The sequence below is a fragment of the Macaca thibetana genome, chromosome 19 (assembly GCF_024542745.1).
Source record: "Macaca thibetana thibetana isolate TM-01 chromosome 19, ASM2454274v1, whole genome shotgun sequence".
Taxonomy (NCBI): domain Eukaryota; kingdom Metazoa; phylum Chordata; class Mammalia; order Primates; family Cercopithecidae; genus Macaca; species Macaca thibetana.
Window position 1 is genome coordinate 3,024,154 of NC_065596.1, and position 72,089 is coordinate 3,096,242.

At 41.8% G+C, this 72,089-nt stretch overlaps 1 protein-coding gene across 1 annotated transcript; it reads left to right on the forward strand.

The window, feature by feature from the left end:
- Positions 1-18,461: 18,461 nt before the first annotated feature.
- LOC126942256 (zinc finger protein 257-like) lies at positions 18,462-46,990 on the forward strand. Its single transcript, XM_050769629.1, has 4 exons — positions 18,462-18,619; positions 33,571-33,697; positions 34,221-34,316; positions 45,480-46,990. The coding sequence occupies exons 1-4, from the start codon at positions 18,617-18,619 to the stop codon at positions 46,790-46,792; spliced, it is 1,539 nt and encodes a 512-aa protein (XP_050625586.1). The 5' UTR covers positions 18,462-18,616; the 3' UTR covers positions 46,793-46,990.
- The last annotated feature ends 25,099 nt before the right edge of the window (positions 46,991-72,089 follow it).

A 72,089-nucleotide genomic window follows, 5' to 3' on the forward strand; every position in this document is an offset into this window, starting at 1 on the left:
GAACAGAGAGAGACTCCGTCTCAAAAAAAAAAAAAAAAAAAAAAAAAAAAAGAATGATGAAGGCAGTTTCTTTTACTGAAAATAAAATGACTAAAGAAAATGACACATAATCGTATAAAAAATATATATATATATTTTTGTGTGTGTGTGTGTGATGGAGTTTTACTCTTGTTGCCCAGGCTGGAGTGCAGTGAGTGTCCTGATCTCCGCTCACTGCAACCTTTGCCTTCCGGTTTCAAGTGATTCTCCTGCGTCAGCCTCCCAAGTAGCTGAGATTACAGGTGCCCGCTACCATGTCTGGCTAATTTTTTGTATTTTTAGTAGAGATGGCATTTCACCATTTGGGCAGGCTGGTCTCAAACTCCTAACCTCCTGATCTGCCCACCTCAGCCTCCGAAAGTGCTGGGATTACAGGCATGAGCCACTGCGTCCGGCCAAAAGAAAGAAAAAAAAGGATTACTTCTCTAATAAACTTGCTTTTATTTTATTGCATGGACTTACCCTGACTTCTTGGGGTTGGATCAAAAACCCCTTTTGTCAGGCCTCTGAGCCCAAGCCAAGACATCGCATCCCCTGTGACTTGCACGTATATGCCCAGCTGGCCTGAAGTAACTGAAGAATCACAAAAGAAAAGTGAAAATGCCCTGCCCCGCCTTAACTGATGGCATTCCACCACAAAAGAAGTGAAAATGGCCAGTACTTGACTTAAGTGATGACATTACCTTATGAAAGTCCTTTTCCTGGCTCATCCTGGTTCAAAAAGCTCCCCCACTGAGCACCTTGTGACCCCCGGACTCCTGCCCGCCAGAGAACAACCCCCCTTTGACTGTAATTTTCCTTTATCTACCCAAATCCTATAAAACGGCCCCACCCTTATCTCCCTTCGCTGACTCTGTTTTCAGACTCAGCCTGCCTACACCCAGGAGATTACAAAGCTTTATTGCTCACACAAAGCCTGTTTGGTGGTCTGTTCACAGGGACGCGCATGACACTTTTCAGTAACAGCTTTCTGGCAAACTATAAAATGACTATACTGAGGAGAAAACTGAACCAAAGGAAATAAACTGCAGCACCAATTAGCCAAATTTGGGTAACTAGTGGGGTACATTTTACCAGGGTAAAAAATAGGATTGGGTTGGAGGCCCAACATAGAAGAGTTAGAGTCTCTCCTAAGATATACTGGGTTAAAGACCTCTCTTAATAAAAAGCTTGAGACCCCTGTTAGGAAGGTTCGAGACCTTTCTAAGATTTAAGGGGTTGGCCAGGCATGGTGGCTCACATCTGTAATCCCAGCACTTTGGGAGGCCAAGGTAGGCAGATCACCTGAGGTCAGGAGTTTGAGACCAGCCTGACCAACATGGAGAAAACCCGTCTCTACTAAAAATACAAAAACTAGCTGGGCATGGTGACACATGCCTGTAGTCCTAGCTACTCGGGAAGCTGAGGTGGGAGAATCACTTGAAAGCGGGAGGTGGAGGTTGTGGTGAGCCAAGATCATGCCATTGCACTCCAGCCTGGACAACAGGAGGAAAACTCCGGCTAAAAAAAAAAAAAAAAACTTAGGGGGTTAGAGGCCCCCTCAGTAATATCACTCTTGGTTAAAAAGTAGACGAGGCAGGCCAGGCGCGGTGGCTCATGCCTGTAATCCCAGCTACTCAGGAGGCTGAGGCAGGAGAATATCTTGAACCCGGGAGGTAGAGGTTGCAGTGAGCCAAGATCATTCCACTGCACTCTGTAGATTAATTTTCCCTGTGTTCTTTGCTGACAGTTGTGTGTGACACGATTAGGCATATACAGGATCATGAGACATGGGGAGCTTCTATTGTCCTCAAAAGGGGAAACTTGAGAGCTAATGAAATAGCTGGAAAAGATCCCTTCATGACTGAATTTCTCGGTGTCGCTGCAATGGGTGGGTCTTTCACTGGCATCCCTGAGCTCCTCCCTTTCCCCAACCTGCCTCAAGCAATGCTTTTCTTTCCTTCTATCCTCTTTCTTTCTTATCTTTTCTGTTATTCAGGGCAACTGTCCTTTGTTTTTTTGTTTGTTTTGAGAGGGAGTTTCTCTGTTGTTGCCCAGGCTGGAGTGCAATGGGGCAATCTTGGCTCACCGCAACCTCCGCCTCCCAGGTTCAAGCGATTCTCCTGCCTTAGCCTCCCGAGTAGCTGGGATTATAGGAATTTGCCATCACACCCAGCTAATTTTTGTAGTTTTAGTAAAGACAGGGTTTCACCATGTTGACCAGGCTGGTCTCGAACTCCTGACCTCAAGTGATCTGCCTATCTCGGTCTCCCAAAGTGCTGGGATTACAGGCATGAGTCATTGCACCCGGCCATGTGTGATATTTATATATGAAAGAGTTCTGATTAATTGACTTAAAAATAATAAATGCTTAAGTCTAACTTTTTTTCAGAAAAGGAACAAACATAATGCCTTTTAGTTCATGTGACATAAGTAATCTTTGGGAAATAAAAGCAGTTTTACATGCAAGGTGTAAGAAAAGTAGAATGTGCTTTTTGTAAACGATTATAAGATAGCATAAAATGTTATTTTTTTTGGCCTAGTTTAGAGGGCTAAAGAGTTGTTTTAAGTTAGGACTGAGCTGAAGGTTTGAGCAAGTTGTGGAAGGTTTGTAAAAAATTAATCTTGTAAAAAAAATTCTGTGTGTGAACATATTGGCTAAAATTAAAGACATATTATTCAGGTTTTTTTGTTTTTTGTTTTTTTGAGACAGAATTTGGCTCTTGTTGCCCAGGCTGGAGTGCAGTGGCATGATCTCAGCTCATCGCAACCTCCGCCTCCTAGGTTCAAGTAATTCTCCTGCCTCAGCCACCCTAGTAGCTGAGTAGCTGGGATTACAGGCATGTGCCACCACGCCTGGCTAATTTTGTATTTTTAGTAGAGACGGGGTTTCTCCATGTTGGTAAGGCTGGTCTCGAACTCCCGACCTCAGGTGATGCGCCTCAGCCTCCCAAAGTGTTGGGATTACAGGTGTGAGCCACCATGCCAGGCCTGTATTCAGTTTTTGTTGTTGTTGTTGCTTTTAATAAATTAAACATTGGAATATAAGTACAACAGGTTTTTTGTTTGTTTTAGAGCACGGATCTGTTCCTTAACAAAAGTTGTACAGGGTTATTATATTAAAGGTTTATGAGAATCTTGCCTTATGGTCAAACTGATTAAGATTGGATAGATTTGTAAATAATATTTTATTAAAAATTTGTTTTGGCCAGGTGCAGTGGCTCACATCTGTAATCCCAGCACTTTGGGAGGCCAAGGAGGGAGGATCACTTGAGGTCAGGAGTTTGAGACCAGCCTGACTAACATGGTGAAACCCCATCTCTACTAGAAATACAAAAATTAGCCAGGTGTGGTGGTGCATGCCTGTAATACCAGCTACTTGGGAGGCTGAGGCAGGAGAATTGCTTGAGGCCAGAAGGTGGAGGTTTCAGTGAGCTGAGATCCCATGACTGCATTCTAGCCTGGGTGACAAGAGCGAAACTCCATCCCAAAAAGAAAAAAAAAAACTGAGTTTGACATCAATAGTACAGTAGTTCAAAGGTGAAATGTAGGCTTTCTCTTTTAAACAAGATCTTTATATCATGTTTTGAAAAATGAAAAATTTTTGTCTGCCTTTTGAATAAACTACAAGAAAAACAAGACAGGAGGCAAATAGTTTGGAAACCTAAGTCTTTCCTCTATCAAAAAGGAAAGGTTCTTGCCTTTTTAATAATCTTTAAGAAAGCAGGCCGGGCGCGGTGGCTCAAGCCTGTAATCCCAGCACTTTGGGAGGCCGAGAAGGGCGGATCACGAGGTCACAAGATCAAGACCATCCTAGCTAACATGGTGAAACCCCGTCTCTACTAAAAAAATACAAAAAACTAGCCGGGTGAGGTGGCGGGCGCCTGTAGTCCCAGCTACTCCGGAGGCTGAGGCAGGAGAATGGCGTGAACCCGGGAGGCGCAGCTTGCAGTGAGCTGAGATCCGGCCACTGCACTCCAGCCTGGGTGCCAGAGCGAGACTCCGTCTCAAAAAAAAAAAAAAGAAAGCAAGTAATTTTCATTATTATTTTTGAGATAAAGTCTCTGTCACCCAGGCTGTATTGCAGTGGCACGATTAGCTCACTCCAACCCCTGCCTCCCAGGTTCAGGTGATTCTCATGCCTCAGCCTCCTGAGTGCCTATGATTATAGGAATGCATTACCGTGCCCAGCTATTTTTTGTTTTTTTTTGTTTTTTGTCAGTTTGTTTGTTTGTTTTTGAAACAGTCTAGCTCCATCACCGAGGCTGAAGTTCAGTGGTCTGATCCCAGCTAACTGCAATTTCCGCCTCCTGGGTTAAAGCAATTCTCCTTTCTCAGCCTCCTGAGTAGCTGGGATTACAGGCATGTGCCACCACACACAGCTAAGTTTTCTATTTTTAGTAGAAACAGGGTTTCAGGCCAGGCGGGTGCCCCCTGTCTGTAATCCAAGCACTTTAGGAGGCCGAGGCGGGCAAATCACAAGGTCAGAGTTCGAGACCAGCCTGACCAACATGGAGAAACCCTGTTTCTACTAAAAATACAAAAATTAGCTGGGCGTGGTGGCATGCATCTGTAATCTCAGCTACTCAGGAGGCTGAGGCAGGAGGATCGCTTGAACCTGGGAGGCAGAGTTTCCAGTGAGCCAAGATCGAGCCACTCCACTCCAGCCTGGGTGACAAAGCAAGACTCCATCTCTTTTTTTTTTTTTTTTTTTTTTTTTTTTTGAGACTGAGTCTGGCTCTGTCGCCCAGGCTGGAGTGCGGTGGCCGGATCTCAGCTCACTGCAAGCTCCGCCTCCCGGGTTCACGCCATTCTCCTGCCTCAGCCTCCCGAGTAGCTGAGACCACAGGCGCCCGCCACTTCACCCGGCTAGTTTTTTGTATTTTTTAGTAGAGACAGAGTTTCACCGTGTTAGCCAGGATGGTCTCGATCTCCTGACCTCGTGATCCACCCGTCTCGGCCTCCCAAAGTGCTGGGATTACAGGCTTGAGCCACCGCGCCCGGCCAAGACTCCATCTCAAAAAAAGAAATAGAAAAAAAAAAAGAAGGAAGGAAGGAGGGAGGGAGGGAGGGAAGGCAGGAAGGCAGGAAGGCAGGAAGGCAGGAAGGCAGGAAGGCAGGAAGGCAGGAAGGAAGGAAGGAAGGAAGGAAGGAGGGAAGGAAAGAAACAAACAAACAGCGTTTCACCATGTTGGCAAGGCTGGTCTCGAGTGATCCATCTTTGTATTTCTAGTAGAGTGCTGAGATTACATGCATGAGCCACCACACCCAGCCTCATTTTGGCTAAATGAATGACATATGGTGACCTGGAATTTGATTTCATTATATCAAGTGTTTTAAACATTTGATATTTGACAAATTTTCAATATTAAATTACAAATTTTGTCTTTTTCTGACCTAGTTAATCTTTTAAATATTAGGTTACCTAAAGTCCCCAAATGACCTATTCAGCTTATTTGGTATTAAAATCATACAAGATGTATTGTCAAATATGAAATGGTGTTGACTTTCTTTAGGTTATATTTGTATAAATATGTTATTGGTGAGTGTCCCAAAATTATGGAAAACTGTAAATCTGATGTGATTTAGTGTATGTTATTAATACTTATAATTTTTATGTCAAATAGTTATATCCCACAGGAGTAAGCAAAATTTCTAGTCAATTGTGGCTTTAATAATGGCTCTCTAGCTGGCTGTGGTGGCTCATGCCTATAATCCCATCACTTTGGGAGGCCAAGGTGGGTGGGTCACCTGAGGTCAGGAGTTCAAGACCAGCCTGATCTACATGGTGCAACCCCATCTCTACTAAATATAAAAAAAAGAAAGTTAGCCTGGTATGGTAACAGACGCTTGTAATCCCAGCTACTCCCGAGGCTGAGGCAGGAGAATTGCTTGAACCCAGGAGATGGAGGTTGCAGTGAGCCAAGATTGTGCCATTGCACTCCAGTCTGGGTGACACAGCAAGATGAGGCTCCATCTAAAAAATAAATAAATAAATAAATAACAGCTGGCCTAGGACTTTTTGTCACCCACGGAAAATTGTTGTCTTGATTTGATTCTCTTCAAGAGGTGATTTATGGTCCAGAATGGAACTTTGCCAGGTGTTTTTAAATGCAGGTTTTTGATAACTTTGGAGACAGCAACATCAGAACAGAGGAAAAGCTTTCAGGACTGTCATGGAGAGCTGAAATGTTAATGAATATCAAGCAGAAAAGGAGTTTATGGCATAAACTGAACTAATAGAAGACAAAAGTAATATTTTTTGACTTTTTTCTTAAAATACTGCAAATTCTTTTTTTGTTTTTCAGAGTCAAAATATTTTTAGCTATTTACAGTTTTTAACAACTGAGGAATGTATACTTCTGTAAAAAAAAAATTTGGAGCATAATTTGTTTTTCTCTACCTGATTTCTCCAGAATGTAGAAACCTATTAGTATTTTTAATTTATGGAAATATAGTTATTTGCATACATGTCATAAGCATGTTTGTTTTGCAACAGGGCACAATTGGAGACACTGGTAATTTCACAAAGACTTTGACTGGAATGGGGTGATATCCTTGAAGAAATCATACTGAATTTGTAGAGTCAATACAAGTCTTTTGGGAAATCTGGCCTCCGAATTTGTTGGAGGTTTCCTGAGCCGTGGTAAGTAAGGAATGTCATTTCTTTCTTTCTTTCTTTTTTTTTTTTTTTTTTTTTTTTTTTTTTGAGACGGAGTCTCGCTCTGTCACCCAGGCTGGAGTGCTGTGGCCTGATCTCAGCTCACTGCAAGCTACGCCTCCCGGGTTTACGCCATTCTCCCGCCTCAGCCTCCCGAGTAGCTGGGACTACAGTCGCCCGGCACCTCGCCCGGCTAATTTTTTGTATTTTTTAGTAGAGACGGGGTTTCACCGTGTTAGCCAGGATGGTCTTGATCTCCTAACCTCGTGATCCGCCCGTCTCGGCCTCCCAAAGTGCTGGGATTACAGGCTTGAGCCACCGCGCCCGGCTCTTTCTTTCTTTTTCTTTTTTCTTTTTTTTTTGCACAGCATTTCCTTCTACCACCCAGGCTGGGGTACAATGGTGTGATTTCAACTCACTGCAATCTCTGCTTCCCAGGTTCAAGTGATCCTCCTGCCCCAGCTGCCTGAGTAACTGAGACTACAGGTGCATGCCACCACACCCAGCTAATATCAGTATTTCATGTTAAGATGGGTTTTCATTATGTTAACCAGGCTGATCTCAGGTGATCCACTCACCTTGGCCTCCAATAGTGCTGGGATTACAAGTGTGTGCCACCATGCCTGGCCAGGAATGTCTCTGTCTGACAGAAACAGGAGCCCAAAGTTATCTTGGGACCCCAAGAAGAGAGAAATTCACCCAACTCATAGGTATTTGATGGTACAAACCCATGGCTGGGCTTGGCTTTTAAAAAGTCTTTTCTGATATTCCTTTAATGGGACGTAGTTACATCAAAGCCAATTTTAAAAACCTATGTGAAAAATAATTATTTTTGCTGCACTTTATACAAATAATCAGGCCAAGTATAATACTAAAGGTTTTTATGCAAGTAAATCAGTTTTACTGTGATTTGTCTTTAGTAGAAATGGAAGACTGGAGAGAGAAAAAAATTGTTTCAAGAACTATGGTACACCTGTTATTAGACACTAGTCTCATTTGTTGTTTTTGAGTATTTTCCCTGCTATTTAGACTAATTCTGCTTATTCCTGTGAACACACCAGTGATCTCTGACTGCAGCTCGAAAGAAATAGGAAAGATAGGTAATATAAAAATCTGGATCAGAGCTGGGCACGGTGGCTCATGCCCGTAATCCCAGCACTTTGGTAGGCCCAGGCGGGTGGATCACAAGGTCAGGAGACCGAGACCAGCCTGACAAACATGGTGAAACCCTGTCTCTACTAAAAATACAAAAATTAGCTGGGCATGGTGGCACATGACTGTAATCCCAGCTACTCGGGAGGCTGAGGCAGGAGAATCACTTGAACCCGGGAGGCGGAGTTGCAGTGAGCCGAGATTGCACCACTGCACTCCAGTCTGGCTGACAAAGAGAGACTCCATCTCAAAAAAAAAAAAAAAAAAAAAAATTCCGGATCAGTATTCTAATTCTTTTTTTTTTTTTTTTTTTTTTTTTTGAGACGGAGTCTCGCTCTGTCACCCAGGCTGGAGTGCAATGGCCTGATCTCAGCTCACTGCAAGCTCCGCCTCCCGGGTTCACGCCATTCTCCTGCCTCAGCCTCCCGAGTAGCTGGGACTACAGGTGCCTGCCACCTCGCCCGGCTAAGTTTTTGTATTTTTAGTAGAGACGGGGTTTCACTGTGTTACCCAGGATGGTCTCGATCTCCTGACCTCGTGATCCGCCCGTCTCGGCCTCCCAAAGTGCTGGGATTACAGGCTTGAGCCGCCGCGCCCGGCCCCCAGTATTCTAATTCTGAACACATATTGGAATCAGGTAGCAAACCCATATCAGCTTCGTTTCAACATTTGCCCTTATTTAGTTTACGTGGGATAATTTTACTTACTTTGCTTTATTGTTGTGGATTATACTGTTGTTGTGTTCTTTGTGTAAAAATGCAGGATAAGCTTGCTCAATGTTTTCTTAAATAGAAACTTAATTTTGCAGATATCATCTTTTGTTAAGAACTCAAGAGTTATAAATGGCCCTTGTCATACTGATGCTTTCTTACCTGGCTGGTCATGGTGGCTCACACCTGTAATCCTAGCACTTTGGGAGGCCAAGACAGGTGGATCGCCTGAGGTCAGGAGTTCAAGACCAGCTTGGCCAACATGGTGAAATCAAGTCTCTACTAAAAATACAAAATTTAGCCAGGCATGGTGGTGGTTATCTGTAATCCCAGCTTCTCACATGGCTGAGGCAAGAGAATCGCTTGAACCCGGGAGGCAGAGGCTGCAGTGAGCCAAGATTGCACCACTGCATTCCAGCCCAGGCAACAGAGTGAGACTCTGTTTCAGAAGAAAAAAAAGAAGAGTCCAATCACCTAGGTGCTGGGCCCAGAGGTACTTCATAACCCCTCATTAGGCACAGCCAAAGCAGTAGAAAAATTTATATAACCTAGGTGCTGGGTACAGCAGTGTATCCCAATATCCCTTGAAAGAAGGGTGAGCCAGAGAGTAATATCACCCATGTGAGGGACCAAACGGTATGTTACAATGTCTTCTGTAGGCAGAGGACAGGGTGGAGGATTAATCACCCGTGTGCTGGACTCAGCAATATGTCACAATGGCCCATGTGGGTAAAACACAGGCAGGAGAGTCACATAACCTAAGTGCGAGGAGCCACAATATGTCAAAGTTGTCTCTATGGGCAGAACCAAGACATTGACTAAGTGCTGGGTGCAGCAAGATGTCACTGCCCAGTCTGTGGGTGGGGTGTGTGTGTGTGTATATATATATAAAAAATGTATATATATGTATAAAATATATATTATAGATTATATATTGTTTATATATACTAATTATATATATAATTATATATGGGTTTTCTTTATATATAAAAAGTCACATATATATGACTTTTTATATAAAAAATCATATATAAAAATATATGTATCTACATAAATATATATTATATATCATATATTATTTACAATCTATATTATAATATAAAATATATAATGTATATAATTATATTATATAATTATATATGTAATTAAATTATATTATATGTCATTAAATATATATTAAATATATATTATATATAAATCATATTACATATTATATAATATATTTTTTATATATATATTAAAGTTACAGTATGCTCTGAGACTTTTGTGCATCTACAGACTCATGATCCTACCTGTGGCCCCAAACCCAGGAATAAGAGTCAACATCTCAGGCCGGGCACGGTGGCTCACGCCTGTAATCCAAGCACTTTGGGAGGCCGAGATGGGCAGATCACGAGGTCAGGAGATCAAGACCATCCTGGCTAACACGGTGAAACCCCGTCTCTACTAAAAATACAAAAAAATCAGCCGGGCATGGTGGCGGGCGCCAGCTATTCAGGAGGCTGAGGCAGGAGAATGGCGTGAACCCGGGAGGCGGAGCTTGCAGTGAGCGGAGATTACACCACTGCACTCCAGCCTGGGCGACAGAGCGAGATGCCATCTCAAATAAAAACAAAAAAAAGAGTAAACATCTCTCCATTTAACATGTCCAGGTAGAAAGGATCTAACTTGCCAGAATTACAAATGAGTCACCATCCCAACTGTAGCTGGATGTTCAAATATGACAGTCACAATCCAAACTGTGGGCTGGTGACTTCTATGGAGAAAGCCTAGGCAAGAAAGAAGTGTCACATCAAATAGTTCATGGGCCCAGAGGTACATTGCAATGCCCCTTGTTAATGGGGTCCAGGCAGAACACACATCAATCTGCTGTTGGGATCAGCAATATGTCACAATGCTTTTTGAGGGCAGGACCAAGGCAAAAGAGGAACATCACCTTGGTGTTGGGCCCAACGATATGTCACAATGTTCCCCATGAGCAAAACCTAGAAAGAAGAGAAGAGTCACATCAGTTAGGTGCTGGAGCTAGCAATCTCCTTCAATACTACCTGTAAGCAGGAACCCAGGAGGAAAAGAGAGTCACATCACCTGTGTGATGAGCACAGAGATATGTCACAATACTTTCTGTAGGCAGGACCCAGGCAAGAGAGTTACATGACATGGGTTTTTTCCTGTTAGACCCAAAAATATGCCACAATGGCCCATGTGCGTAAGGGACAGGCAGGAGAGTCACACAACCTGGTTATGGTTCTCCTATGTTAGCTGTGGCAATATGTCACAGTGCTCCCTGTGGGGAGCGCCAAGGCAGGAGAATAAATTTACATCACCTAGATCCTGGGTTCAGCGATGTGTCACAATCCAATCTGTGGGCTGAGCCCAGGCAGGAGAGTCAAAAAACTCAGGTGCTGGACAGAGGCGAATGTCACAATCACAGCTGCAGGAAGGTCTATAAATGAGATTAACCATCCTACACATGTCGAGGTTCCAGGTATGAGAATTAACACCTCCTTTATGTTGCATCTATGTTCAGGAATCACAGTCTCAACTGTGAGCCCCGCACACATTTTTGTGAAATGTGTGAAATTGATCTGTGCATGAGACCTTCCGTCTATCCTCTAGACTGTGTCTCTTTAGTGACTCACAGTCTCTCAAGTCTCAGGCATGCTGAATCTTGGTCTGAGAGCCACCAGCTTATCTGTACACTGGATTCAAGGATGAAAGTCAATTTTTCAACTTTAGAAATTTTTATTGGTTCTGAGATTCAGAATCGCAACAGTGGGTTGTGTTCATGTGGAGGGATGACAATCATTACTGTCAGCTGGGTCTGCATGTAAGTGTCACAATCTCACCTGTGTGCTGAGACCTGTTAGGACATAATCTCTCCTACTTGAGGGCTTTATACTGCATGCATAAGAGTTGCTGGCCGGGCGTGGTGGCTCAAGCCTGTAATCCCAGCACTTTGGGAGGCTGAGGCAGGCGGATCACCTGAGTTTGTGAGTTCATAGACCAGCCTGACCAACATGGAGAAACCCCATCTTTACTAAAAATACAAAATTAGCCAGGTGTGGTGGCACATGCCTGTAATCCCAGCTACTCAGGAAGATGAGGCAGGAGAATGACTTGAACCCAAGATGCGGAGGTTGTGGTGATCTGAGATTGCACCATTGCACTCCAGCCTGGGCAACAAGAGCGAAACTCCATCTCAAAAAAAAAAAAAAAAAAAAAAAAAAAAGAGTTACAATCTGGTCTGAGAACTCTATGCTGGTATGGAACCATGATCGGGCCTGAGGCTCTAAGCTCAGGTACGAGAGTTAACATGTCTCCAGTTGGCTGAGCCTAGATAAGAGATTTCTTACCTGACTATGAGCTGCAGGAAGCTCATAGCCATTGAGCCATGTGTGAATGTCTAGTTATTTCAACTCTGGCTGGATATTAACATATGACAATCACAATTTCAACTGCAGACCATATCCACTTATGAGACTAAGAACCTCAGCAGTGAGCTCTGTGTATGTGTGTGTGTATGGGGGGGTTCCAATCCTAAGGGTTGCTGTGTTGTGCATATGAGAAACACAACCTCAAATGTGTGCCAGGCTCTCTAATGACACTCTCTGTAACATCCAAGAGCTTTACACAATACGCAAGTGAATGTCAATTCTGTATGGTCTTTATAAAAATAAGACCCAGAAACTTGTCTGTTAGCCAAAGCCTTGCAAAGAGACACAGAATCTCTGCTCTTGGTTGGTTAAATGTATTGCACCTGTGAGCTAAACCAAGGTAAATGTGACAATACCACCGGTGGATAGAGTCACATCACCTGTTTTATTGGGCCAGGGATGTGTCACAATCTTTCCTAAGGCCAGAGACCAGGCAGTGGAGTTGTACCACCTGGGTGCTGGACCCAGCAACATATCACAATGCTTTCTGTGGGTTGAGCCTCAGGCAGGAGAGACACATCACCTAGTTGCTAGGCCCAGTACTATGTCACAATCTTCTCTACGGGAAGGATGCAGGAAGGAGAACCACATAGTCCAGGTGATGGATGAAGAGATATTTCACAAGGACTCATGTAAGCAGGGCCCAGGCAGTACTCTCCCATTCCTTAACTGTTGAGCCCAGCAGTACCTCACAATATTCAAAATATGTGGGGCCCAGGTAAAAGGAAAATATGATATTACCTAGCTGTTGGCCCAGCAACACATCACAAATTTCTCCTTGGGCAGAACCTAAGCAGTAGAGGAGAGTCACATTGAAGGAGGCCAGCCCCTCCTCCACACCTGTGGGTGTTTCTCATCAGGTGGGACGAGAGACTGAGAAAAGAAATAAGACACAGAGACAAAGTATAGAAAAAGAACAGTGGGCCCAGGGGACCAGCGCTTAACATGCAGAGGACCTGGGCTGGCACTGGTCTCTGAGTCCCCTCAGTATTTATTGATCATTATCTCTACCATCTCAGTGAGGGGGATGTGGCAGGACTATAGGGTAATGGTGGGGAGAGGGTCAGCAGGAAAACGTGTGAACAAAGGTCTCTGTGTCATAAGTAAGTTTAAGGAAGAGTACTTTGCCTTGATGTACGCATAAGCCAGATTTATGTTTGACTTTACACAAACATCTCAGTGTAGTAAAGAGCAGTATTGCCGCCAGCATGTCTCACCTCCAGCCATAAGGCAGTTTTCTCCTATCTCAGTAAATAGCACATATGATCAGGTTTTACACCAAGACAGTCCATTCCCAGGGACGAGCAGGAGAGAGATGCCTTCTTCTTATCTCAACTGCAAAGAGGCCTTCCTCTTTGCTAATACTCCTCAACACAGACCCTGTATGGGTATCGGGCTAGGGGACGGTCAGGTCTTTCCCTTCCCACGAGGCGGTATCTGAGGCTGTCTCCCTGGGGAGAAACCTTGGACAATACCCAGGCTATCTTGGGCAGAGGTCCCTGTGACCTTCCGCAGTATATTGTGTCCCTGGGTACTTGAGACTGGAGAATGGCGATGACTTTTACCAAGTTTACTGCCTTCAAACACATTTTTAAAAAAGCACATCCTGCACACCCCTATATCCATTAAAACTTGAGTCAACACAGCACGTTTCTGCAAGCACAGGGTTGGGGCTAGGGTTACAAATTAACAGCAATTCAAGGCAGAAGAATTTATCTTAGTACAGAACAAAATGGAGCTTTTTATATCTTCTTCTTTCTACATAGACACAGTAACAGTCGGATCTCTCTTCTTTCCCCTACATCACATCCCCTAGTTTCTGGGTCCAGCAATATGTCACAGGGCATGGTCCAGGCAAAAAAGTAACATTACCTAGGTGAAGAGATGTCACAATGTCCTCTGTGGGTAGGGCTAAGAGAGAAGAAAAATGTCACGTAACCTAGGTGGTGGTGCCAGCAATATGTCACAATCATCCCGAAAGTTCTGGACCAAGCGATATGTCACAATATTCTCTGTGTACAGTTTACATGAAGATAGTCACATAATCTAGGTGATGGGCTTAGAAATATGTCAAAATGACCCCTGTAGGCAGGGACCACACAGAATAATCACCTCACCTGTGTGCTAGATATAACGATAAGGCATCTTGGTTCTGTGGGCTTGACCATGTGCTAAGAAGAGAGTCACATAACCTAGGTTTTGGTCCCAAAGATATGTCACAATTTTTTCTACAGTCAAAGCCCAGGTAAGAGAGGAGAGTCACATGAAATAGTTGATGAAGTCAGAAATATATACCAATGCCCTCTGAGAATAGGGTCCCGGCAGGAGACTCACATCACCTTGGTGCTGGCCCAGCAACATGTCACAATGTCTTCTGAAAGTAGGACAAAGCCAACAGGTTAGTGTCACCTCGGTGTTGGGCAAAGTAAAATGTCAACATCTCCCCTTCAGGCAGAACTTAGAAAGATGAGAAGGGTCACATCAGCTAGGTGCTGGACCCAGCAACAGGTAGCAATCTTCCCCTTTGAGCAGAGAGCACAAAGGAAAAGAGAGTCACATCACCTGGGTGATGGGTGCAGTGATACATCACTATGTTCCAAGTAGGCAGGGCTGAGGCTGAAGTGTTACATCACATGGGTGTTAAACTCAGCAGTATGTCACAGTGGCCCATGTGGGCAGAGAACAAACAGGAGAATGACATAAGCTAGGTTTGTGGCCCAGGAATATATCACAGTGTCCCCTGCGGGCAGTACCAGAAAAGGAGAGACTTACATCACTTGGATGCAAGGCCCAGTGATATGTCACAATGGCCCCTATAGGCAGCACCAAGGAAGGAGTATGGAGTCACATATCCTATGTGCTGGGTTCAGCAATATGTCATAATTGTAACTACAGACTGGGCCCAGGCAGGAGAGTCAAATTATTCATGTACTGAGCAGAGGCATATGTCACAATCACACCTGCAGAGTGGTTTACAAATTAGATTAACAATTTCACACATGTCCCAGTTCTAAATCTGAGAGTCAACACCTCCTGTATGTTGGGTCTAAGTACAAGAGTCACAATCTCAATGGTGCTACTTGATTTGTTTGTGAGAGCCTCAATTTCTCATGCAGACTGAATGCTTACTGGAGCCACAGACTCACATATGTGTTGAATAGAGGTCTGAGCGTCACCAACTCACCTTTGAACCAAATCCACACGAGTAAATTTTCCAACTTTTGACTGTTTTCATGAGGAAAACTTGGGACCTCAACAGTGGACTGTGTTCATATGGAAAGTTGACAATTTTTGCTGTTGGCTGGGTGTGCATGTGAGCCTCACAATCTTACCTTTTTGCTGGGCTCTGCTAAGACTCTCTCAGTACCAGTCAAGAGCTTTCTACACTATTAATGAGAGTTGCAAACTGCTCTGTGACCTTTATGATGGTATGGACCCATGATTGTACCTGTGGTTCTAAGCCCAGGTATGACAGTCAACATCTCTATAATTGGCTGGTTCCAGATAAAAGAGTTCTCACCTGCTGTGGACCTAGGTTATAAATGAGTCACCATCTCAAGTGCAGCCAGATGTTCAACTATGACCATTACAATTTCAACTGTAGACTGCATCCACGTGTGAGATTCAAGACCTTACCAATAGGCTCTGTCCACGTGCCAGGTGACAATCCTAATAGATGATGCAGTGTGCATACAAGAAATGCAATGTCACCTGTGTGCTGGGCCCTGTGATGACACTCTCTGTACCACCTGAAGGGTTTATATGATATATAAGAGAGTGGTAGTCCACTATGACCTTCATACAAGGAGGAGACCCAGAATCTTATGTATTTCCCTAACCCTAGTTTTGAAAGGCAGTATGTCCCCTATTTGTTGATTTGAGATATGACAGTTATCACCTCACCTATGAGCTGAACAAAAATATACTTTACAATCCCATCTGTGCATAGAGTGTGTGAGCAAGAGAGTCACATCATTTTGGTGCTAGGTCAGAGATATGTCACAATCTTTTCTCATGGCAGAAACTAGGAAGAAGAGTCACGTCACCTGGGTGCTTGGCCAGGGATATGTTACATTCCTGTTCTGAAAGGCGGGCACAGGGAGCAGAGTCACAGCACGTGGGTGATGTGCCCAGTGATATGTCACAACACTCACTCCCTGTGAACAGGACCCTGGAAAACACATCACCCTGTTGCTGGGCCAAATGTTATGTCACAATCTTTCCAGTGGGCAGGATGCAGGCAGCAGAGGAGAGTCACATCTCCCAGGTGATGAATACAGAGATATATCATAAGGCTCTTGAGAATGATAGGGCTAACACCTTGTTTACAGGGCACAGACAGGTGTCTCCCATCTTCTACGTGTTTGGTCTAGTCATAAGTCACAGTACTCAAAATACGTGGGACCTATGCAAAATACAAGAGTCACATTACCTAGGTGCTAGGTCCGGGGATATGTCAGCATCCCACGTTTTGGCAGGGGCCTGGCAGAGAAGAAGAACACATCACCTAAACCATAAATGTAAAAATATATCATAGCCAGGCACAGTGGCTTATGCCCATAATTCCAGCACTTTGGGAGGCTAAGGTGGGCGGATCACTTGAGGCCAGGAGTTTAAGACCAGCCTGGCTTACATGGCAAACTCCATCTCTACTAAAAATACAAACAAATTCAGCTGAGCATGGTGGTACACGCCTGTAATCCCAGCTATTCCGGAGGCTGAGGCATGAGAATCACTTGAATCCAGGAGGCCCGATGATTAGGTTCTAGACCAAATAGTAAAATGTATTTGCCTTTAATCTATTTTCTCTATATTTAAACATTGCAATTCAAGAGTATGTACAGGTATGAAGACTTAGAGTTTTCTTCTCCTCTGGTCCTATCATCCTTTGTTCCCTTTCTGATCTCTGGAAGGAAGGTAGGCCAAAGGTGGCCAGGAGTTATCTACCTGTGGTTATTTTATTCCTGCTGCCCCCTGCTCTTTCTAAGGCCACTATCTTTTCCCTCCTCGAAACTGAAGAGAGATGTTGTTAGGAAGAGGCCCTTCCTTCACACTGGCAGAATAAATTTGTTCAGGCCCTTCACCTGCATAACATCAGAGGTGCACTTCATGTGTGGCTCCTGAGTGCCTGGAATGTAACTGGGTCTACACTGTGATGTGCTGGAAAGGCAAAAAACAGACTTAGTAGCCCATGTGCGGTGGCTCACGCCTGTAATCTCAGCACTTTGGGAGGCCGAAGCGCGTGGATCACCTGAGGTGGGGAGTTCCAGACCAGCCTAACCAACATGGAGAAACCCCGTCTCTACTGAAAATACAAAAATTAGCAGGGCAGGGTGGCACATGCCTGTAATCCCAGCTACTCAGGAGGCTGAGGCAGGAGAATCGCTTGAGCCCGGGAGGCAGAGGTTGCCGTGAACTGAGATCGTGCCACTGCACCCCAGCCTGGGCAACAAGAGCGAAACTTCGTCTCAAAACAAATAAACAAAAAACCCAGATTTACTTCCAAAGATATAGTTCCAAATATATACATGCTACATTAATAATTCACATTGCTCATATAGTAATATTTTGGATATATTGGGTTACTGAAATTGTTACAATCACTTTGACCTGTTTCTTCTTTCTTTTTAAAGTTTGGCGCCGGGCGCGGTGGCTCAAGCCTGTAATCCCAGCACTTTGGGAGGCTGAGGCGGGCGGATCACAAGGTCAGGAGATCGAGACCACAGTGAAACCCCGTCTCTACTAAAAATACAAAAAATTAGCCGGGCGCGGTGGCGGGCGCCTGTAGTCCCAGCTACTCAGGAGGCTGAGGCAGGAGAATGGCGTGAACCCAGGAGGCGGAGCTTGCAGTGAGCCGAGATCGCGCCACTGCACTCCAGCCTGGGCAACAGCGTGAGACTCCGTCTCAAAAAAAAAAAAAAAAAAAAAAAAAAAAAAAAAAAAAAAAAAAAAAAAAAAAGTTTGGCTACTAGAAAATTTAAAATTCACCTTTGGCTCACATTCTATTTCAGAAGATTGCCTCCTTTTTTTTTTTTTTTTTTTTTTTTTTATTTGGACGGAGTTTAGTTTCGCTCTTGTTGCCCTGGCTGGAATTCAAAGCGATCTCAGCTCACTGCAACCTCCGCCTCCCAGCTTCAAGGGACTCTCCTGCTTCAGCCTCCCGGGTAGCTGGGACTACAGGCGTGAGCCACCGCTCCCACCCATATAATGTATTATGTATAAACGCATATGACCTTACACACAAGGTTAAATGCAAATACCTCCGAGTTCGGCCTGACTCAGCTCAGGCAGGAAGTCCTGCCTGAAAAGGCTGCAGCTTGGAAGCTGTTACTCTTTCTTCATTCCGGCCAGCATGTGATCACATCTCCTGTCACTCAAGGCCTGAAAGGGCGGGGCCTTCAACATTATCCAATCAGGGACGCTGGGCGGAAACCGTCCAATCAGACACGCAGCTGCAGCGGACGGGGCGGCTTTCGGGTTTGGCGGGTACTTTGTCTCTAGCTGCAGACGGAGCTGCAGGTCTTGTCTTCCCTAATCTATGTCCTCTGCTCCTAGAGGCCCAGCCTCTGTGGCCCTGTGACCTGCAGGTATTGGGAGATCCCCAGCTAAGACGCCAGGTCCTCCCTGGAAGCCTAGAAATGGTGAGAATGCTGGGTCGGACATCCGGGGAGAGGGGAAGGGGCTGGTTGGAACCTGTGGGAAGTCGCAGTGGCGGGAATCAGGCCTCCCCGCAGTCAGCTCCATAATCTGCGCCGGAGTTTTCCTAGGCCAGCTCGCCCTCAGTCCCCTTCAGCCACAAGATGGCGGCTGCGCTGACAGCCAAGACCCCGGACGTCCTCTCTCTTCCCTGCGCAGTGACTGTGCCCTGGTCTGGAGCCCTCTCTTGGCAGCTCTGCACCCGCAGCGCAGCGTCTCTCCCAAATCGTTCAGGGACCACGGGAGGGTAGTCTGAGGAGAATCCTGATTTGGGGTGCGGGGTTCATGAATGGGAAGAGCTTTGGTCTGTGGGGTTCTGAGTTCCTCTTTTATTAAAAATGAACAGAAGTCACTGCAAAAATATTAAGTAATTTAAAGAGTGATTCAAAAATTGTAGGCCGGGTGCGGGGACTCACGCCTGTAATCCCAGGCCAGTATGGTGAAACCCTGTATCTACTAAAAATACAAAAATTAGTCGGGCATGGTGTCACGTGCCTGTAATCCCAGCTACTAGGGAGGCTGAGACTGGAGAATCGCTTGAACCAGGAAGTCAGAAGTTGCAGTGAGCCGAGATGGCGCCACTGAACTACAGCCTGGCGACAGAGCGAGACTCCGTCTCAAAAAAAAAAAAGTAGGGTACCCAGCTATGGTTTGTCGTTTGTCGTCCATAGCAAGGGCTTGAAGAAAAGACTTTTAAACTAAATTCAATAATTGGCTAAGTACAGTTACATAGTTTCTTAATTTGTACGATCAAGGCGGACATTTCCTTGTTGTGTAATCAGAGGTTAATTATAGTTAGCTAAGCCACAACTGTTTCCCCCAGTTTAGTAATTTATAAAAACATGCATTTGAGGCCGGGCGCTGTGGCTCACGCCTGTAATACCAACACTTTGGAAGGCCCAGGCGGGCGGATCACCTGAGGTCGGGAGTTCAGCCTTACCAACACGGAGAAACTCCGTTTCTACTAAAAATACAAAGTTAGCTGGGCGTGATGGTGCATGCCTGTAATCCCAGCTACCTGGGAGGCTGAGGCAGAAGAATCGCGTGAACCTAGGAGGCATAGGTTACGGTGGGCCAAGATTGCACCATTGCACTCCAGCCTGGGCAAGAGTGAAACTCCATCTCAAAAAACAAAACAAAACAAAAACCACACATTTGAGTTAAATTTCTTTAAAGTAGAAATCCAGGGACCATAGCCACCTCAGTCTAGTTGCCTGCCATTTGATTATTTTCACACTCCACAGGAGGCTAATTTTCTGATTTTTTTTTTCTTTTTTCCTTTTTTGAGAAGGTGTTTCACTGTCACCCAGGGTGGAGTACAGGGGTGAGATTTCTGCTCATTGCAACCTCTGCCTCACAGGTTCAAGAGATTCTCCTGTCTCAGCCTCCTGAATAGCTGGGATTACAGGCACCTGCCACCACGCCTGGCTAATTATTATACTTTTAGGAGAGACGAGGTTTCACGTGGGCTAGGCTGGTCTGGAGCTCCAGACCTCAGGTGATCCTCCCGCTTTGGCCTCCCAAAGTGCTGGGATTACAGGCGAGAGCCACCACTCATGGCGCGGGAGTCCCCAATTTTTAAACGGTAGCTCAGGAGCGTAGATGGGTTCATTGGATTTGTTACTGACATCTGCAGTAAGGAGAATACTGTGCGACTGAGTCCTGAATCAGGGTCTGTGCTGAATGGGTGGTGTCAGAATGCAAATTTTAGACAATGAGTTGATGTTGGAGAATCTTGGTGTTCAGCAAACTCTACAGATTTGGTGCCAGAAGAAAGATACCACAGAGGCCTGGCCTGGAATGAAACTCTGGGAGGCTCTGCTTTTCTGTCACAGTGCCCATTGTTTTGTGATTCTAGGTCTCCTCCCAGGTTGAGAGAGGACTGAAAATTTAAAGAAGCTATGATAGCAGATTCCCTTTTTTCACAGCTGCCAGCACAGGATTTCTACTCACTCACAAACACACCCACTAGACACTGAGGTGTCTACACCACTCCCAGGGCTAGACACCACCCTCAGGAATTTCACCACAGCATTTTTGATCCTAATGTTTCTTGCCAAAAGCCCACAAGTGTCTACAAGTCTCCCCATATCCCCTCCCCAGACACTGAGTCTGCAGCAGCAACCTGTTTTCTCCACCCACCTAGGGTTCTGGACCACCTGTTCATAATCTCATCTGCCTGCATGAATACAGAAATAAATTAGAATAGAGTCACACCTGGGCCACTATCTGTAGCACAAACCAGTCCTGTCGCCTACATTGCACTCTCCCAAACTCATGGATTTTTTCCCTTTTAACTTTTATTTTTTGTTCCTGAGTACACATGTAGGTTTGTTATATAGGTAAAATTGTGTCATGGGGGTTTGGTGTGCAGATTGTATTGTCACTGAGATACTAAACATTGTACCAAATAGGTGTTTTTTCTGACATTTTTTGTCCTCCCATCATCCACTGTGAACTACCCCTCAGTGTCTGTTCTCTTTGTGTCTATGTGTTCTTATTGTTTAGTTCTTATAAATGGTAACATATATTTATTTATTATTGTTTTTTGAGATAGAGTCTTGCTGTGTCACCCACGCTGGAGTGTGGTGACAAAATCCTGGCTCACTGCAACCTCCACCTTCCTGGTTAAAGTGATTCTCCTGCCTCAGCCTCCCAAGTAGCTGGAATTACAGGTGCCTGCCACCACACCTAGCTAATTTTTGTATTTTTGTAGAGAGAGGGTTTCACCATGTTGGCCACGCTGGTCTCGAACTCCTGATCTCATGTGATCCACCCGCCTCGGCCTCCCAAAGTGCTGGCTTTGCTGTCTCTGCATTAGTTTTCTAAGAATAATGGTCTCTAGCTTCATCCATGTTGCTACAAAGGAAATGATTTTGTTTCTTTTTGTTTTTTTTTTGAGACTGAGTCTTGCTCTGTAGCCCAGCCTGGAGTGCAGTGGCATGATCTCAGCTCGCTGCAGCCTCCACTTCCCGGGGTCACGCCATTCTCCTGTCTCAGCCTCCCGAGTAGCTGGGACTACAGGTGCCCACCAACTGGGACTACCATATTTTTAGTAGAGACGGGGTTTCACCATGTTAGCCAGGATGGTCTCGATCTCCTGACCTTGTGATCCGCCCACCTCGGTCTCCCAAAGTGCTAAGATTACAGGCGTGAGCCATGGCGCCTGGCCTTTTGGTTTTTTTTGTTTTTGTTTTGTTTTTATGCCCACACAGTATTCCATGATGCTTGTGTACCATATTTTGTTTTTATTGAATCTTTTATTTTATTCTTATTTGAAGTAAAGATCTTACTCTTTCACCCAGGCTGAAGTGGAGTGGTGTGATCTAGGCTCAATGCAGTCTCAATCTCCTGAGCTCAAGCAGTCCTCCTACCTCAGCCCTCCAAGTAGCTGGGACTACAGTCACATGCCACCACACCCACTAATTTTTTATTTTTCTATTTTTTGCAGACATGAGGTTTTGCCATGTTGCTTAGGCTGCTCTCAAACTCCTGAGCTCTGGCAGTCTACCTGCTTTGGTGTCCCAAAGTGTTGGATTACAGGCATGAGCCACCATACCTGCCCATACCATATTTTCTTTATCCAGTCTATCATTGATAGGCATTTAGGTTGATTCCATGTCTCGGCTATTGTGAATAGTGCTGCAATGAACATGCACGTGCATGTGTTTTTATGATGGAATAATTTATATTTCTTTGGGTATATACCCAATTACGAGGTTGCTGGGTCAAATGGTAATTCTGTTTTTTACTTAGATGAGGCATCACTACATTGCTTTTTATAATGGTTGAACTAATTCACACTCCCACCAGCAGTATATAAGCATTCCCTTTACAACCTTGCCAGCATCTGTGATATTTTTCACTTTTTAGTAATAGCCATTCAGAGTTGTGTGAGATGATGCCTCATTGTGGTTTTTCTTTGCGTTCCTCTAATGATTAGTGATGAGCATTTTTCATATGCTTGTTAACCACATGTATGTCTTTTTTTGAAAAGTATCTGTTGATGTCTTTTGCCTGATTCCCGCCTCCCCCCCACCCAATGGAGTCTTCCTCTGTCACCCAGGCTGGAGTGTGGTGGCGCTATCTCACTACAATCTCTGCCTCCCGGGCTCAAGCAATTCTGCCTCAGCCTCCTGAGTAGCTGGGATTACAGGTGCCCACCACCACAGCCAGCTAATTTTTGGGTGTTTTGTTTTTTTTGTTTTTTTTGTTTTTTTGAGATGGAGTCTTGCTGTGTCTCCCAGACTGGAGTGCAGTGGCGCGATCTCAGCTCACTGCAAGCTCCACCTCCCGGGTTCACACCATTCTCCTGCCTCGGCCTCCCGAGTAGCTGGGACTACAGGCGCCCACCACCATGCCTGGCTAGTTTTTTGTATTTTTAGTAGAGACACGGTTTCACCCTGTTAGTCAGGATGGTCTTGATCTCCTGACCTCGTGATCCACCTACCTCGGCCTCCCAAAGTGCTGGGATTACAGGTGTGAGCCGCCATGCCTGGCCTAATTTTTGTATTTTTAGTATAGTAGAGACGGAGTTTCACCATACTGGCCAGGCTGGTCTCAAACTCCTGACCTCAGGCAATCTGCCCGCCTTGGCCTCCCAAAGTGCAGGGATTATAGGCATGAACTATGGTGCCTGGCCTAATCAATCTTGATTTTTATATATAGTGTAAGAGAGGGGTCCAGTTTCAATCTTCTACATAGTGCTAGCTAGTTATTCCAGCAAAATTTATTAAATAGGGATTTTTTCTCAAATTCCTCTTGTCAGCTTTGTCAAAGATCAGATGGTTGTAGGTGTGCAGAATAATTGTGGGGTGCTTTAATCTGTTGTTTTCGTCTCTGAGCCTGTTTTTGTACCAGTACCATGCTGCTTTTGTTACTGTAACCCTGTAGTATAGTTTGAAGTTTGGTAATGTAAGCCCTCCGGCTCTGTTTCTTTTGCTTAGGATTGCCTTGGTTATTTGGGCTCTTTTCTTGTTGTTCCATATGAATTTTAAAACAGATTATTTTGGTTCTGTTAAGAATGTTTTTGGGCCGGGCGCGGTGGCTCAAGCCTGTAATCCCAGCACTTTGGGAGGCCGAGACGGGCGGATCACGAGGTCAGGAGATCGAGACCATCCTGGCGAACACGGTGAAACCCTGTCTCTACTAAAAAATACAAAAAACTAGCCGGGCGAGGTGGCGGGCGCCTGTAGTCCCAGCTACTCGGGGAGGCTGAGGCAGGAGAATGGCGTAAACCCGGGAGGCGGAGCTTGCAGTGAGCTGAGATCCGGCCACTGCACTCCAGCCTGGGTGACAGAGCGAGACTCCGTCTCAAAAATAAATAAATAAATAAATAAAATAAAATAAAATTAAAAAAAAAGAATGTTTTTGGGCCAGGCACGGTCGTTCACACCTATAATCCCAGCACTTTGGGGAGGTCGAGGTGGGCGGATCACCTGAGGTCGGGAGTTCGAGACCAGCTTGACCAACATGGAGAAACCCCGTCTCTACTAAAAATACAGAAATAATTAGCTGGGCATGGTAGCTCATGCTTGTAATCCCAGTTACTTAGACTGAAGCAGGAAAATCGCTTGAACCCAGGAGGCAGAGGTTGCGGTGAGCTGAGATCAAGCCATTGCACTCTAACCTGGGCAACAAAAGCAAAACTCCATCTCAAAAAAAAAAAGAATATTTTTGGTAGTTTGATAGGATTATTATTAGATCTGTAGATTTCTTTGGGCAGTATGCCCATTTTAATGCTATTGGTCTTTTCTATCCATGAGCATAAAATGATTTTCCATTTGTTTGTCATCTCTGACTTATTTAAGCAATGTTTTTGTTGTTGTTGTTGTTTTTATTTTTGTCATAGAGATCTTGTACCTCTCTGGTTAACTGTATTCCTAGATAATTATTTTTCTGTGGCAGTTGTGAATGAGATTTTGTTTTTGATTTGGCTTTTAGCTCAGATATTGTTGATGTACATGGATGCTACTGATTTTTGTACATTTATTTTGTATCCTGAAACTTTTTTGCAGTTGTCAGTTTAAAGAGCTTTTCTGCCATGACTATAGTCTTTTCTAGATATAGAATCTTGTTGTCTGACAGCAAACATAGTTTGACGTCCTCTCTTCCTGTTTGGATTCTTTTTTTTTTTTTTTCTCACCTGATTGCTGTGGCCGGGACTTCCAATTCTGTGTTGAATAGGAGTGGTGACAGAAGACATTCTTATCTTGTGCCATTTTTTAAAGAGAAATGCTTCCAGCTTGTGTCCATTCAGTATGTGGGCTGTGGGTTTGTCACAGATAATTCATTATTTTAAAGTAAAGTACCTTCAATACCTAATTGGTTGAGGGCTTTTAACATAAAGGATGTTAATTTTGTTCAAAGCTCTTTTTTTTTTTTTTTTTTTGCCTCTATTGAGATGCATGTAAGAGCTGGCCTCTGCCTGCGATTCACAAGACAGGGCCAGGTTTTAGATTAAGAAGGTAATGAAAACGAACAGGAGGAATTTTTCTGCATTGTGACATCTTAAAAAGAACCCCTTTGAGAATGTGGCCCTTTGAGCTTTTCTTTTTTTTTTTTTTTTTTTTTTTTTTTTTTTGAGACGGAGTCTCGCTCTGTCGCCCAGGCTGGAGTGCAGTGGCCGGATCTCAGCTCACTGCGAGCTCCGCCTCCTGGGTTCACACCATTCTCCTGCCTCAGCTTCCCGAGTAGCTGGGACTACAGGCGCCCACCACCTTGCCCGGCTAGTTTTTTGTATTTTTTAGTAGAGACGGGGTTTCACCGTGTTAGCCAGGATGGTCTCGATCTCCTGACCTCGTGATCCGCCCATCTCGGCCTCCCAAAGTGCTGGGATTACAGGCTTGAGCCACCGCGCCCGGCCTCCCTTTGAGCTTTTCAGGTCTTGTCCAGTGACCTGCTACAGTTACATGAGAGGATCCCGGTGTAAATAGAATCTGATAGCAGAATCTTTAAGTAAAGATGAGCATCTTAGGAGTGAGAGATCAAGACTACAAAGTATCATAGCCATGACCACAACTATACCTACTTGTAAAATGTGATACTGGAGTAGAACATTTTTATCCTTCCTCTTACCCAAAAGCTAGCAAATCAGGACAGGTGATCCAGGTTCTGGAGCTTTACCAGGGTCCTTCCATTTTCTATTTAGAATCAGCCTAAATCTTTTCTGTTTTTGTCAAAGATCAGCTTTGGCTTTGGGTTAGGCTTACATTTGGGCCATCAGCGCATGGTCACGGAAAACCCTCCCGGAATCACCTGGGCATCTTTGAGACATTTGAGGATTTCCAGAGCAGAGTTGTGTCACCCTGACAAGAGTGGTTAACTCTGCTTCTGTCTCAGTGTAAGAGAAATGGGTCATCCTGTGTTTGTTCCTTCCCTCATACAAGAGATATCTTTGGTTGGTACCCAGATGATGGTTTCTTCAGATTCCTGGTACTTGGGGGGAAAAGAAGATGTTCTGGAGATTCAAACTAAATGCTTCCATCTCATGTGGTCATTAGAATAATAGATGAAGCAGTCGTGGTCCCTAATGTTGTGGGATAATTTAGGAATCAGACAGAGGGGTTGAGGAAGATTTATTATTTAGGTGCACCGATCCAGTCGGATTAACATCCAAAAGGACTGAGCCCTGAACAAAGAGTTCAGTTACCTTTTAAGCATTTTGTAGGGCGCGGGGAGATCTGTGCAGGGGGAAGCATATTACAGAAGTGAGAAACAAAGACAGTTATTCAGTTAATACTTTACATCATTTCTTACTTTTCAAGGAAAAACATGTTTTATGACTTGAGTTTATCTGTCTAGTGACCTTGCAGCTACACAGCTAGAGAAACAGGGTCTTCACAATGCCTGGGAAAGGGAAAGATAAGGCTCACTAGCCACAGAAAAACAGTTAATTTTTAAAGGACTCCAGCTCTTTCTCTTCCTCAGGGGGAATTGGGTTTTCTTACATAGAACTGAGGTTTTGCTTACACATTCTTTCTTTTAATTCCTGTTCCACTATCATCCATCAACTTTTAGTCCAGACTAGCAACTGGATAAATAATGAATTAAGCACCATATGGTTGATACAATAAATAGATTTGTGCAAAAAAAAACTTGGAGTGTTTTGGGCTGTAAGTGACCCAAATAAAAAATAAACAATGTTTATATTGTTGTGACTTCTGATGTCATCACCTGAAGGGATGTTCATGGACAGAAGAATTGTTTTTATTTCTTTTACTTTGCTAAGAATACATATTTATTTTCTAATAAAATTATTCTAGATATCCTTAAGATATTTGTTTAAATGGATTATTAATATATATTATAAAATTGACAGGGCAGTAGCTAAAAAAGTTTAAAGTTACACAAACTCTGGGATTTGTTTTTCTTAGGTAAGCTTAGGAAACAGAAATGGAAGTACCCCAGTGTCATAGAGAACAGAATTCTACATAGGCTCCACTCCCTGCTCCAGTTCTGTTTAGATTCACCCTACTTGGGGCTCTATTTAGGCCTGTCCCCACCGTAGAGTCTTGCCTCAAAGAACTGATTTAATAAGAACAGAGTTTTGGTTGGTGAATCCTGCTGCCTTTGTAGAGGTGGTGCTCACAATTTCCTGAAATCCAAAAGCAGACAAATGGGAATAATAAATTATGTATTTTATGGTCTTACTTCTTAAATTTTTTATTAAAACCAGTGCTTGCGGAGACATTCCATTTAGCAACTTGTTTTCTATTACAAATCAGTAGTTGCTCCACAAGTCACAAAAAATTAATATAAACACAATAAAAATTCCTCTAAACTACATTAAATTTTTCCTTTATCCTTCTCATCTAGCTATATAGCTTTTATTCTATACATTTTATAAAAAATTAATGACAGAGAAACTGAAAAAATTAAAATGCTGTGCCCTTTATCTAAATCCTGGGAATTATTAAACACTTACTACCAACTCCAAAGGTATTATGACGATTAAGTCACATAATGTGTTATTCCCAGCACAGTGCTCTGCAACATCCTCTTAAGCACATAGAGCACAATGTTTAATAAACATTCCATCAGTACACTTGTACATGTTATTTAAACACAGACTTATTCAGATATGGCTGCTTTCTGTTTTCTCTGTATACTCTACAGAGCCAGCAAAGAATATGATACTTTAGGATGGAGAGTGGTTGTCTTTATTTGCCCTAGAAGTATTTGTGTTGTGACAAGAGTAATGAGTGTAAGGGACTCTGTGCTATGCATGCTTTCTCCATGCTAATCATGAGCCCAGGGGGAGTAACATCAACATTGACAGGGGACTTGTTTAAAACATTCATTATGGACCCTTTTCAAACCTGCAGAATCACATTACATAGAGTGGGGCCAAAATTACTAAGTGATTTGTAAGCTCATAAAAGCTTGAGATTAAATGCTTAGCTAAGTGGTTATAAGCCCAGACCTCTAATTAGGATTACATGGGCAATTTGCAGAAAAATCCTTACTTGAGCTTTTTCCACAGGTTTTGTTTATTGTTTTAGGTGGAATCATACTTGTTGTTTTAATTAGGTACCTCCTCTAATTCCAAGGTGAGGCCAGAATCAACAATGAAGGGTTCAAGACATTCATGAGAGTTAAGGCAGAAACCTTTTCACTTAACGGTAGTCACAGGGCCTGTTTTGTTTGGGTTTGGGAGAGACAAGGCAGTGTGGCCCATGTTACCGTTACTATAGCAGAAATTGCTGCTGTCTGTGGCACCCTAGGACAGAAAAGAAGAAACTTATATTTTGATCTTCATGGAGCAGCTCATCGATCCTGAATCTCTTCTGGTGTAAAGGACAGAAATGGATGGAATTTTTCTGCAGGTCTTGGTCCTTCTGCCTGTGGGTGTGGTGGAAGGAGGTAGGTACATGGGTGGTGCTGACACCTTTAAAAGCATATTCTCAAGATGCAGGTGTAATTGGTGCAGAAAATGTCATCTGAGCAGGAATTCCAGAGAAGGAGGAAAAATTTTTTTTTTTTTTTTTTTTAGCTAAATGTGTCTCATCAAGAGCTGTGTCCAGTCTGCCTTCTGAAATGCCATGCATTTTTACATGCAAACCTTTACTTCTCTACTTGTGTTTTTCCTCACTAATGAGTTTAGCTACTTAAAAAATTCTTATAATAGTCAGGGGTCTCTGAAAAATGTTTTTTCCCATATACCAGAGCCTTCTACATCATGGCTTCTTATATGCCATGCAGAATTCTCTTTATGCATTTGTAATCTGCTGTATGGAGATTACAAATCTTTATGCATTTGTAATCTGCTGTATGGAGTGTAGTGGCGCGATCTCGGCTCACTGCAAGCTCCGCCTCCCGGGTTCACGCCATTCTCCTGCCTCAGCCTCCCGAGTAGCTGGGACTACAGGCGCCCACAACCACGCCCGGCTAATTTTTTGTATTTTTTTAGTAGAGACGGGGTTTCACCGTGGTCTCGATCTCCTGACCTTGTGATCCCCCCGTCTCGGCCTCCCAAAGTGCTGGGATTACAGGCGTGAGCCACCGCGCCCGGCAAGAATGGGGTTCTTAGTAAAAATGGAAAACTTGTAATGTTGAGGTTCCATCTGTGTTCTTCATTAACTCTATGCAGAACAGGATTAAGAAAATGTTTATTTAAAGAGCATGGCATTTATTACCCAGAAAGTCCTGAAAAAAAAATTGGAAGATACCTGCTCTCTAGAGTGTTACAGAAAGACTACTTAAAATCACTATTAAAAATGACAGAACATGGGAGATATCTGTGTCTTGAACTTTGCGTAAAACACATGGTTCTTTATGGTTAAATTCGGACTACAATTTACTTTTGGGGAAAATGTCACAGTGGTGATGCTATGTTCTTTTGTGCATCAGCACATCACAAAAATTTGTCCTAGTGCAGTTAAAATTAGTGATTCACTTGGTTTAGGAGCTCTGTGACAGATTTTTTTTTTTTTTTTTTTTAACTAGAAAGTTAATTATTTTTCTTTTCATTATAAATTATTTTTATGCAGCTGATGTGCATAAACCATCACATTTTATCTGGTAGCTGCCCCTCTTTCTTAGGTTTTCTTTGCATATATGTCTTTAGTAAGTGAAAGCTCTCATCATCTTTTACAGTCCAGGAATACTAGGAAAAATACAGGGTCTTTTACTTACTGGATGTTTGACAAAATATTCTTGGGCCAAAAACATTGGCATTACTGGTGAACTTGTTAGAAATTCAGAAGCTAAAAAAATAAAAAAGAAATTCAGAAACTCAGACTTTATTCTAGATCTTCTGAAAAAATAATCTGCATTAACAATATATCCGGTTTATTCTACACATTAAAATTTGAGAGGTACCTGCTAACTCAACATGTCTTTTTGATCTGAAAAATATACACAACTCATTCTGTGTGATGTAAATATAGCACTCAAAAATGTACGTTTGTGTTTATGCCCTTAATTTTATACTTTATTCAGAAAAATAGCATATATATACTGATGTTGTGGCTCCTATGCCACTCTCTTTCATCAGAGTTAGAGAATACATTAGAGATGTCCTTTCTATTTGTTAGTTTTCCTTCTAACAGTCAGGACCCTCCGCTGCGGTCTGTTGGAGTTTGCTGGAGGTCCACTCCAGACCGTGTTTGCCTGGGTATCACCAGCAGAGGCTGCAGAACAGCAAATATTGTAGAATGGTAAATGTTGCTGCCTGATCCTTCCTCTGGAATCTTCATCTCAGAGGGGCACCCAGCTGCATGAGGTGTCAGTCAGCCCCTACTGGGAGGTTGTGTCCGGAATTGGTGGGTTCTTGGTCTCACTGACTTCAAGAATGTCGCCACGGACCCTCGCGGTGAGTGTTATACAGTTCTTAAAGATGGTGTGTCCGGAGTTTGTTCCTTCAGACATTCAGATGTGGCTGGAGCTTCTTCCTTCTGGTGGGTTCATGGTCTCACTGTCAGGAGTGAAGCTGCAGACCTTCGTGGTGAGTGTTACAGCTCTTAAAGGCAGCACGTCTGGAGTTGTTTGTTCTTCCCAGTGGGTTCATGGTCTTGTTGGTTTCAGGAGTGAAGCTGCAGACCTTCGCGGTGTTACAGCTCATAAAGGCAGCGTGGACCCAAAGAGTGAGCAGCAGCAAGATTTATTGCAAAGAGCGAAAGAACAAAGCTTCCACAGTGTGGAAGGGACCCCAGCAGGTTGCCACTGCTGGCACAGGCAGCCTGCTTTTATTCCCTTACCTGACCCCACCCACATCCTGCTGATTGGTCCATTTTATAGAGAGCTGATTAGTCCATTTTACAGAGAGCTGACTGGTGCGTTTACAATCCTTGAGCTAGACACAGAGGCTAGACAAAGTTCTCCAAGTTCCCACTAGGTTAGCTAGACACAGAGTTAGCTAGATACAGAGTACCAATTGGTGTATTTACAAAGCTTGATTTAGACATAGAGTACTGATTGGTGTATTTACAAACCCTGAGCTACAGCATATTTACCATCCTCTAGCTAGACATAAAAGTTCTCGAAGTCCCCACCGGATTAGCTAGATACAGAGTGCTGATTGGTGCACATACAATCCTCCAGCTAGATATAAAAGTTCTCCAAGTCCCCTGGCTTCACTTAGTGGATCCTGCACTGGGGCTGCAGGTGGAGCTGCCCGCCAGTCCCGAGCTGTGCCTGCACTCAGCCCTTGGGCTCTGGATGGGACCGGGCACCATGGAGCAGGGGGCAGTGCCCATCCAGGAGGCTCTGAGCTGGAGCCCACTGCAGGCAGGGGAGCTCAGACATGGTGGGCTGCAGGTCCTGAGCCCTGCCTAGTGGGGAGGCAGCTAAGAATTTAAGTGCAGCACCGGCAGGCTGGGAGACCAGCACTGCTGGGGGACCCTGCGCAACCTCCGCAGCTGCTGGCCCTGGTGCTAAGCCCCTCACTGTCCTGGGCGGGTGGCCCTGCCTGGCTGCTCCATGTGCGGGCCGCTGAGCCAGAGTCCCTGCCCCTGTCCACCCCTGCAGGAACTTGCACTGGCCCAAGAGCGTGGCCCACAGCCCTGGTTCCTGCCTGCACCTCTCCTTCCACACCTGCCCGCAAGCAGAGGGAGGCAGCTTCCACCTCAGCCAGCCCAGAGAGGGGCTCCCATAGTGCCCTGGCGGGCTGAAGGACTCCTCAAGCACCACCAGAGTGGATGCCGAGGCCGAGGAGGCGCTGAGAATGAGGGCTGCTAACACATTGTCACCTCTCAAAGTGTGACAATTAGGCTACTCAGGGGTCAGGGGAGGCAATCTATTCATTCTCAGATCTCAAACTCCATGCTTGGAGAACCACTACTCTCTTCAAAGCTGTCAGACAGGGATGTTTAAGTCTGAAGAAGTTTCTGCTACCTTTTGTTCAGCTATGCCCTCTCCCCAGAGGTGGAGTCTATAGAGGCAGGCAGGCCTCCTTGAGCTGTGGTGGGATCCACCAAGTTCGAGCTTCCTGGCTGCTTTGTTTACCTACTCAAGCCTCAGCAATGGTGGACGCCCCTCCCCCAGCCTCACTGCTGCCTTGCAGTTGGATCTCAGACTGCTGTGCTAGCAGTGAGTGAGGCTCTGTGGGCATGGGACCCTCTGAGCCAGGCGTGGGATATAATCTCCCTTTGCTAAGACTGTTGGAAATGCGCAGTATTAGGGTGGGAATGTCCCAATTTTCCAGGTACTGTCTGTCACAGCTTCCCATGGCTAGGAAAGGGAATTCCCCCACTCCTTGCACTTCCTGGGTGAGACAATACCCCATCCTGCTTTAGCTCACACTCCGTGTACTGCACCCACTGTCTGACAAGCCCCAGTGAGATGAACCCAGTTCCTCAGCTGGAAATGCAGAAATCACCCATCTTCTATGTCGCTCATGCTGGGAGCTGTAGACTGGAGCTGTTCCTATTCAGCCATCTTGGAACCTCTATCAGGTAGTTATAAGTAAGGAAACAATAGGTGCTGGAGAAGATGTGGAGAAATAGGAACACATTTATACTGTTGTTAGGACTGTAAACTAGTTCAACCATTGTGGAAGACAGTGAGGCGATTCCTCAAGGATCTAGAACTAGAAATACATTTGACCCAGCCATCCTATTACTGGGAATATGCCCAAAGGATTATAAATCATGCTGCTGCTGTAAAGACACATGCATACGTATGTTTACTGTGGCACTATTCACAATAGCACAGACTTGGAACCAACTCAGATGTCCATCAATGATAGACTGAATTAAGAAAATGTGGCACATATGCACCATAGAATATTATGCAGCCATAAAAAAAGGATGAGTTCATGTCCTTTACAGGGACATGGATGAAACTGGAAACCGTCATTCTGAGCACACTATCGCAAGGACAGAAAACCAAACACCACATGTTCTCACTCGTAGGTGGGAATTGAACAATGAGGACACTCGGACACGGGGTGGGGAACGTCACACAAAGGGGCCTGTAGTGGCGTTGAGGGAGAGGGGAGGGATAGCATTAGGAGATATACCTAATGTGAATGGCACATGTATACATATGTAACAAACCTGCACGTTGTGCACATGCACCCTAGAACTTAAAGTATAATAAAAATAGAAAAGTAAAAAGAATATATTAGAGAATATTTCTATGTTGAAAATTATTTTATTAGATAATTTTAGTCACTTCTATAAGTCAGAACCAGTTCTCTACTCTCTCATTTGACCCTGAGTCACATTAAAAATTCTGCCTGTGGCCATTTGGTAAATGTGTGTGGGGGTGTGTCTTTAGAGTCAGAGAATAGGGAATATTTCTGTGTTAAAAATTATTTTCTTGGATAATTTCAGTCACTCCTATAAGTCAGAACCTGTTCTCTCTACTCTGTAATTATACCTTGAGTGAAATTTAAAATTCTGTCCATGACCACTTGGTAAATACATGTGTATCTTGTTTGTGTGTTTTTCAGGGACCACTGACATTTAGGGATGTGACTGTAGAATTCTCTCTGGAGGAGTGGCAATGCCTGGACACTGCACAGCAGAATTTATATAGGGATGTGATGTTAGAGAACTACAGAAACCTGGTCTTCCTGGGTGAGAATAACTTCAATACTCAATTCCTAATGTACCCCAAATACTTCATTTTTGGTTTTTTTGTAGAATTATTTGGTAATTTGGTCATTTTTGATAATTATGCTTTGCATAAATGAGTTTCAAACCCCTGTTTTCAAGAAAATCATAAGGATTTGTCAGTGTAGGAAAAAGAAATTTCAAGATGTTTCATCTTGAGCTGAACTTTCCACATTGCTGAGCTGATCTGTATCCCTCATTCTAGATTAGTGGTAATTCCAGAAATTTAGTGGTGTAAAATACTATCGCCCACACCTTAAAATCTAATTGCTAGCACCAATTTTTTAATTCAGTACTACTGGGTAGTGAATTAAGAACCTACAAATATACAGTGTTTTCTAAATATATTTTTTTTAATTTTTGTAAATTAGTATTTTGGGATAAATGTATTAGAATATTGTATTACATCCTCTTTACTGAGCACATTACTAAGTTGGTAATTGGAGAATATGAGCAAGATGCATGTTACTTATTTTTAATAAAACAGGTATTGCTGTCTCTAAGCCAGACCTAGTCACCTGTCTGAAGCAAGGAAAAGAGCCCTGGAATATGAAGAGACATGAGATGGTAGCCAAAACCCCAGGTAGGTGAGAGTGAAAGCCAATACAACAGATGACACAGATGAGAGATCCAAAGGTCAAGGAGAAAGAAAGCAAGTCCTTAAAATGTCATTTGGGAAGCTGTGTTCCAAAGGGTATAGTTTCTGGAAGTCTGAGGCTTGTTTTTGTTTTTTTTTCTTTGTTCTCACATAGGGGCATTTTCTGTCTTATGCTTTTAAATTCTCTGGCCGGGCGCGGTGGCTCAAGCCTGTAATCCCAGCACTTTGGGAGGCCGAGACCGGCGGATCACGAGGTCAGGAGATCGAGACCATCCTGGCTAACCCAGTGAAACCCCGTCTCTACTAAAAAATACAAAAAAAAAACTAGCCGGGCGAGGCGGCGGGCGCCTGTAGTCCCAGCTACTCGGGAGGCTGAGGCAGGAGAATGGCGTGAACCCGGGAGGCGGAGCTTGCAGTGAGCTGAGATCCAGCCACTGCACTCCAGCCTGGGCGACAGACCGAGACTCCGTCTCAAAAAAAAAACAAAATAAATAAATAAAATAAATAAATAAATAAATTCTCTAAAGATTCTACTTTCAGTCATTTTTCTTCAAGTTTACAGTGAGAGCCAAAGTCCTCATGGCATATAAGAGACTGTACAATCTGACTCCTTTTTCATTGTTTTTAGGGACACACAAATATCTGCATAATTTTTAAAAACTGTTAAGCTATTTTTTAAGTTCTCTTTTTGCATCATGTCTGAAATGAATGGAGTAGTGGTTTCTTTTCCATTGAATTTTTAATTTTTCTGCACATTCCATCTTTTTAGTATATTGAGAGTTTGGAATGATAAAATATGATGTCGTTCTGCTTTATTTTTTTTCCTTCAGATTGCTTTGTCTATTCAAAGTTTATTGTAGTTTCATGTAAACTTTAGTCTTGTATTTTCCATTACTGTGAAAAAAACTTGCCACTGGAATTTTTATAGGGAGCTTATTGAATCTGTATTTATTGAATCTATATTCTTTCAAGTCAGAGTCATAAAACATTTTTAAATTTATCTGTGTCTTCTCTATTTCTTTTCCTAGCTATCTTATATCTTTCAGTGCCAAGAATTTTTATTTCCTTGGTCTTTGTTCTCAGAGATAAATTTATTTATTTATGTTTTTGAGATGTAGTTTCACTCTTCTTGCCCAGAATAGAGTGCAATGACGTGGTCGCAGCTCACTGCTAACTCCACCTCCTGGGTTCTAGCAATTCTCCTGCCTCAGCCTTTCAAGCAGCTGGGATTACAGGCACCTGCCACCATGCCCAGCTAATTTTTGTATTTTTAGTAAAGATGAGGTTCCACCATGTTGGTCAGGCTAGTCTTGAACTCCTGACCTCAGATGATCCACCCTCCTTGGCCTCCCAAACAGCTGGGATTACAGGTGTGAGCCACCGTGCCCAGCCAGAAATTTATTATTTTAATGCTATTGTAAATAAGATTTTTTTTTGTCTATTTTATCAGATAGTTTGTCTTAAGTGTATGGGACCATAACTTGTATGTTAATTTTATATTTTGTGAATTTACTGAGTTTATTAACTTAGGTTTTAATGCACTGCTTATGGTTTTCTATATATAAGATCATGTAATCTACAAACAGCAAATTTTTACTTATTTGTCTTCAGTTTCAATGACTTTTAGAAAATTGTTTTGACTAATTATTCTGCCACATACTTCAGTGCTATGTTAAAATGGAAGCATTGACAAGCTGCACAATATAATTTTGCATTTGGTGTCTGTGAATTTGAAGAAGCAAACACCTCTTGAAGTTGCTATAAACTGGTTTCAGGAGGTAAAGATCTTCCATTGGGCCCCCAGGGTGATGGGATTCCCACTGGGTTTGTGATGGAGAGGGGTTGTAGCTTGGTCACAAGATTGCTGGGTCTGCACTAGCATCCACCTTTAGTCGGCTTGTTACAAGGGGCTCAGGTAGTTGTAATTCCCAATTATTTTTGGACAGACTGGATATACTTCAAAATTTTGCTCTGTAGGGCAGACACTAGGGCAGGTTTTTGTAGTTGGGTCTGTATATAATGTACCTTAAATCGGGATGTAAATGAGTATGGCTTTTGCTGAGTACCACAGAGGATTTCCTCGGGTCACTGTGTTGCTTTCTAGGTAAAGAGAACTGGCCATAAACTGTGGCCCAGGAAGCTGGAACTGAAACTTTGAACTGCTAAAGGCACCACATTAAAAGCCAGGGTCTGCAGGCCTGGGGCCCCCATGGCTATAAACGGGTGTCTTCCTCCAGGCCTGTGAAAGTAAAGAATCTCTCCCAGACTGTGGCTGAAAGGATTTTGAAGTAATTAGAGTAAATTCGAATTCTCAGTGGGACCAAGGTGGGTTGGCCATTTCCTGTACTGTAGCCAAGACCAGGGATCCTGTAGTTTGCCACTGGAATGACAGCCTACCTTCTGAAGAGAACACTCTTCAATCTTTGGCTTAGCAGAATTTCACAACTTCATCCCTGGACCTTAAAGATCTCTTAAAGGCACTTATTTTGGAGATAGGGTCTTGCTACATAACCCAGACTGGTTTTGAAATCCTACCCTGAAGCAATTCTCCAACCTTAACATACCATGTAGCTGTTATTACAGGTTCAAGCCATGAGGACTGGTTCTCTCATAAAGGTATTTTTGTCAGGGATGGCCAACAAATTTTCTTGCTGTGGTTGAATAGACAAATAGGACACCTTTTATTTTTCCATCTTACTAATGTCACCCTTTCTACAAGTTTTTAATTTCTATTTTCTGTTTCAAATTTGCCTGTAATTTTAGATTCAGACATTAGGAACAATAAAGTAGAATTTACATGTTATGTTTGAAGTAAATTAGATAATTAGTAGGCACTCCATATTTACTAATATAGTTACTTATAAATTTAAGTTTGCTGCAGGCAAACAGGAATTATAAGCTTTTCACCCACTTTCTCTAGCCTATATCTAAATAATAACAATTTATGTCTAAATATTTGTTTTATATAACAGAGACTCTAACTATAATCTGCTATATATATTATATGTATATAAAATATATAATATATATTAAATTACGTACATATAATTTAGCAATGTAAGGCTATTCCTTGCTTCTAAACTTGGATTACAGCAGTTTCATTTTGTGAAAGAATAACATACAATTAAAACATAAACATGATCTCTAGTTTATTTTAAATGCTTATTTATTAAATGTTTGTCATTAGAATCTTCTATTTATGATTATACTGCATTTTCTCTAAAATTTTACTGCCACATAGTGCCTGTCAGTGATTCAAAATACCTGCCTTCAGTAAGTACACAGTTACTGTCAAATATTGTAGCTATCTCGACAATTTTTTTTTAATGGTACATCAATGTTGCATACCAGATTATATGAGTAAACATTTTATTATTGTTTTGCAGTTCCATGTTTGTGTTTTTTTCAGTGTAGGTTTCTTAACATCAGTTCATTGTGAGTTTTTTGTTTTACTTACGTACTATAATTTTAGACAATTTGCAATTCTGTTTGTACACTTTAAGTCAATATAAGAGATAAACCATCCAGGCTGAGCGCAGTGGCTCACAGCTTTAATCTTAGCACTTTGGGAGGCCGAGGCGGGTGGATTACCTGAGGTCAGGAGTTTGAGACCAGCCTGACCAATTTGGTGAAACCCCGTCTCTACTAAAAATACAAAAAATTAGCCGGGCATGGTGGCGTGCACCTGTATCTGTAATCCCAGCTACTCGGGAGGGTGAGGCAGGAGAATTGCTTGAACCCAGTAGGCAGAGGTTTCAGTGAGCCAAGATCGTGCCATTGCACTCTGGCTTGGGTGACAGAGCAAGAATCCTCAAGGAAAAAAAAAAAGATAAACCATTCATCCATTCATATGTCTGTCATGATCAGATTATATAGGTGTGTGTTTTTATCTATACCCCAATTTTGGTTATCGCTTATGTATATATTTTTTAGCTGATTTTTAGTGGTTTTGTCTAAGTGAGTAGTCATGGAAATAGTCTTATTTTCACCATGTGTTTAGTGAATATATATTTTTTTGTGTTAAAAACTTTTGTGATTTGAAGGTATTCTTTTTTTTTTTTTTTTGAGACGGAGTCTCGCTCTGCCGCCCAGGCTGGAGTGCAGTGGCCGGATCTCAGCTCACTGCAAGCTCCGCCTCCCGGGTTCACGCCATTCTCCTGCCTCAGCCTCCCGAGTAGTTGGGACTACAGGCGCCCGCCACCTCGCCCGGCTAGTTTTTTTGTATTTTTTAGTAGAGACGGGGTTTCACCGTGTTAGCCAGGATGGTCTCGATCTCCTGACCTCGTGATCCGCCCGTCTCGGCCTCCCAAAGTGCTGGGATTACAGGCTTGAGCCACCGCGCCCGGCCGGTATTCTTTTTTTAATATTCTTTCTTTTTCGTCATTTTTTTGAAGTTAATTTTTGAAAGGATTTATAATTCTGTATTTTTTTTAGTTTTTCTCCTAAAACATTTATTGTTGAAAAAACAGATAACATAAAATTTACCGTCTTTTTTTGAGATGGAATCTTGCTCTGCTACCTAGACTGGACTGCAGTGGCATAATGTCGGCTCATTGTAACCTTTGCCTCCCTGCAATCTTCGCCTCCCGCATTCAAGCAATTCTCCTGCCTCAGCCTCCTGAGTAGCTGGGATTATAGCCATAGGCAACCACACCCAGATAATTTTTGTATTTTTAGAAGAGATGCGGTTTCACCATGTTGGCCAGGCTGATCTTGAACTCCTGGCCTCAAGTGATCTGCCTGCCCCGGCCTCCCAATGTGCTGGGATTATAGGTGTGAGTCACCCCGCCTGGCCTAAAATTTACCATCTTTAGTCTATTTATGTGTACATTTCAGTCCTAGGAAGGTGGTGGCTCACATCAATAATAGCAGGATTTTGGGAGGCCAAGTCAGAAGGATTACTTGAGCCCAAAATATTGAGACCAGCCTGAGCAACATATAAAGACCCCCTCTCTGCAAAAAAAAAAAAAATTTAATAGCCAGCCATGGTAGTGTGCACCTGTGGCCCTAGCTATTTGGGAGCTAGGGGGGAGTATTATTTGAACCTGGGAGTTTGAGGCTGCAGTGAGCCATAGTTGTACCGCTGCATTCCAGCTTGGGTGACAAAACCCTGTTTCCAAAAAAATGGCATATATTTCAGGCATGTTAAGTACATTCACATTGTTATACAAGAGACTTATAGAAATTTTCCATCTTGTAAAACTAAAACTCAATACCCATTAAGTAAAAACAACCCATTTTACCCTCTCCAACCATTGACAAACACCATTTCACTTTCTGTTTTTATGAGTGTGACTACTTAAAATATCTCGTATTATGGAATTATATAGTATTCATTATTTTGTTACTGGCTTATTTCAGGGAACACAATATTCTCAGTTAATCTTCAAATATGACAAGATTTTATAACGCCAAATAATATTTCATTGTATTTATGTATTATATTTTTCAACGTGTTTCCAGATTAAAAGACATTTGGGTTTCTTCAGCCTTTTGACTTTTGTGAATACTAATACAATAAACATGATTGTTCAAATTTGTCTTCCAGGTCCTGTGTTGCATGTTATAGATACAGATTCATAAATGAGATTGCTGTATTCTATAATTTTATTTTTAATTATTTGAGGTACATTTATAACCTTTTTAAATAATGGCTACATTCCTGAGTTTCACCAGCAATCAACATGGGTTTCATTTTCATTGCATCATCAACAGATTTGGGTTTTTTGTTTGTTTGCTTTTTGTTTTGAGACAGAGTATAGCTCTGTTGCCCAGGCTGGAGTGCAGTGGTGCGATCTTGGCTTCACTGTAAGCTCTGCTTCCCGGGTTCACGCTATTCTCCTGTCTCAGCCTCCAGAGTAGCTGGGACTACAGGTGCCCGCCACCACACCTGGCTAATTTTTTGTATTTTTAGTAGAGACAGGGTTTCACCATTTTAGCCAAGATGGTCTCTATCTCCTCACCTCGTGATCCACCCACCTCGGCCGCCCAAAGTGCTGGAATTACAGGCGTGAACCACTGCGCCCAGCATGAAGATAATTTAAAAACTATCAGCTGGGCACGGTGGTTCACGCCTGTAATCCCAGCACTTGGGGAGGCCGAGGCAGGTGGATCACCTGAGGTCAGCAGTTTGAGACTAGCCTGGCCAAGGTGACAAAACCCCATCTTTACCAAAAATACAAAAACATTAGCCGTGCATGGTGTTGGGCACCTGTAATCCCGGTTACTCGTGAAGCTGAGGCAGGGGGAATCGCTTGAACTCAGAAGGCGGAGGTTGCAGTGAGTCAACATGGTGCCATTGCACTTCAGCTGGGCGACAAGAGCGAAACTCCGTCTCCAAAAAAAAAAAAAAAAAAAAAAAAAACCTAAATTTCTAGCTATTATTGTTCATTTTTACTTGTCAAAAGCACAACAATTTATAATAAAATATTGTCAAATATTCATATTGCTGAAGTGTTTTCGTCTTGCAGAACTAAATCTCTACACATCATACAACTACCAATTTTTCCTGTATTGTGGCACTTTTCAAACACCATTCTGTTTTCTGTTCCTCGTGGTGCAATTTCTTTATATATCTCATACAATCTCTGTCTGTTTGTGGCTGGCTCATGTCACTTTGCAAAATGTCATCAAGATTTATCTGTGTAGTTGTTAGAATATTTTCTGCTTTTTGGAAACTGAGTATTCCAATATTTTTACATTTCAAATTATATGTATTGAATAATTTGGTGACAGAAACTAGCATTGTTTTTACCTATTGGCTTTCAGTAACAATGCTACAATTATGGGTAAGCAAATGACTATATGACCATATATATGAAAGTTTATGTGTTGCATTCTATTTGATTTGTCTTGTTTTCAGCTTGATACTCATACCAAATTGCTTTAATTCTGTAGCTTTGTAATCTGTTTTGAAATTAGAAATTATAATGCCTCCAACATTTTTTTTTTTTTGGAAGATTGTTGGGTCCTTTGTTGTCTCTTGCGATAGCACTCGGCATTTGCTGTTGCTATTTTTTTCAAAAATGCAATGAGAAATTTGAGAAACATTGCATTAAATCTGTAGATTACATTAAATAGTATAAACATCTTTACAATATTAATTATTTTAACCTTTGAACAAGAGCATGCTTGAGTGTATTGTTTAATTTCTATATATTTGTGAATTTTTCAATTTTTTCCCATTGTTTTATATTCTTATTCCATTTTGTTCATGGAAAGTAATCCATAAATTTTAGGGTGTTTTTATTGTTTTGTTTTGTTTTTTTTTGAGACAATCTCTGTTGCCCAGGCTGGAACCCCTGCCTCCTGGGTTCAAGCAATTCTTGTGCCTTAACCTCCTGAGTATCTGAGGGATTATAGGTGCTTGCCACCAGGCCCAGCTAATTTTTGTATTTTTAGTAGAGACAGGGTTTCACCATATTGGCCAGGCTGGTCTCAAACTCCCCACCTCAGTTGATCCACCCGCCTTGGTCTCCCAAAGTGCTGAGACTATAGGCATAAACTCAAAGTTTTAGGTGTTTTTTTTGTTTTGTTTTGTTTTGTTTTTGTTTTTGTTTTGAGACAGAGTCTCGCTTTGTCGCCCAGGCTGGAGTGCAGTGGTACAATCTTGGCTCACTGCAAGCTCTGCCTCCTGGGTTCATGCCATTCTCCTGCCTCAGCCTCCCCAGTAGCTGGGATTACAGGCACCTGCCACCACGCCCGGCTAATTTTTTGCATTTTTAGAGATGGAGTTTCACTGTCTAGCCAGGATAGTCTGGATCTCCTGACCTCGTGATCCACCCACCTCAACCTCCCAAAGTGCTGGGATTACAGGCATGAGCCACCGTGCCATGCCAGGTATTTATTTATTTAGTTAGTTAGTTATTTTTATTTTTATTTTTTGAGACAGAGTCCTGCTCTGTTGCCCTGGCTAGAGTGCAGCAGCTGTGGTCTCCGCTCACTGCAACTACTTCCGCCTCCTGGGTCCAAGCGATTCTCCTGCCTCAGCCTCCCAAGTAGCTGGGATCACAGGCATGCACCACTATACCTGGCTAATTTTGTATTTTCATGTTGGCCAGGCTGGTCTTGAACTCCTGACCTTAGGTGATCTACCTGCCTCGGCCTCCCAAAGTTTTTGGATTACAGGTGTAAGCCACCGCGCCCAGCTCAAAATTTTAATTTTTTTTTTTTTTTTTTTTTTTCTTGAGACAGAGTCTCGCTCTGTCGCCCAGGCTGGAGTGCAGTGGCGCAATCTCGGCTCACTGCAAGCTCCGCCTCCCAGATTCACGCCATTCTCCTGCCTCAGCCTCCTGAGTAGCTGGGACTACAGGCGCCCGCCACCGCGCCCGGCTAATTTTTTGTATTTTTAGTAGAAACGGGGTTTCACCGTGGTCTCGATCTCCTGACCTTGTGATCCGCCCGCCTCGGCCTCCCAAAGTGCTGGGATTACAGGCGTGAGCCACCGCACCCGGCCTCAAAATTTTAATTTTAAAACATTTGTTAAGATTTATTTTTTTGAGCTAACAGGTGGTCTATCAAAAAGAATGTTGTATGAGCTATTGCAAAGGGTGTTTTTCCTAATGTTGAGAAGTGTTCTCTATAACTGTTAGAAATACTTGTTTTATACTGCCCTCAAGTCTGCTGTTTTTTTTTTTTTTTTTTTTTTTGAGACCGAGTCTTGCTCTGTCACCCAGGCTGGAGTGCGGTGGCCAGATCTCAGCTCACTGCAAGCTCCGCCTCCCGGGTTCACGCCATTCTCCTGCCTCAGCCTCCCCGAGTAGCTGGGACTACAGGCGCCCGCCACCACACCCGGCTAGTTTTTTGTATTTTTTAGTAGAGATGGGGTTTCACGGTGTTAGCCAGGATGGTCTCGATCTCCTGACCTCGTGATCCGCCTGTCTCGGCCTCCCAAAGTGCTGGGATTACAGGCTTGAGCCACCGCGCCCGGCCTGCTGTTTCTTTACTAATACTCTCTTTTATTATTATTATCAGAGAATGTGAGGTATCAAAATATCCTGCTATAATTACATTGCTTTTTATGTGTTTTTTCAATTATGTCAATATTTACCTTACATATTTGGAACCCTAATGTGAGATACACACGTACACACACGTGCACATATGTACAAATTTTTCATAGGTTCCCAGTGAATAAATCTATTATTGCTTAAAATGCCCTTCTTTGTCTTTTTGGAGTTTTGACTTCATATATATTTTATATAATATGAGTTTTTGACTCAAGATGTAGCTCATGTAATACTAATTTGAACTTTTCTGCTCTCATTTGGTTAATATCTGGATAAAATGCCTACTTCAATCTTGCCACTTTCAGGCTTTATTATTATTAGTTCTAAACTGACTCTTGTAGAAAGGCTATTGAAACTATGTCTCTTGATTAGAAAGTTAATTATACATATATGTAAGTAATTTTCTGAAAGACAAAGGCTCCTGTTATTTTATTTTATTTGATTCTTGTATCTTTATCCCTCATTTTCTGTCTTCCTTTGTGTCTATTTCATTTTAATATTGATAAAATTTCACTTCTTTCTTATTTTCTTTTGGGTGTCTACACAGATATTTTCTTTGTGATACTTTGGGGATTACATAAAACCTCTAAAAGATAAAACAGTATATATTTAATCTGGTGAAAAATGAACTTCAGTTATATACAAAAATTTTTCATCATTACATCTGCCCTCAACTTTGTTATTGATATTGCTGATTATATCTTTTTAAGTTGTGTATTTATTAACAGATATTTACAATACTTTCTGTGCTTTTATTTTTCTAATTTTAGAGAATAATAAAAGTTTTCTGTCTCCTTATGAGAATGCTAAGGAATTCTATTTTTGTGTATGTATGTTTCCCAGGAACTTACGTATTTTTATATGATTGTGTGTTCTTGCATCATGTTATTTTGAGTGGAAGAAACTTTTTTCGGCATCTTTGATAAATAGGCCATCTATAGTGCCAATATACTGTCTCAGGATTTGGTTATTTTGGAAGATCTTTATTATTGTTTGGTAGGACATTTTTGCTGGTGATTATTCTCACTTGACAGCTACTTTTCTTCAGGGCTTTGACAATATCACACAGTTTTCTTCTGGCGTGTAAAATTTTCTTCTGAAAAACTTTATTGTGTAACTATGCTTACAAATGACACATCACTTTCATCTTGCAGCTCTTTAGATTCTTTCTTATCTGTGACATTTTAAATTGTTCTTATAGATGTGTGTTTTAGTTTGTGGAACTTCTTTATTTTTATACTATTTTTTCTTTAGAATTGGTTATTATCTCTTTTTGTGTTTTTTACCTCCACAATTCCTGTTTTTAAAATACTTTTATAATGATTGCTTTCTGAAAATTTCATGATTTTTTTGAAGGGGCCATGTTGCCCTAATATTTTGTATACATTGTAATCTTTGATTGAGACTTGGACATTTAAGAAAAAAAAAAGCCACCTGTCACAATCTTTACAATGTAGCTTTATCCTGGCACAGTCTGAAACCAGTTGTCACGGCTAGTCATCCTGGGAGCCTTTCAAACATATTCTTACAATGTGTCTTATCTGAAATGTTTTATTTTCTAGTTTTAAAAGTTTATTTGCATTTATCACTTGCTACACTTGATCCCTTTCTGTGGTACTGCAGTCTCTCTGCTGGTGTGACATTTACCTTTGGTCTCAGCAGTCTCAAATTGTCATTCCAAAGTATACTATTTTTTTCAGCATTTTATTTAATGAGAGACTGAAACCAGGGTCTTGAAAGACCCCTAAAAGCCAGACATAAAAATGTATGTGCCAGTATTTTTCTTGTCTTTTAAATAGAAACAAGGAGTTGGCAATTTACTTCTAAGAACACTATGTTATACTGGGGAGAAGGAAGTTCTGTGTTGGGTTAATGTAACAGACTTTTCTTTTTCTTCATGTTGCTTTTTTCATTGTTTTCACCTGGGGCACTTCACACATTTATTTATAAATTTTCCAAAAATGTGTTTTGGTCAGTATGTTTTTGTTACATTTTATATGTTTTTGAATAAATTAGAGGCTGTGTTATTTTGCTATGCCATCTTGGTTATATAGTTTATATAGTTTTATAGGTTAGATTTGTAAAAAATATTTACCTGAGTCCAGTAAGTGGAGTAATTTGTTGTTTTAATTTCTTTTAGTTATGTGTTCTCATATTGCTGAAGACCTTTGGCCAGAGCGAGACATTAAAGATTTTTTCCAAAAAGTCATACTGAGGAGATATGATAAATGTGGACGTGATAATTTACAATTAAGATTAGGCTGTAAAAGTGTGGATGAGTGTAAGGTGTGCAAAGGAGATTGTAATAGACTTAACCAATGTCTGACAACAACCCAGAGGAAAATATATCAATGTGATGAATATGAGAAAGTCTTTTATAAATTTTCAAATGTAGATAGACATAAGATAAGACATACTGAAAAGAAAACTTGCAAATGTAAAGAATGTGGTAAATCATTTTGCATGCTTTCACAACTAACTCAACATAAGAGAATTCATACTAGAGAGAATTCCCACAAATGTGAAGAATGTGGCAAAGCCTTTAACAAGTCCTCGGCCCTTACTAAACATAAGATAATTCATACTGGAGAGAAGCCCTACAAATGTGAAGAGTGTGGCAATGCTTTTAACCGGTCCTCAGCCCTTTCTCGACATAAGAGGATTCATACTGGAGAGAAACCCCACAAATGTGAAGAGTGTGGCAAAGCCTTTAACAGGTTTTCACACCTTACTCGACATAAGATAATTCATACTAGAGAAAAACCCTACAAATGTGAAGAATGTGGCAAAGCCTTTAACTGGTCTTCACACCTTACTGAACATAAGAGAATTCATACTAGAGAGAAGCCCTACAAATGTGATGAATGTTGCAAAGCCTTTAACTGGTCTTCAGCTCTTACTACCCTTACTCAACATAAGATAATTCATACTAGAGAGAAACCCTACAAATGTGAAGAGTGTGGCCAAGCCTTTAACCGGTCCTCAGCCCTTACTGGACATAAGATGAGTCATATTGGAGAGAAACCCTACAAACATGAAGAGTGTGGAAAAGCTTTTAACCGGTCTTCACACCTTATTCAACATAAGATGATTCATAATAGAGAGAAACCCTACACATGTGAACAGTGTGGCAAAACTTTTAACCAGTCTTCATACCTTATTCCACATAAGATAATTCATATTAGAGAGAAACCCTACAAGTGTGATGAGTGTGGCAAAACCTTTAACCGGTCTTCACACCTTGCTCAACATAAGATAATTCATACTGGAGAGAAACCCTACAAATGTGAAGAATGTGGTAAACCTTTTAATCGTTTATCAAACCTTACTGTACATAAGAGAATTCATGCTCAAGAACCCCAACGAAGTGAAGAATGTGGCAAAGCTTGTAACCATTCCTCGATCCTTATTAAACATAAGGGAATTCATAGTAGAGAAACCGTACAAATGTGAAGAATGTGGCCTGGATTTAACAAATCCTCAACATTTACTAAGTACAAAAGAATTCATGAGAACTCATATGGAAGATAAAGCCTAGAAATAAGAAGAATGTGACAAAGCCTTTACAAGTTCTCAACACATAATTTATACTAGAAAGAAATCCTAAAGTGTGAAGAATGTCACAAAGCCCTTAACAAGTCCTCAATTATTAACAGATATAAGATGTTTCATACTGGAGCAAAACTCTACAATCCTGAATGTCACAGTGCTTTTAATAACACCTCAAACTTTTCTAAACATTAAAAAAAGAAAAAAAAAGATTATACTCTTGCAAAACTCTAGAAATACAAAGAATGTGAAAGAGCTTTTAAATGGTTTTCACACTTGATTGCGGGTAAAATAATTTATACTGGAGAAAACTCCAAGTATGAAGAATATAACTTTTAACCAGTGTTCACAACTTATTGCACAGGAAAGCATTTATAGTTGAGAAATGGTGTACAGGCCAGGCGCGGTGGCTCAAGCCTGTAATCCCAGCACTTTGGGAGGCCGAGACGGGCGGATCACGAGGTCAGGAGATCGAGACCATCCTGGCTAACCCAGTGAAACCCCGTCTCTACTAAAAAATACAAAAAACTAGCCGGGCGAGGTGGCGGGCGCCTGTAGTCCCAGCTACTCGGGAGGCTGAGGCAGGAGAATGGCGTAAACCTGGGAGGCGGAGCTTGCAGTGAGCCGAGATCCGGCCACTGCACTCCAGCCTGGGCGACAGAGCGAGACTCCGTCTCAAAAAAAAAAAAAAAAAGAGAGAGAGAAATGGTGTACAAATATAAAGAATGTGGGAAAGTCATTAATATCTGCTCACATATTGTACAACATCAGAGAGTTCATACTTAATATTATAAATACAATAACTATCAAACGATCTTTCAGAAATATAAGCCTTTAAAGTGAAGAGTTTATTCTGAAGACAAACATTACAAATATAAAGAGGGTTGTAGTACTTGTATCACTTATTTTATTGTACACATTTTTTTTTTTTTATTTTTAAGACAGAGTCTCGCTCTGTCACCCAGGCTGGAGTGTGGTGGCGTGATCTCAGCTCATTGCACGCTGCAAGCTCCGCCTCCCAGGTTCACAAGATTCTCCTGCCTCAGACTTGCAAGTGGCTGGGACTAGTGGTGCCGCGCCCACCCGCCCGCCACCACCCCCAGCTAATTTTTTGTATTTTTAGTAGAAATGGGGTTTCACTGTGTTAGCCAGGATGGTCTCAATCTCCTGACCTCGTGATCCACCTGCCTCGGCCTCCCAAAGTGCTGGGATTACAGGCGTGAGCCACCATGCCCGCCTATTGTACACATTTTCTACTAGAGAAGAACCGTGAAGCAGTTGCTGAAACTTTGTTCAACGTTAGGGAATTTATATCGGAGAAGAATTCAGCAAATGTAATCAGTTTGGGAAAACATTTTTTCAATAACTATAGCATAGAAAATGCCAGAGAGCTCATACTAAAATATTCTTTTGCAGATGAAATAAATACGAAGAAATATTTAATTCAAATTGAGTTTATATAATTATCAGAGAATTAACAGTAGAAATAGCTAAGGCACTGACACTTCAGACATTACACTAAATCAGACTGCTGTGTGTAGAAAATCCAAAACTACAGTTGGTAAGTAAATTAATTTTATATAACTTTAAAATGAGTAGACATTTCTTTGAAAAGTCATAATTACATTCAAGTATACTTTTTTGGTAAGTTACAAAACTTTCTAAAAGTAAATAATGATGTAAGTTAACTCTGAAATTACTTCATGCTATTTCTTCATTTCTATTGCGTTCACCTGTGAAAGCATATGATCAACTATTGCTGCATAAGAGATATGAGGGATACTTTATTAGGTGGGAATTACACACCACCTCTTCTCTAAAAGAGTAAGGACAATGAAATGTAAGATGCATGATAAGTATGTAAGTGAAGAGGCTCTTTGTAGTTAACTTAGTGATTTATGAGGTAGTTGTTCAGAGTAATACTCTTTCATGTTATAAGAGAAAAACATTTTTTAGTTAAATGTAAGTTAAAGTAGTACCATATAATGTTACTGATTGTACTTTTATTTAATAAAATGCAGTACATTTAAAAACTCTTAGATTATGTGTGGACTTAATTTTTAATTAGATATTTTCTTTTACTATATTAATACTATTGTACATTCTGGCTGGGCGCAGTGGCTCACTCATGTCTGTAATCCCAACACTTTGGGAGGCTGAGACAGGCAGAACACTTGAGATCGGGAGCTCGAGACCAGCCTGGCCAACATGGTGAAACCCTGTCTCTACTAAAAATACAAGATATTAGCCGGGCATGGTGGTAGGTGCCTGTAATCCCAGTTACTTCAGAGATTGAGGCAGAAGAATCAATTGAAGCCAGGAGGCAGAGGTTGCAGAGAGCCAAGATCACGCCATTGCACTCTAGCCTGGACAACAAGAGCAAGATCCTGTTTAAAAAAAAAAAAAAAAAAGTTTTGTGCATTCAATGGAGCATTATTATTCCACTAACTGTAACATACCCACCTTACTTGAGGGTGTAGGTAAAATATAACGATAAGCTATTTGGCAACATAGTGGAATAACATGTCTAGTAATCGGTTCTGTCAGTGGCTTCAGATTGCAAATAAGTTAAAACGTATTTTTCACATAGGTTACATTTTTATACTTTTTTTTATTTGAGAGGGAGTCTCGCTCTGTCTCCCAGGCTGGAGTGCAGTGGCACGATCTCAGCTCACTGCAAGCTCCACCTCCCGGGTTCACGCCTTGCTCCTGCCTTAGCCTCCTGAGTAGCTGGGACTACAGGCACCTGCCACCACACCCAGCTAATTTTTTGTATTTTTAGTGGAGATAGGGTTTCGCTGTGTTAACCAGGATGGTCTCCATCTGACCTCGTGGTCCACCCGCCTCGGCCTCCCAAAGTGCTGGGATTACAGGCGTGAGCCACCATGCCTGGCCCCGTTTTTATCCTGTCTTATTCTTTTTAATTTTGTGGTTACACAGTGTGTGTATATATTTATGCCATATATGGCATTTTTTGGTACAGGTGTATAATATATAATAATTACATCAGGATAAATGAGACATCCATCACCTCTAGCATTTATCCTTTTTATTACAATTTGATTAGTAAAATAACAGAAATACTGTGTTTTAAAATATTAAAAGCACTTTGATTATTTTAAAATTTACAATTGTTCTTCGCTACAGGGTCATTTTTATGGTCATAATAAAATTTGTATAGAAGTATAAATAAAATTGATACATCTCTAAGTCCTGAATAAATACTTAAAGAATTTGTTACATATTTTTCTTTGAACATGTTTTCTCTCTGCCTGCAAACACATACAGGCTTTTAGTTTTTATTTACATAGAGTTAAATATATACATATATGATTCTAAAGATAAACCTTAGGTGTAAGAAAATTATGAAGTATGTGTGAGTACGAGTTTGTATCCATTTTCAGAAGAAGATAGCAATATTGGAACAAAACAAATTAATACAGTGACTTATTAGAAAACTAAAAACCTTGAAAATGTTGAAAGCAAATCTATACTCTGCATTGTATTGAATTCATTGCTGTAAAATGTTAGGGCTTATGGTTCAGAATCTGCCTATGCACATTCTCAGTTTTTATTTGTCTGGTACTCATGCTAAGCCCATGATTTTCTTGTTTTGTAGTTTATGAAGTACTCATTATGTGAGCTGGTTGGGGATTATAAGAATGATTTTTATGAAATTTAAAGAGTGCACACAAAATAATTTTTAGATGTAATTACAAAATTACTGTATTATATTTTAGTTTTTGATTTTGTTTTATTGGAGAAACCTATATAAGCCTAATTTTCTTTATTGTTTCACTTTTCATATTGACATAAGTAAATCTATTGAGTGAGCTAATTTGCTTTGGTAAGTACTAGGGAGACTTCACAAGTCATGAGGATGTTTTTACATATATAGCAAACAAATATGAGTTCTGAGTAAAACATGCTTTATAATAAGTCATAAATACTTTTGCTGGAGTTTGTAACTTCAAGTTGGAAATGGAAAATACCAATGGTGAAGAAATAACGTTGATTCATCATGTGGAGAGGACTGCTGCAAAGCTGACTTACTGAATTTATACAAAAATTCTGCTTCTTTTGATTTTCAGTTTTGTCTTATGTGTATTCCAAGTATATATGCATCACAGTCTTTCCTCTTTTACTGTGTTATGTCTACAGTTTTCTCATTGTTGTCTTCGTGCGTTGTCATTTTACATGGGAGTTTGTAGGTTCTAAGGAGAAAGTTGGTATTCTTTAATGCACTGAAAAATTGGTTTTAACTGAAGAATTTGCTTATCAATATAACTTTCAGAATAGATATACATTGTTAACAAGTGAAAAGATTACATCACTTAGCTTTGTTTTTTTCTGTGTTAAAAAAAGTTGTATTCTTACAAAAAGCATAGCAAATATAAAATTGGTAAAAAAAATATATTTTAGAAATTAGATTCTAGAGTTAATGGTAAATGAACAATTTTAAATTTAATTTTGTATGATATATTTATATCTCAACATATTTCTATGCAGAATTTTTTCTTTATGTTTTTATTTTATTTATTTATTTATTTATTTATTTTTGAGATGGAGTCTCGCTCTGCCGCCCAGGCTGCAGTGCAGTGGCCAGATCTCAGCTCACTGCAAGCTCCACCTCCCGGGTTTACGCCATTCTCCTGCCTCAGCCTCCCTAGCTGGGACTACAGGCGCCCGCCACTTCGCCCAGCTAGTTTTTTGTATTTTTTAGTAGAGACGGGGTTTCACCAGATTAGCCAGGATGGTCTTGATCTCCTGACCTTGTGATCCGCCTGTCTCGGCCTCCCAAAGTGCTGAGATTATAGGCTTGAGCCACCACGCCCGGCCTTTTTTTTTTTTTTTTTTTTTTGAGACAGTTTTGCTCTCTCAGGCTGAAGTGAAGTGGCCCATTCTTGGTTCACTGTGACCTCCTCCCCCCAGGTTCGAGTGATTCTCCTACCTCAGCCTCCCAGGTAGCTGGGATTACCCCACGCCCAGCAAGTTTTGTATTTTTGCTAGAGATGCGGTTTCGCCATGTTGGCCAGGCTAGTCTCAAACTCCCGACCTCAGGTGATCCACCCGCCTCAGCCTCCCAAAGTGCTGGGATTACAGGCATGAGCCACCCTGCCTGGCAGAATCTTCTATTTTTAAGTGAATGTTGAATGTGGCAAAACAATATACAATGACCTGTGGATTTGAAATTTGGAATAATTTATCAAGATGTAGCAAAATACATCTTGATAAAACAATTTGGAGGAATTACATGCCTTTTTTTTTTTTTTTTTTGATATGGAGTCCCGCTCTGTTGCCTAGGCTGGAGTGTAGTGGCATGATCTCAGCTCACTGCACCCTCCACCTCCCAGGTTCAAGCGATTCTCCTGCCTCAGCCTCCTGAGTAGTTGGGAATTACAGGTGCACACCACCATGCCCGGCTAATTTTTGTATTTTTAGTAGAGATGGGGTTTTACCATGTTGGGCAGGCTGGTCTCGAACTTCTGACCTCGTGATCTGCCGACCTCGTCCTACCAAAGTGCTGGGATTACAGGCGTGAATCACTACGCTTGACCCATATTCTTCTTATTTATTTTAGGGTTTTTTGTTTTTTGTTTTTGAGACGGAGTGTCGCTCTGTAGGGCAGACTGGAGTGCAGTGGCGCGATCTCGGCTCACTGCAAGCTCCGCCTCCAGGGTTCACACCATTCTCCTGCCTCAGCCTCCCGAGTAGCTGGGACGACTACAGGCGCCCGCCACCACACCCCGCTAATTTTTTTTTGTATTTTTAGTAGAGAGGGGGTTTCACCGTGTTAGCCAGGATGGTCTCGATCTCCTGACTTTGTGATCTGCCAGCCTCGGCCTCCCAAAGTGCTGGGATTACAGTCCTGAGCCACTGCGCCCGGCCCATATTCTTATTTTATATAATTTTTTTTAGTAGGTTAAGTTTAGTCTACAGATTTTTAGTCACTTAACTGTAGCCAATTCCTTGAGCACTGGTAAGTTACTGATTAGTAATTCCAAACTATTGTCCGGACACAGTGGCTCACACCTGTAATACCAGCACTTTTGGGAGGCCGAGGTGGGCAGATTGCCTGAGGCCAGGAGATCGAAACCAGCCTGGCTAACATGGTGAAACCCTGTCTCTAATAAAAATACAAAAATTAGCTGGGTGTGGTGGCAGGCGCCTGTCATCCCAGCTACTCGGCAGGCCAAGGCAGGAGAATCACTTGCATCTGGGAGGCGGCATCGCTGCACTCCAGCCTGGGCAACAAGAGTGAAACTCCATCTCAAAAAAAATTTTTATTTAAAAAGTAATTCCAAACTATTTTAGTCACTGTAAAAAATATTTATTAAATAGAAAAAAGTATTCTGATAATAGTGTTTCTGAAACTTTCAGAAAGTGTAGACCAGTCAAAAAATGATTATGTATATGCAGACCATAAATTTTATATTTAATTATAGGCTCATTCTAGCTTTTAATATAAAAATTTGATATACTTAAAATTAGTGGTTCTTTTAAATCATGGGAGAAATATCATTGTTAGTATTCATTTACCAAAATATTTTTTTAAGGCTTAGTAATGAGTACTTTAAACCAAAAATCAAGTTCTACATACTATCTAAAGGTATAAATAGCAATTTTTAAATTCTTTTTAGATTCTACTAAATTGGAAGATTCAAAGCCAAAATGTTATATCGGAAACGGAAAAAAGCATTAGGTGAGAGGGTGTTGGGCATCATGATTAAGATTGATACTTAGTATCAGGTGGTTCCTGTTTGCATCCCAGTTCTGCCACTTATGAGCTATATGACCTGAACACAGTTTAACTTCTGTGTGCTTAACTCTTCAGCTGTACAGTGAGGATAATAGTGCTTAAATCTTAGGATATTGGTAAAATTAAAGCAATTAATACTGATAAAGGTACCAGAAAATTTCCCAGAGTGTAGCGAGTGGACAGGAAATTTATTAGCTCTTGTTAATGCTGTTAGCTCATGATCAATGTTGAGGCTAAAAAGAAGGTGGCCAAATCAGTGGTTTGTAACCCATGTTTATTCTAATCAGTCAGCCTGGGGCTATAATAGTAGTTGGATGTTTTTAATACTATCTGGCAAATTCCCATATATTCACATACAGCATAGTTACAAATATCTCTGGAAAGATCTCCTGTTGAGTTCTGTTCCTTTGCACTCCAGTAACACTAGATAAATCAGCACTTAAATGCCTAGGGTTTGTCAGTGTTAGAGGCAAATTGTTTCTTCATCTGCTTGTTTAATACATTTCTTACTGCCAAGTATTTATGTTCATTTGTTAAATGTAGTTTACAAATATGTATTCAAATATTTTTCTCTAACAAGTGAAGGAAATCATCTACTTACACATTTAGAGAATACAGTTGCTTTAGAATCTGTTGTTTCTTAAAGTATTACATTATTTTGAACATTCAAATCAAGATATTTTCTGAATTTTGGGTTCAGATTATTCATAATAAGAGTTTACCTTCCTACATTACTAAATGAGAAAGGCATTTGAGATATATATATATCTCTTAAAATTCCAGGAAATGTATATATATGTCTTAATTTTTATATGTGTGTGTGTGCGTGTGTGTTTCCTGGAATTTTAAGATGAAGAAACACTTTTTCTCTGACCCAATTTCTTAAAGTTTACCTCTTTAAAAAAAAAAAAAAGTATTGGCTGGGCGCAGTGGCTCACACCTGTAATCCCTGCACTTTGGGAGACTGAGATGGGCAGATCACTTGAGATCAGGAGTTCGAGAGCAGTCTGGCCAATGTGGTGAAACCCCGTCTCTACTAAAAAGACAAAACTTAGGCCGGCCGTAGTGGTAGGCACCTGTAATTCCAGCTACTCTAGAGCCTGAAGCAGGAGATTCGCTTGAACTCAGGAGGCGGAGTTTGCAGTGAGCCAGATGGCACCACTGCACTCCAGCCTATGCGACAACAGTGAAACTCCCTCGGATAGATAGGATGGATGGATGGATGGATGGATGGATGGATGGATGGATGGATAGATCGATCAATCGATCGATCAATCTGAGATAAGATAGATCGCCTAGCTAGCCCAGCCAGCCAGCTGTGGTGGCATCCTGTAGTCCCAGCTATTCAGGAGCCTGAGTGGGAGAATTGCTTCAACCCAGGAGGTGGAGGTTGCAGTGAGCTGATACTGCACCATTGCACTCCATCCTGGCAGACAGAGGGAGACTCCGTCTGAAAAAAAAAGTATTAGGCTGGGCATGGTGGCTCACGCTGTAATTTGATAACTTTGGGAGGCTGAGGCAGGTGGATCACCTGAGGTCAGGAGTTTGAGACCAGCCTGGCCAACATATAGTGAAACTCCATCATTACTAAAAAATGCAAAAACTACCTGGGCGTGGTGGCATACGCCTGTAGTCACAGCTGCGCAAGAGGCTGAGGCTTGAACCTGGGAGATGGGGGTTGCAGTGAGCTGAGATCGTGCCACTGCACTCCAGCCTGGACGACAGAGCGAGACTCCGTCTGAAAAAAGTATTAATAGTATTTTTACTGGCAAATCAGGGTTTTATACATTACAGGGTACAAAGGGATGTTTTGATATCTGTATATAAAATAAAATTACATATCAATAACCTTTTTGTGGTGAGACATTTGAAATTCACTCCTAGTTATTTTGAAATACACAATGCATTAATGGCCGGGCGCGGTGGCTCAAGCCTGTAATCCCAGCACTTTGGGAGGCCGAGGCGGGTGGATCACGAGGTCAGGAGATCGAGACTATCCTGGCTAACATGGTGAAACCCCGTCTCTACTAAAAATACAAAAAACTAGCCGGGCGTGGTGGCGGGCGCCTGTAGTCTCAGCCACTTGGGAGGCTGAGGCGGGAGAAGGGCGTGAACCCGGGAGGCGGAGCTTGCAGTGAGCCGAGATCACGCCACTGCACTCCAGCCTGGGAGCACAGTGAGACTCCGTCTCAAAAATAAATAAATAAATAAATACACAATGCATTATTGTTATGTTGCTGTGCAATAGATCTCAAACCCTATTTTCCTGTCTATTTGAAGCATTGTACCCTTTGATTAACAACTCCCTATTTCCCTCTCAGACCCCTGCCTTCTGCTCCCTATTATTTCACTTTCTACTTTTTTGAGTTAAACTTTATTAGATTCTACATATAAATTAGATCATGCAGTGTTTGTCTTTCTGTGTCAGGCTTATTCATCTAGCATAATGTCTTCCAAATATATATTGTTTCAAATTATTGGATTTACCTTAAGGCTGAATTGTATTCCATTTACCACATTTAAAAAATTAAATATATATTTATTGATTGAGAAACTTGTGTATTATGTAAAAATATGTTAAAGTATGTATTAATGGAATTTAGCATATGAATATTTTATTAATAGTTAATTTGTACTGAGCACTAGCCATAACATTATTTATGTGTTAATGGATTTTAATTCTTACTGTAACTCAACATTTAAAGACTCATTTTTAGTAAAAACAAAAATTGAATCACATATTGTGATTCAATATGTGAAGACTTTGTCACATTCTTCATATTTGTAGGCTTTATCTTCTGTATAAATTCTCTGATGTTCAGTAAGAGTTGAAGACCAGTTAAAGACCTTGTTACATTTTTCACATTTTTAGGGTTTGTCTCCAGTATGTTATTTTACCTTCAATATGGTTTGAGGACTGGTTAAAAGCTTTGCCACATTCTTCACGTTTGGAGGGTTTTTTCTCCAGTATAAATTTTCTTATGTCTAGTTAGTTCTCAAAACCAGTTAAAAGCTTCGGCACAGTCTTTAAATTTGTAGTTTCTCTCCTTTAAGAATTATGCTTATTAAGTTCTCAGGTCTACTTAAAAGCTTTGCCACATTCTTTACATTGTAGGGTTTCTCTCCACTGTGAATTATCTTTTGTTCAGTAAGTTTTGAGGACCACTTAAAAGCTTTACCACATTTGTAGGGTTTATCTCCAGCAAAAATTTTCTTACGTCTAGTAAGGTTTGAGAATTGGTTAAAAGCTTTGCCACATTCTTCACATTTCTAGGTTTTCTCTGTAGTATAAATAATCTTATGTTCAGTAAGTTTTGAGGACCAGTTAAAAGCTTTCCACATTTATTTTTTCATTTGTAGGATTTCTCTCCAGTACGAGTTATCTCATTTTCAGTAAGTTTTGAGGACCACTTATGAGTTTTGCCACATTCTTCATATAAATTACCTTATGGTTAATAAGAAATAAGAAATGGTTAAAAGATTTGCCACATTCTTCACATTTGTAGGGTTTCTCTCCAGTATGAATTACCTTACGTTCAGTAAGGTTTGAGGACCAGTTAAAAGCTTTGCACATTCTTCACATAAGTAAGGTTTATCTTCTGTATGAATTCTCTCATGTTTAGTAAGAGTTGAGGAAGAGTTAAAAGCTTTGCCAAATTCTTTACATTTTTAAGGTTTCTCTCCAGTATGAATTATCTTATGCGTAGTAAGGTGTGAGGACTGGCGAAAAGCTTTGCCACATTCTTCACATTTGTAGGGTTTCTCTCCAGTATGAATTTTCTTATGTGTAGTAAGGTTTGTGGATTGGTTAAAAGTCCTGCCACATTCTTCACAGTTGTAGAATTTCCAGCATGAATTTGCTTATGTGTAGTAAGGGTTGAGGATTATTTAAAAGCGTTGTCACATACTTCACACTTGTAGGGTTTCTCTCCAGAATGAATTCCCTTATGTGTAGTAAGGTTTGAGAATTGGCTAAAGGCTTTGCCACATTCTTCACATTTGTAGAATTTCTCTCCAGTATGAATTTTCTTATGTGTATTAAGATGTGAGGACTGCTTAAAGGCTTTGCCACATTCTTCACATTTGTAGAATTTCTCTCCAACATGAATTACCTTATGTGTAGTAAGCGTTGAGGACTGGCTAAAAGCTTTGCCACATACTTCACATTTGTAGGGTTTCTCTCGTTTCTCTCCAGAATGAACTAAAGATGATCTTTACTGAAAAGGAACAAATTGTTCTTAATCCAAGAAAGGACATTACCCAGAAAAAAAGGTGTCCCAGAATAAACTGAAGAAACACAAACACGGCATGGGAGTAAATTCAGCACTAAATAAATGAAATTAAAACTAAAAAAGAAAATAACAAAAATATTTAAAATATCAGTAAACCCTAGAAATTGTGGAGGTAAAAATATGAAATGTAAAAGTAAAAATAAAATAACCGAAAAATTTTTAAAACTAATAAAATATGATGCAGAAATGAAGAAGCTCAACAAACAGACTAGGATACACACAAAGACATTTCTTTTTTTGAGACCGAGTTTTGCTCTTAATGCCCAGGCTGGAACGCAGTGGCGTGATCTCGGCTTACCGCAACCTCCACCTCCCGGGTTCAAGCGATTTTCCTGCTTCTTGCTGCCTGAGTAGCTGGGATTACAGGCATGCGCCACCAGGGCCGGCTAATTTTTATATATATTTTTTAGTAGAGATGGGGTTTCTCCATATTGGTCAGGCTGGTCTCTACCTCCCGACCTCAGTTGATCAGCCTGCCTCGGCCTGGCAAAGTGATGGGATTACAGGCATGAGCCACCATGCCCTGCCACACAAAGATATTTCTAACAAACACATATATAGGCACAATTTTTAGTCACAGACAATGGGAGAATCTTGAGAGCTTCAAGGTAAAAGTGATGTGTCATTTAAAAGCATGGTCTAATGAGATAACCAGTAAATTTGTCGATAAATTTTTGCAGGCTAGAAGGAAACTATACGATGTAGTCAAAGTCCTAAAGGAAATAATTGTCAAGTGAGAATAATACTATCAGCAAAACTGTCCTAACAAATAAAAATAAAAAGACCTTGCAAAGTAACCAAATTCAGAAAAAATATATTGGCGCTGCATATGCCCTACATATTAAAGATGCTGAAAGGAATTCCTTCCACTGAAAATAACATGATGAAGGAGAACAACACATAATTTTATAAAAATACATAACTTTTTGAAAAACTTCCGCACATACACAAAACAGAATTCCTTAGCATTATCATAATGGTGGAAAAAGCATTTTTAATTATTCTTTAAAATTTGAAAGATAAAAGCATAGAAATTATTAGAAACACCTGTTAATGAATATGCACCATAAAAAGATAATTAGCAACGATAAAAACAAGGTTGAGGGCAAATGTAATGAGGAAATTTTACATGCAACTAAAGTTAATTTTTTACCGGATTAAAATATATTGTTGTATCTTTTAAAGGTTTTATGTAATCCCTAAGGTACCATAGAAAAAACCTGTATAGACACACAAAAAAGGAAGAAGTGAAAGCATATTCATACAAAAATAAAGAAAACACAAAGGCCAGGTTTCTGTAGTTCTCTAACATCACATTTCTATATAAATTCTGCTCAGCAGTATTCAGGCATTGCCACTCCTCCAGAGAAAATTCTATCTCTGGATAATTAATTCATGCTTGTAGGACGTAACAATAACCAAACATACCGACAATACTCCTTCCACACCGCAGACTACAACAAAATGTTTACCAAACCCCCCTCCCCCGTCTCTGACCTTTCCCCCTCAAAAACATACTTTTGCCAAACCCCAAAAACAAAAGCCTCAATCAGGCTCAGCCAGAGCCTATATTTTTATCTTTTAGCTATGCACAACTTTAACAGCCACCCCTCAACTAACGCAATTTTCGTCTCACTTCACTACTTTCGACTTCAATTTTCTTTCTTCCCTAATTTTACTCAAACTACATATTTACCCACTACCAGACCCACACTCCTATTACCACAACCCCAAAGACAACTCCTCACAACCATATATACATATCTCCAAAATTCAACAAAACCCATTTATGTAGCTTAACCTTCCTAAAGCAAGATACTGAAAATGTCTAGACAGATCTATACATCCCATAAACAGACAGGTTTGGTCCTGGCCTTTCTATTAGCTCTGAGCAAGATTACACATGCAAGTATCCCCATCCCAGTGAAAACACCCTCTAAATCATCACGCTCAAAAGGAGTATCAAGCACGCACAATGCAGCTCAAAACACTTTGCTCAGCCACACCCCCACAGGAAACAACAGTGACAAACCTTTAGCAATAAAAGAAAGTTTAACTAAGCTATGCTAACACCCAGGTTGGTTAATTTCGTGCCAGCCACCGCGGCCATACGATTAACCTAACCTAATAAAGACCAGCGTAAAGAGTGTTTTAGATATAGTCTCAATAAAGCTAAGCCCCATCTAAATTGTAAAAAACCCTAGCTGATGTAAAATAAACTACGAAAGTGGCTTTAAAACTTCTGAACACACAGTAGCTAAAATCCAAACTGAGATTAGATACTCCGCTATGCTTAGCCCTAAACCTCAATAGTTAAAACAAAACTACTCGCCAGAATACTACAAGCAACAGTTTAAAACTCAAAGGACTTGGTGGTGCTTCACATCCTTCTAGAGGAACCTGTTCTATAACCAATAAACCCCGATTCACCTCATCATCTCTTGCTTAGCCTATATACCGCCATCCTCAGCAAACCCTAGTAAAGGTCACAAAGTAAGCACAAGTATCCCCATAAAAACGTTAGGTCAAGGTGTAGCTTATGAGATGGTAAGAAATGGACTACATTTTCTACCTCAGAAAATTCCACGATCACTCTTATGAAACCTAAGAGCCCGCCGGGCGCGGTGGCTCACGCCTGTAATCCCAGCACTTTGGGAGGCCGAGGCGGGCGGATCACAAGGTCAGGAGATCGAGACCACAGTGAAACCCCGTCTCTACTAAAAATACAAAAAATTAGCCGGGCGCGGTTGTGGGCGCCTGTAGTCCCAGCTACTCGGGAGGCTGAAGCAGGAGAATGGCTTGAACCCGGGAGGCGGAGCTTGCAGTGAGCGGAGATAGCGCCACTGCACTCCAGCCTGGGCGACAGAGCGAGACTCCGTCTCAAAAAAAAAAAAAAAAAAAAAAAAAAAAAAAAAAAGAAACCTAAGAGCCCAAGGAGGATTTAGCAGTAAATTAAGAGCAGACTGCTTAATTGAATAAGGCCATAAAGCATGCACACACCGCCCGTCACCCTCCTCAAGTATATTTAAGGATCAACTTAACTAATTAGCCCTCGTATTTATATAGAGGAGATAAGTCGTAACACGGTAAGTGTACTGGAAAGTGCACTTAAATAAATCAAGGCATCGCTTAACACAAAGCACGCGGCTTACACCCAGAAGATAACGTAATTTGATTGCCTTGAGCCAACTCTAGCCCCAAACCTAACCAGTACTATTACCAAACAACCTCAACTAAATCATTTACCGAAAAAAAAAAAAAAGTATAGGTGATAGAAATTTTACCCTGGCGCAATAGACACAGTACCCTAAGGGAAAGATGAAAAAAGACCAACCAAGCACAAAACACCAAGGACATACCCCTATACCTTCTGCATAATGGATTAACTAGAGACAACTTCACAAAGAGAACTAAAGCCAAAATCCCCAAAACCAGACGAGCTACCCAGAAACAGCTAAAGAGCACACCCATCTATGTAGCAAAATAGTGGGAAGATTTATGGGTAGAGGTGACAAGCCTACCGAGCCTGGTGATAGCTGGTTATCCAAGATAGAATCTTAGTTCAACTTTAAATTTACCTACAGAATTACCTAATCCTCTTGTAAACTTAATTGTTAGTCTAAAGAGGGACAGTTCTTTAGACACTAGGAAAAAACCTTGCATAGAGAGTAAAAATTCAATCTCCGTAGTTGACCCAAAAGCAGCCATCAATTAAGAACGCGTTCAAGCTCAACATCAAACACCCAAAAAATCTCAAACATTCTACTGAACTCCTCACATCACATTGGATTAATCTATTATTTTATAGAAGCAATAATGTTAATATAAGTAACATGAACAACTTTCTCCATTGCATAAACCTACATCAGACCAAAAACTTCACCGATACTTAACAGCCTAATATTAACAAATATAAACAAAACCAATACTACTCATACTGTTAACCCAACATGCTTCTAAAGAAAGGTTAAAAAAAGTAAAAGGAACTCGGCAAACTTAACCTCGCCTGTTTACCAAAAACATCACCTCTAGCATTACCAGTATTAGAGGCACCGCCTGACCAGTGACACATGTTCAACGGCCTTGGTACCCTGACCGTGCAAAGGTAGCGTAATCACTTGTTCCTTAAATAGGGACTTGTATGAATGGCACCACGAGGGTTCAACTGTCTCTTAGTTTTAACCAGTGAAATTGACCTGCCCGTGAAGAGGCGGACATAAGACAATAAGACGAGAAGACCCTATGGAGCTTCAATTTACTAATGCAATAAAAATCATACAAATCTGTGGATTTAAATTACTGCACCTGCATTAGAAATGTTGGTTGGGGTGACCTCGGAGCATAATCCAACCTCCAAACAACCTATGCTAAGGCTACACCAGCCAAAGCGAATCAATATGCATAACTGACCCAATAACTTGACCAACGGAACAAGTTACCCTAGGGATAACAGCGCAATCGTATTCTAGAGTCCATATCGACAATAGGGTTTACGACCTCGATGTTGGATCAGGACATCCCTTTTTTTTTTTTTTTTTTTTTTTTTTTTTTTTGAGACAGAGTCTCGCTCAGTCGCCCAGGATCTCTGCTCACTGCAAGCTCTGCCTCCTGGGTTCACGCCATTCTCCTGCCTCAGCCTCCCGAGTAGCTGGGACTACAGGCGCCTGCCACCACCCCCGGCTAATTTTTTTGCATCTTTTTAGTAGAGACGGGGTTTCACCGTGTTAGCCAGGATGGTCTCAATCTCCTGACCTCGTGATCTGCCCTCCTCAGCCTCCCAAAGTGCTGAGATTACAGGCGTGAGCCACTGCGCCTGGCCGGATCAGGACATATCAAGGGTTCGTTTATTCAATGATTAAAGTCCTACCTGATCTGAGTTCAGACAGGAGCAATCCAGGTCGGTTTCTATCTATTCTACATTTCTCCCTGTACGAAAAGGATAAGAGAAATAGGGCCCACTTCACAAAGAGCCCTCTCTCCATAGATGATCTAATCTCAACCTAATAGAGCATTACACACCCAACCCGAGAACAGGGTTTGTTAAGATGGCAGAGCCTGGTAATTGCATAAAACTTAAAACTTTACAATCAGGGGTTCAACTCCTCTTCTTAACACCATGCCTATAACAAATCTCCTATTCCTTATTGCACCCGTACTAGCCGCCATAGTATTCCTCACACTTATTGAATGAAAAATGCTAGGCTACATACAACTAGGTAAAGGTCCTAACGTTGTAGGCCCCTATGGACTACTACAACCTTTCGCCAACGCAATAAAACTCTTCACTAAAGAACCCTTAAAACCTTCAACCTCCACTATCATCCTCTATATTACCGCCCCAACCTTAGCCTTTTCTATTGCCCTTCTCCTATGAAACCCCCTTCCCATACCCAACCCTCTAATTAATTTCAACCTGGGGCTATGATTCATTCTAGCTACATCCAGCTTAGCTGTCTACTCCATTTTATGATCAGGGTGAGCATCAAACTCAAACTACGCACTAATCGGCGCACTATGAGCCGTCACCCAAACAATCTCCTATGAAGTCACCCTTGCTATTATTCTATCAATCCTACTAATAAGCGGCTCATTTAACCTACACATACTTACCACAACACAAGAACACCTCTGACTTCTACCATCATGGCCCTTAGCCATAATATGATTTATCTCCACATTAGCAGAAATTAACCGAGCCCCCTTTGATCTCACAGAGGGTGAATCAGAATTAGTCTCAGGCTTTAACATTGAATATGCTGCAGGCCCGTTCGCCCTATTCTTTATAGCTGAATATATAAATATTATTGTAATAAATGCCCTGACAACCACAATTTTTCTAGGCACATTATATACCATTTACTCTCCAGAATTATTCACAACATGTTTTACCATCAAAACGCTCCTCTTAAACTCCCTATTTTTATGAATCCAAACAGCATACCCCCAATTCCGCTACGATCAACTTATATATTTATTATGAAAAAATTTTCTCCCACTCACATTAGCACTTCTCATATGACACATTTCAACACCTACTGTAATCTCCAGCATTTCCCCCCAAACCTAGAAATATGTCCTACAAAAGAGTTACTTTGATAGAGTAAACAATAGAGGTTCCAACCCTCTTATTTCTAGGACCATAGGAATTGAACCTATCCCTGAGAATCCAAAATTCTCCATGCTACCTATCATACCCCATCCTAAAGTAAGGTCAGCTAAATAAGCTATCGGGCCCATACCCCGAAAATGTTGGTTACACCCTTCCCATACTAATTAACCCATTAGCTCAACTTATTATCTACTCCACCATAATCAGAAGCACCCTTATTACTCTATTAAGCTCACACTGGTTCTTCACCTGAACAGGCCTAGAAATAAATATATTAGCCTTCATCCCAATTCTAATCAAAAAAACAAACACCCGTTCCACAGAAGCCGCCACTAAATATTTCCTCATGCAATGAACCACATCCATAATCCTCATGATAGCCATCCTCTCTAATAACTTATTCTCTGGGTGCTGAACCATAACAAATAATATTAACCAATATTCATCCTTAATAATAATAACAGCCCTTATCGTAAAATTAGGAATAGCCCCTTTCCACTTCTGAAACCCAGAAGTCACCCAAGGAACCCCTCTAATCTCTGGCCTACTCCTCCTCACATGACAAAAGTTAGCTCCCATCTCAATTACATATCAAATCCATCCATCAACAAACATAAATATCCTCCTAACCCTTTCAATTCTATCCATCACAACAGGCAGCTGAGGAGGCCTCAACCAAACACAACTACGTAAAATCCTAGCATACTTTTCAATCACCCATATAGGCTGAATAACAACAATATTAATATGTAGAGGACTACATGCTCACAAACAGGGTGTTCCCGATAAGTCCTGCTCTTGCAAACGAAGCAGGGCGTTCCCAATAAGTCCTGCTCTTGCAAACGAAGCAGGGCGTTGGGGGCTTGTTTATGTGTAAACATCTTGAAAATCCAGAAAGTCAGGGAAAGGTCAGAAAAACAACAATGTGTCTTGTGACTTGGCAACATTCCACAAATGACTGTATAAAATAAAGCAGAGCAGGCCATTCGAGGCGGCCGCCATGTTTGTCTTGTCTTGTGTTGTCTTGTGTGTTCATTCCTTTGTTTAGGAAACACGCGGACCCCAACATTAATATATAACCCAAACATCACTATCTTCTACCTAATTGTATACATCACCCTAACAACCACTGCATTCCTAGCACTCAACCTAAGCTCAAATACCACAACCCTCCTACTATCCCGCGCCTGAAGCAAATTAACCTGACTAATACCGTTAACATCATCCACCCTATTATCCATGGGGGGTCTACCCCCATTAACTGGCTTCCTGCCTAAATGAATTATTATCCAAGAACTAACAAAAAACAGTAACTTTATTACCCCCACCATCATAATTATCATAACCCTACTCAACTTATACTTTTATATGCACCTAATCACTTCTGTAACACTATTTCCCACATCCAACAACATAAAAATAAAATGACAATTTGAAAGCACAAAACCAGCCAGGCGCGGTGGCTCAAGCCTGTAATCCCAGCACTTTGGGAGGCCGAGACGGGTGGATCACGATGTCAGGAGATCGAGACCATCCTGGCTAACACTGTGAAACCCTGTCTCTACTAAAAAAAAAATACAAAAAAACTAGCCGGGCGAGGTGGCCGGCGCCTGTAGTTCCAGCTACTTGGGAGGCTGAGGCAGGAGAATGGCGTAAACCCGGGAGGCTGAGCTTGCAGTGAGCTGAGATTGTGCCACTGCACTCCAGCCTGGGCAACAAAGCGAGACTCTGTCTCAAAAAAACAAACAAACAAACAAAAACAAAAACCAAAAAAACCAGCACAAAACCTACACTACTTCTCCTTTCACTCATCATCCTTACTACCCTCCTCTTACCAATCTCCCCACTAACCCTACCCACCCCCTAGAAATTTAGGTTAAGTAAGACCAAGAGCCTTCAAAGCCCTTCCTTAATAAGCAAACCATGCTTAATTTCTGAAATACACAAGGACTGCAAAACTTCACTCTGCATCAACTGAATGCAAATCAATCACTTAATCCCTTGCTAGATCAATGGTACTTAAAACCACAAAAATTTAGTTTAGTTAACAGCTAAATACCCTAATCAACTGGCTTCAATCTACTTCTCCCGCTGCAGGGAAAAAAAAAGGCGGGAGAAGCCCCAGAGTTAGAGCTGCTCCTTTGAATTTGCAATTTAACATGAAAATCACCTCGGGGCTGGTAAAAAGAGGCCTACCTCTGTCTTTAGATTTACAGTCTAATGCTTACTCAGCCATTTTACCCTCCCACCCCGCCCCACCCATGTTCGTCAACAGTTGACTATTTTCAACGAATCATAAAGATATCGGAACCTTATATCTACTATTCGGCACATGAGCTGGAATGTCAGGCACAGCTTTAAGCCTTCTTATTCGAGCCGAGCTAGGCCAACCCAGCAACCTCCTAGGCAATGATCATATCTACAATGTTATCGTCACAGCTCACGCATTCGTCATAATCTTCTTTATAGTAATACCCATTATAATCGGAGGCTTTGGAAATTGATTAGTACCCCTAATAATCGGTGCCCCTGACATGGCATTCCCCCGCATAAACAACATAAGCTTCTGACTCCTCCCCTCCTCTTTCCTGCTATTACTCGCATCCGCCATAGTAGAAGCCGGCGCTGGAACAGGTTGAACAGTCTATCCTCCCTTAGCAGGAAATTGTTCCCACCCAGGAGCCTCTGTAGACCTAACTATCTTTTCACTTCACCTAACAGGCTTTTCCTCTATTCTAGGGGCTATTAACTTTATTACCACTATTATCAACATAAAACCCCCTGCTATATCCCAATACCAATCCCCGCTATTTGTCTGATCAGTCCTAATTACAGCAGTCCTACTCCTCCTCTCTCTACCAGTCCTAGCCGCTGGCATCACCATACTGTTAACAGACCGTAACCTCAACACCACTTTGTTTGATCCAGCTGGAGGGGGTGAGCCCATCTTATATCAACATCTATTCTGATTCTTCGGCCATCCCGAAGTCTACATTCTCATCCTACCAGGATTCGGAATAATCTCTCACATTGTAACATACTACTCCGGAAAAAAAGAACCATTCGGATATATGGGCATAGTTTGAGCTATAATGTCAATTGGATTCTTGGGCTTTATTGTATTAACCCATCACATATTCACAGTAGGTATGGACATAGATACACGAGCTTACTTCACCTCTGCCACTATAATTATTGCAGTCCCCACTGGTGTTAAAGTCTTTAGCTGACTTACTACACTCCACGGAAGCAAAAAGACACATTGAGTTAGAAGGTGCCTCTCAAATTTTAATATGTACAATTAGCTGGAGATCTTGTTATGCATATTTATTTTAGAAGATCGGGAATAAATCTGAGTTTCTGAATTTCTGAGAAGCTCACCAGTAATGCCTGTTTTTGACCCGATAATAATATTTTGTCAAACATTGAGTAAGTGTAGGAGTGTTGGAACAGAACTGTCGATTCCCTCCTGGGCAGGGGTCGCCGCGAAGGATCACCGACATGAGATTCACAGCAGAGAGTTATTTATTACTAGCACGCTAGGGTCCCAAGCTCTAAGTTGGCCCTGGGACCCCGACTGCTTGTTACAGGCTGTTTATATAGGCAAACACGAGTTCAAACACAGCTTATGGCGCGAAATTCAAACAAAGCTTAAGGCGCAAAATGATTGGGTCTAGCTATGGCCTGAGCAAGGTGTCTTATGCTAATTGGTTAGAGCAGGACCTTATGAGGTTTTTTCCTGGAGTTGTTGATTCCGGGAACTTCGAGGCAGGGTGGGACCCCCGGAATTGGCAGGGTGGGACCCCATGAGGTTGTTTCCCGGAATTGGCAGGGTGGGACCCTATCAGGGTGGGTCCCTATCGAGGCAGGGTGGGACCCTATCCAGAGCCACCGGGTGTTAATTTTTTTTATATGAGGCCTAGTTTCTAAGTTTTATGAGGCCTAGTTTTCAGGAGCATGGTTTTTCCCAGTTTTTAGTTTGTTTGTTTTGAGGCAGAGTTTCGCTCTTGTCATCCAGGCTTGAGTGCAATGGCGATCTCGGCTCACTGCAACGTCCGCCTCCCAGGTTCAAGCCATTCTCCTGACTTAGCCTCCCAAGTAGCTGGGACTACAGGCACAGGCCACCACACCTGGCTAATTTTTTTTTTTTTTTTTTTTTTTTTTTTTTGAGACGGAGTCTCGCTGTGTCGCCCAGGCTGGAGTGTAGTGGCGCGATCTCGGCTCACTGCAAGCTCCGCCTCCCGGGTTCACGCCATTCTCCCGCCTCAGCCTCCGAGTAGCTGGGACTACAGGCGCCCGCCACCACGTCTGGCTAGTTTTTTTTTTTTTTTGTATTTTTAGTAGAGACGGGGTTTCACCATGTTAGCCAGGATGGTCTCGATCTCCTGACCTCGTGATCCACCCGCCTCGGCCTCCCAAAGTGCTGGGATTACAGGCTTGAGCCACCGCGCCCGGCCTAATTTTTTGTATTTTTAGTAGAAATGGGGTTTCACCATGTTGGTCAGGCTTCTCTCAAACTCCTGCAGGTGATCTGCCTGCTTCAACCTCCCAAATTGCTGGGATTACAGGTGCGAGCCACTGCACCTAGCTGTTTTTCTCAGTTTTTCTGGCCTGTAAGCAGAGATGAGAGCCTTCATTTTTCTTTTTCTTTTTTTTTTTTTTTTTTTTTTTTGAGACGGAGTCTCGCTCTGTCACCCAGGCTGGAGTGCAGTGGCCGGATCTCAGCTCACTGCAAGCTCCACCTCCCGGGTTCACGCCATTCTCCTGCCTCAGCCTCCCGAGTAGCTGGGACTACAGACGCCCGCCACCTCGCCCGGCTAGTTTTTTGTATTTTTTAGTAGAGACGGGGTTTCACCGTGTTAGCTAGGATGATCTCGACCTCCTGACCTCGTGATCCGCCCGTCTCGGCCTCCCAAAGTGCTGGGATTACAGGCTTGAGCCACCGCGCCCGGCGAGCCTTCATTTTTCAAAGACAGATATACACAAAGAAAATCTAAGAAAGAAAAGTAGCTGCCGAATTAAATGTAGTGGTTTATGCACAACAGCTATATAAAAATACTTAATAATAAAGAGAAAAATAATTAACTCTATAGTGAAAAATTATGTCAGATTTTTATTTTTTATTTTATTTTATTTTATTTTTTCTGAGACAGAGTTTTGCTCTGTTGCCCAGGCTGGCGTGCAGTGGCCCGATCTTGGCTCACTGCAAACTCCACTTCCCAGGTTCACGCCATTCTCCTGCCTCAGCCTCCTGAGTGGCTGGGACTACAGGCGTCCACCACCACACCCGTCTAATTTTTTGTATTTTTAGTAGAGACGGGGTTTCACCGTGTTAGCCAGGATGGTCTCGATCTCCTGACCTCGTGATCTGCCCACCTCGGCCTCCCAAAGTGCTGAGATTATAGGCGTGAGCCACGGCACCCGGCCGCTGTTTGTTTGTTTATTTATTTATTTATTTACTCGTTTTGAGACAAAGTCTTGCTCTGTCCCCCAGACTGGAATGCAGTGGCACTATCTCGGCTCACTGTAACCGCCGCCTCCTGGGTTCAAGCAATTCTAATTCTCCTGCCTCAGCCTCCCAAGCAGCTGGGACTATAGGTGCATGCCACCACACCTGGCTCTTTTTTTTTTTTTTTTTTTTTTTTTTTTAGTAGAGATGGGGTTTCACCATATTGCTTAGGTTGGTCTCGAACTCCTGACCTCAGGTGATCCACCCATCTCCCAAAGTGCTGGGATTACAGGAGTGAGCCACCACGCCTGGCATGTCAGAGAGCTTTTATTTTTTTTATTTTTATTTTTTTTTTTTTTTTATTTTTTTGAGACGGAGTCTCGCTCTGTCGCCCAGGCTGGAGTGCAGTGGCGCGATCTCGGCTCACTGCAAGCTCCGCCTCCCAGGTTCATGCCATTCTCCTGCCTCAGCCTCCTGACTAGCTGGGACTACAGGCGCCCGCCACCGCGCCTGGCTAATTTTTTGTATTTTTAGTAGAGACGGGGTTTCACTGTGGTCTCGATCTCCTGACCTTGTGATCCGCCCGCCTCGGCCTCCCAAAGTGCTGGGATTACAGGCGTGAGCCACCGCGCCCGGCCTGTCAGAGAGCTTTTAACCAAGTGAATAATTGGACACAGTATCACTTCTAGGATAGTACCTTCCAAAAGTAAGTTACAGTCTGAATTTAACTCAAGATGCTGAGGCAGGAGAAGCACTTGAACTCGGGAGGCAGAGGTTGTGGTGAGCTGAGACTGCACCACAGCACTCCAGCCTGGGTGAGAAAGTGAGACTCTGTCTGAAAAAAAAAAAATGCTAAATGGTACCCAGGGACAGTGGTTTATGCCTGTAACCCTACACCTTTAGGAGGCCAAGGCAGTCAGATCACTTGAGGCCCAGAGGTCAGCCTGAGCAAAATAATGAGACTCTGAATATAAAACAAGAGAAATGCTAAATGAGTCCTTTACATCGAAAAATAAAATGATGCTGGACAGCATCATAAAACATTATATAAATATAAAGCACTTTATGAAATGTAATTTTTTTTTAATTTTTTGAGATGGAATCTCACTCTGTCACCCTGGTTGGAGTGCAGTGGCACGATCTCAGCTTACTGCAACCTCTGCCTCCCCAGTTCAAATGATTCTCCTGCCTCAGTCTCCTGAGTAGCTGGGACTACAGGTACTTGCCATCACGCCTGGCTGATTTTTTGTATGTTTAGTAGAGATGGGGTTTCTTAGTGTTAGCCAGGATGGCCTCGATCTCCTGACCTTGTGATCTGCTTGCCTCAGCCTCCCAAAGTGCTGGGATTACAGGCGTGAGCCAATGTACCCGGCCTATTAAATGTAAATATACAGAGGCATATAGAATTCTTTACTATCATAATGATGGTGCATAAAACCCTTAACATTTTTCTACAGAATATAAAAAATATATAAATGTGTATAAATCTGTGGATATACAATATAAAATAGTATAATTTGTAATACTAAAATATTCATAACAAACTGGAAAATATAGAGGTATAGTTTTTGTATTCAGTTGAAGTTGTTATGAAATTAAAACATACTGTTTTAACTTTAAGATGTTTTACATAATGTCTATTTTTCAAGAAGATTACAAACTTTTTTTTTTTAAATGGAGTCTTACTCTGTTTCCCTGGCTGGAGTGCAATGGTGAGATCTCAGCTCACTGCAACTTGCCCCTCCCAGGTTCAAGCAATTCTCCTCAGCCTCCTGCATACCTGAGACTACAGGTGCACCCTGCCACACCCAGCTTATTTTTTGTATTTTTTGTATTTTTTTTTGTTGCCCAGGCTGGTCTCGAACTCCTGAGCTCAGGCCATCTGCCTGCCTCCACCTCCCAAAAGTGCTAGGATTACAGGCGTGTGCCACTGTGCCCTGCTGATTACAAACGTTTTGTAGAAACTATGCAAAATAAAATGAAGGAACGAATAAAGCACGTCACTACAAAATTAAACAAAAAATGTAGTCAGTATAGCAGGAAATGAAAAAATATATATCTGCCGGGCGCGGTGGCTCAAGCCTGTAATCCCAGCACTTTGGGAGGCCGAGACGGGCGGATCACGACGTCAGGAGATCGAGACCATCCTGGCTAACATGGTGAAACCCCGTCTCTACTAAAAAAATACAAAAAAAAAAAAACTAGCCGGGCGAGGTGGTGGGCGCCTGTAGTCCCGGCCCCTCGGGAGGCTGAGGCAGGAGAATGGCGGGAACCCGGGAGGCGGAGCTTGCAGTGAGCTGAGATCCGGCCACAGCACTCCAGCCTGGGCGACAGAGCGAGACTCCGTCTCAAAAAAAAAAAAAAAAAAAAAAAAGGAAAAAATATGTATCTACAAAAAACACATAAAACAATAACAGTAAAACTGATAATAGTAACGTCATTTTTTAAGCAATCATTTTAAATATAAATTAATTAAACTACTTAATAGAATGAAATGTAATCCCAGGACTTTGGGAGGCCAAGGTGGGCTGATTACTTGATCCCAGAAGTTTAAGACCAGCCTGGGCAACTTGACAAAACTCAGTCTCTAC

Excerpts from the sequence above, each read along its gene's own strand:
- LOC126942256 (XM_050769629.1), top strand. Across the intron at positions 33,698-34,220 it reads CAGAAACCTGGTCTTCCTGG|GTATTGCTGTCTCTAAGCCA; the intron begins GTGAGAATAACT and ends TTAATAAAACAG. Across the intron at positions 34,317-45,479 it reads GATGGTAGCCAAAACCCCAG|TTATGTGTTCTCATATTGCT; the intron begins GTAGGTGAGAGT and ends AATTTCTTTTAG.